The sequence below is a fragment of the Callospermophilus lateralis genome, chromosome 6 (assembly GCF_048772815.1).
Source record: "Callospermophilus lateralis isolate mCalLat2 chromosome 6, mCalLat2.hap1, whole genome shotgun sequence".
Taxonomy (NCBI): domain Eukaryota; kingdom Metazoa; phylum Chordata; class Mammalia; order Rodentia; family Sciuridae; genus Callospermophilus; species Callospermophilus lateralis.
Genome location: NC_135310.1, coordinates 148383817 through 148455905, shown reverse-complemented (window position 1 = coordinate 148455905; position 72089 = coordinate 148383817). Strand labels below are relative to the sequence as shown.

The 72089-nt window shown below is 40.1% G+C and overlaps 1 protein-coding gene across 4 annotated transcripts; it reads right to left on the bottom strand.

The window, feature by feature from the left end:
- Positions 1 to 31560: 31560 nt before the first annotated feature.
- Positions 31561 to 66464, bottom strand: Tmem170b (transmembrane protein 170B). 4 transcript variants are annotated; one of them, XM_076859193.1, is made up of 4 exons: positions 65949 to 66281; positions 48113 to 48283; positions 39238 to 39299; positions 31561 to 39136 (listed from the first exon to the last, which is right to left on the bottom strand). In XM_076859193.1, the coding sequence occupies exons 1-4, from the start codon at positions 66259 to 66261 to the stop codon at positions 39113 to 39115; spliced, it is 570 nt and encodes a 189-aa protein (XP_076715308.1). In that variant the 5' UTR covers positions 66262 to 66281; the 3' UTR covers positions 31561 to 39112. The 4 variants fall into 4 exon arrangements, 3 of the variants coding, with proteins under 3 accessions (XP_076715308.1, XP_076715311.1, XP_076715309.1); XR_013091683.1 differs by having other exon boundaries at positions 33668 to 33721; positions 38915 to 39299; XM_076859196.1 differs by having other exon boundaries at positions 31561 to 39299; positions 65949 to 66464.
- Between the last annotated feature and the right edge of the window lie 5625 nt (positions 66465 to 72089).

The window sequence follows — 72089 nt, the reverse complement described above, 5'->3', positions numbered from 1 at the left end:
CAAGGAACACCTGAACCTCTGCACATAGAGAGGTGGACAAACCCCGCCAGAACCTGGAGTTCAATCCAGCGAATCAGATAAGATTTGGACTTCTGAGTTGCAAAACTATAACAAATTATTTAAAGCCACAAAGTATGGGATAATTTGTTAAAGGAGCAATAGCAAACCATTACAAAGGCCAATGATGAAAATTGGGTTGTGAGTCCCAAAAAGGAGAAATTCTTTCTCTCTAAATCCTATGTGTAAGAAGGAAAGATGGAAATAGTCTCCCTGGCCTGTGACTGTGTCACTTTCTCAGGTAAGTTTTTTTTTTTTTTTAGAAGAGCAAAGTACTAGTCACTGACAGGGTCTCACATCTTCTAAGATCACAACTCAGGGACATAGAGAATAAAGGGGGCAGGTAGGTGGAGGTTGAATGTATGTATTTTTTTAAAAAATGTGATCCATTTGTGTGTATGGATGTGTGTGTGTGTGTGTGTGGGGTGTGTGTGTGTGTGTGTGTGTGTGTGTTGTGTTTAGAAAAGTTCAGAGCAATCACATTTAAACAGGAAGGTTAAATGAAGGGTTTTTCAAATAAATACTGGAGAAGAATTGGAAGACAATGACCTCAACTGAATTATGGCCTAAATCTTCCAAGAAGGAATGAAAGCTCCAGCTTAGAATGCACAGGGGTGGGAGGGGAAGGAAGGGAGCAGGGGGTTAGCAAGGATGCTGGAAGGTGATGATCATCATTATCCAAAGTACATGTATGAAGACATGAATTGGTGTGAACATACTTTATATACAGAGATATGAAAAAATGTGTTCTATATGTGAGATGAGAATTGTGATGCATTCCACTGTCATGTATTTAAAAAATAAAAGCAATTAAGAAAAAAAAGACATCAGAAACCACTCAGTGAGATAGAACCTCTCCTTAGCAGGGACTGGAGCTCCTGCGTGACCTCACCAGGAGGACCGCCTGAGCCCCTCTGATCTCCAGCCCTGCCACCATCTGCAAACACCAGAAGGGCCGGGGTCATTGGAGGGAGTCTCCCGTGTTCTGCGAAGCTAGAGCTGGTGAGAGAGGTGAAGAGAGCAGAAAGGGAAGCAGAGGGAGCCGCTTTCCACTGGCACCAGGCTCCTCTCTGGTTCGCCTTGTCCCTCTACAGGGGGCCTCTTTTCCACTTTCTTAATGCAAAATGCATTTCAAACAGAGCAGCTAAAGGCTTAAGTGGGAGGGGGCCTTTCAGAGGACTCCATCCAACACTCTTTCCTTGTGCCAGCTTAGAAAGCATTCCCAAAAACGATTATTAAGAATGATTTTACTATGTTTGTAGATTCATAAGCAGACGAGTATTTTGAGTAGGATATAAGTAACATTTGTAATTTTAAGTGAGGGGTGGTTAGAAAACTGTCTGGGGACTTCTTTTATCATATGTTTCCAAGTGGTAAAATCAAGGGTGATTTTTATTGCTTTTTTCTTCTCTGCTTTGTGTGTGTGTGTGTGTGTGGGAGAGAGAGAGAGAGAGAGAGAGAGAGAGAGAGAGAGAGAGAGAGAATTGATCCCATATTTTTTTTATTTATTTACTTTTGGAAAATGAATCTTTCCTTTGGGTTGAAAAGTGGTACTATTATCAAACAGAAAACTTCTGATTATAACCAGATTTTTATAATTAAGTCCTTTCCTCTTTCTTCTTATAACCAAACTGTCCTGGTTATAGGACAGAATGGTTGATTTACCTCCCAGATGTACCTGTTAGAGTGGCCACTGAGGTGCTCTACTACAGAGCTTCTCAAATGAAAAGTGCATATGAATCCCCCTAGGGTCTTGTAACATATAGGTTCTGATATGGTAAAGTTTAGGATGGGCCATTTCTCACAAGCCCCTGAGGGGTGCCGATGCAGCTGGTCTTTGAGCTACACTGGGCCCAGGCCATTGTTAAACCAGGTATCAAATCATGCTTCCCATGTTACCTTTCCATTACCATAACAAAATACTATAACAAAATACTTGAAATAATTAACTTTAAAGGATAGATAGATATGTACAGAATAGGAGAAAATCTTCACCACACATTAGAGCACTAATCTTCAGGATATATAAAGAACCCAAAAAACTTAACACCAATAAATAAATAAATAAACAGAAATAACCCACTCAATAAGTGGGCTAAGGAACTGAACAGATACTTCACAGAAGATATACAATTGATCAACAAATATATGAAAAGTGTTCAACATCTCTAGCAATTAGAGAAATGCAAAAAAAAAAAACTACTCTAAGATTTCATCTCACTCCAGTCAGAATGGCAGTTATCAAGAATTCATGCAATGATAAGTGTTGGAGAAGATGTACGGGGAAAGGTACATGCATAGGTGGGACTACAAATTGGTGCAACCACTGTGGAAAACAGTATGGAGTTTCCTTAGAAAAAGTTGGAATGGAACCACCATTTGACCCAGTTTTATCCCACTCCTCGGTTTATACACAAAGGACTTAAAAATCATCATACTACAGGGACGCAGCCACATCAATGTTTATAGCAGCTCAATTCACAATAGCTAAACTGTGGAATCAACCTAGATGCCCTTCAATAGATGAATGGATAAAGAAACTGTGGTGTATATATATACAATGGAATATGTCAGTCTTAAAGAAGAATGAAATTATGGTATTTGCAGGTAAATGGATAGAGTTGGAGAATAGCATACTAAGTGAAGTAAGTAAGTAAGTGAAGAAAGCCAATTCCAAAAGACCAAAGGCCAAATGTTTTATCTGATATGTGGATGGTGATCCACAATGGCGAGTAGAGGGGAGTGAAGGAACTTTGGATTGGGCAGAGGGCACTGAGCAGGGGAGAAGGAGTATGGTATGGAAAAATAGTGGAACAAGATGGACATTATTACCCTGTATACATGGATGATTATACAAATGATGCAACTCTGCATCATGTACAACCAGAGAAATGAAAAGATATGCTCCATTTGTGTACAATAAGTGGAAATGCTTTCTGCTGTCGTGTATAACTAATTAGAACAAATAATAATAAAAAAGTAAAAAAAAAAAATAAAGCAAATGTAAAAAAAAAGAGGAAAGGCATATTTTGGTTGATATTTTCAGAGGTTCTAATGCATAATCAATGGCCTTGTTGATTTGGGCCTTTGGTGAGGCTGCACATCATAGTGGGGAACATGTGGTAGAAAAGCTTTGCTCCACCTCTGCCTCACCTCATAGCGGCTGGAGAGAAAACAGACAGGAAAGGTCCAGTGTCCCAATATCCTCTTCAAGGGCATGCCTCCAATGATTTAACCTCCTTCTACTAGGTCCCATCTCCGAATGGTTCTAGTTCCCATAGCACACTGGGCCTTTGGGGGTAGTCATGATTCAAACAACAGCACATTCTGACTTAATGATCAGAATATAGAATATAGAAGCCCCACAACAAAGTAAACTTGAAATCAGTAAAGCAGAAGCATCCCAAAGCTAGATCCAAGGTCAACTCAAGATCACACAGTGAACTCCAAAACCAGATCATCATGGTCCCCAGGGCCACTGAGGCTGAGGGCATGAAGTTCCACTTTGAGGACCAGTGATTCTAACATTACAAGCACAAATTGTCGAGTTTTTAACATCAAATCCCGGCTTCTTCACTCTTTTTTTTTTTTCTTACCATAAATGGAAAGTCTTCCTTGGGGGAATCCCCAGGGACCCGACACCGGCTCTTGTTGTGGTCACTGCCATTATCAGTGATATTACAGTAAAGGCTCTGATGCCAACCAACTGGAATGTTTGTTCCAAATACCAGGATGTTCGATTCTTTACAACCGCCCTTCAACAAGAACCTCTGGTATTTTGAAAGCAACACACTTATTCAAAAATTAAATGCTAGGTGATCAGCCAGAATCCAAGGGCATTTCCCAACCTGCATTGTGCGTGCCAAAACTAACCAAACCACTTGGTTGTGTTTTCCTGTTTTATTCCTGGCACACAAACAATACAAGCACCGTGGTTTCTGCTGTAGATATGGTATCACCCCAAACCAAGACAAAGGATCAAAACAGGCTTTGTTCTAGGACTCTCTGTTCTGTCGCCAGGGAGTTCTTGTAGAATTTGTACTTTCTAATCCTAAGGGTGCAAGTTGGATTCCTTTAAGTCCCCAGTACACTTGTTCCTGTAACCAAGACTTAAAGAAGGACTTGCCCCACCTCCCCAGCGTTATCTGTACAGTTGCTTCCCTGCATTTCCAGCCATTGAAAGGCATTGTCCGTGGTGGGGACTCAGACCACAGTGGGGAGATCTCTATCTCCATATGCCTCTGGGTTCTTGTTAGTCTCGGAAGTTCTGTTTTGCAGAAGCAGTTTTTAATAGATTTGAGAAATCATTAGGTACAATCTCTTCAATTCACCATTCAGGAGCAGCCAAGTGCCCCAAATCATCTAGCCAGTTAGTAGCAGAGCCAGAGCCAAACTCCTGATCGTCTGACCCCCAAACCCATGCGGAGCCAAGCCCTCAGATCATGGCTGACAAGGATGTCTCCCACCCGACACAGAAAGAGTGACATTTGAAAACACCCTTTGTAATACCATCTACCCATAGGGCATGGACATCATCTCCAGCATCACTTATTAAGAACTTATTTAATCAGTATCTGCCTATCCAGCAGTCATAAAACGTCCCTGGATTCTGGAACCGACTTTGCACCTAATTCTGGGTATCTTTGCATGCTGCAGCATTTCCTGGGTCATATTTTCCTAATATATAAAATGCTATTAGTAATAGTCCTGCCTCACACGATTATTAGGAAGTAATTTGGGAGAAGACTTTATTCTAATAGTCCTTGTACCAGTGGATTTGCCATCCATTTGCCACTCCATAGATGACTGGAGGAAGGCTTTAGAAAAATCCTTTAAGCAACTTGGCCTAACTAGACTTCAACTTCCCCACATCTTGATTCTTTCAAGTAAGAGGTTCACACTTAATAAATGCTTCTGGTTTATTTAAAAGACAGAAGAAAACACAATGCTAGCGTTGGAGGAGCTCAGGTTGCGTACAAGAGAACAAGAAGATGAGCTAATACCTTGAGCACTTAGCTTATGTCAAGCACTGTGCTATCTCACTGAGTCCTGGTGGCGCCTCTATAACGTACACTCCATTTGAAGCTCAATTTGCAGTCAAGGACAAGTGGACACCTGGAAATTAATTTACCTGAGGTCAGAAATCTATGAAGTGGCAGAGCTGGCCTTCAGAACCCTTTTTGAGCCAAGCTTATAGACAGAATCCCTTCCATTTTTGCTTAATATCACTCTTTTCTTCCAGGGCCCATCTAGCAAGGAACCTAGCTGCGCAGTTGTCCCATGTAAAATTTTCTCATCATGTACATTAATAGGTAGAGGTGCCATAAAAAAGTATTGTGTGGCATCCCTGCCAAGCCTTCCCAATCTCAAAGTACAGGCCGCGTGGCTAAAACACAGAAATTCTTTCCATTCTGGAAAGTGAGGCCTGACCTCAAGGTGTGGACAGGTTGGTTTCTCCTGAGGCCTCCCTCTTTGGCTAGGAGATGGCATCCTCACACAGTCTTCCCTCTGTGTGTGTGTGTCTGTCCTCGATTCCTCTTCTTATGAGAACACCTGTCAAGTTGGATTGGGCCTACCCACGTGCCTTCATTATAACTTAGTTATTGTCTTAAAGTAATCTCTGCCTCCTAGTAGAGTCACTTTCTGAAGTATTGGGAGTCCGGACTTAGCATACAAATTTTGGACACAATTCAGCCTGCGATTCTGTGGTGACCATTGCAGGTGTGACTCCTTCTGAATGAGTTGTGAAAGCCAAGAGTCCACGAGTGATGGGCTCAGGAGGGCAGGAGAGGAGGGACATCATCTCTCCTGGGACGGTGCAGGCATTTCTCCTGAAGCCCCTCTCTGCGACTCCTCCTGCCCCCCGGGGTGATTCCACTCCTTGTCATGCCTTGCATCATCCATGTTCTCCAGTTAGTGCCTCCTGTTGGTTGTCTCTCCTCAAGACCACTACACTCCCGTTCTGTAGACTGGGCTCTGCCCAGAGATGCCAGGGTTTGGGGTGAAGGATACGGTGCACAGCCCTGAGTCCACTTGCCTGAGTCGACAAGTCCCTTCTTAAGAATTTTTTTTAATGTTTTTAAAGCACATTTTCTTAGTGTTTCCAAATGGGTTCTTTTTCTAATATGCCCAGAGTCTCTATTTAGGCTCATGAGGTCCTGATTCTGCTCTCCTGTCATCCCTACTTCTTCCAGTACCTTGCTCTAGTGGCCCTACTTCACATCACTGGACTTGGTCTGCCTTCCCAGTGCTCCTGACCTCTCACCAATGGCTTTCACAGTACATAAGGCCACTTGGGCTCGTCTCACAGCGCACTCCTACCCACCCCATTCATCTTTTCTTCTCTGTGTTTCCTTTTGGATAATTTTTATTGACAGGTCCTCAAGTTCATCAATATTTTTCTTCACAGTTTCTAATCTGTCAACCACTGTAATTTTTTCTCAATGTATTTTTCATACATAAACAGCTGATTCTGCCTTTTGAACAATATATAAATTTAGTATTCGGTCTTAATATTTTCATATTTTCTTGTATCTTTTTAAGTGTGTGGGTTGAATTTATAATAGATGCCTTAATATCTTGATTGACTAGCTTAGTGTGCAAATATTACCAGGTTCTGCCATTCTTTTAACCAGGCAATCTCATGAGATCATGTATGTAGCTGGGAACTTTGAGAAATGAAGCAATACTTCTCCCAGAACAGGCTTGCTTACTGCTTGTTATAAAAGCAATGGTTTCCCCAATGTCCATGCTCCTCAGTTGCAACACAAGCTCACTGAGTGGCATCCAAAGAAATCATAGAGTATTGCTCTGGTGGAGACAACATGCCACTAATGACTGTAATAGAGGCCTTTTTCTCTGACCCAAGAGCCTCATGGCTTCTTCTAGCATTTATGAAACAGTAACAGATTAATTTATTAGCTTGCATATATGATAAAATCAAGACTCGGGCCCAACACCAACTTAACACAACAGTTAAAATTGAGTAAAAGGCTGGATGTGGTGGTGCACTCCTGTAATCCCAGCTGCTCATGAGGCTGAGGCAGGAGGATGGAGAGTTCAAAGCCAGCCTCAGCAACTTAGTGAAGCACTAGGCAACTCAGCAGGACCCTGTCCCTAAATAGAATATAAAAAGGGCTACAGATGTGGCTCAATGGGTAAGTGCCTGGGTTTAATCTGCAGAGAGAGAGATAGAGAGAGAGAGAGAGAGAGAGAGAGAGAGAGAGAGAGGAATAAAAATAGTAAAAGTCACCTGGTCTTAAAAAAAAATAATAAGTACATGTATACACACTCTCACATTTTGCTTACTTGACATAAATTCTTAAATCTTTTCAGAGTAATATCTGCCTTTAAATAAGATTGTATAAATCAATATGATTTTACAAACATTATACATTGAGTGTACATGCATTTATAGAAAGCAGAGTATGAGGATTTGCTATAAGCCTGTCTATTATACATATTTCGTGTAGTAACTCCTTGAGTTCATTTCATGTTCAAATGGATTTCCAATTACCTCCAATTTCCATAAACCCTACAATCCACACTTCAGGCTCAAGGTGGAAGACTTGGATCTCAGGAAAAAAATAAATGCAACTTAGCATTGGTCATTTGTGGAACCATAATTTGACATCTATGTAATTATGCCCCAGTGGAATTTTGCTGGGGACTAGACATTATATTTCTGATGCCCAGATAGATACCTGGGAAGATAAGAAATCAACAGCCAAGTCAAAGTCATCAAAGACCAAATTTACCATATGATCTAAAACTGGTATAAGATTCTCTTACCAAGCCTCCTGATAAATCCAGGTTCTCCATAGCAATCCTGTGATGTCCATATATTTCTATTGGGGTCCCCTTTATTTTCCCACACTCCCTTCCCACATTGCCCCAAACCAGACATGACATCATCATCCAAGACACCTCTATCAATGACTCTTTAGAATATTCCTGTAAAATTTCATCCAGGCAGAGAAATCATTTTTTTTTCTTTGTGCATCTTGTCCCCCGTCTTTCCAGGGTCTCACTAATAAATTTAACACACATATCTTCAGCCTGACTAATGTTATAGGTGCTGTTGGCACCCTGTCTATACCTGGGATTCTCTTCTTAGGGGTGTTTCCTTCTGGCCATAGTAACCAGGAACGGATCACACTAGAAATGGCAGAGAATTACTATCTTCAGGAATAACTGACCATCAATAGCAGACAAATGCTCCAGCTTCCCTGTTCTGGGTCTGGGGTAATCTGGGATAACACTGCCTCCCCGATTTCCCCAGCAGGAAGGAGCTCCATTCCCCACAGGGGTGACACCTTTGTGGCATGTGGCTGGTTGACTGTCTTCCCTTCCTCACCTGCTTTTCTTGCTCCCCTCTTGGCTTCAGAGATAATCCTCCTGATTTGATTCCTTATCCTAGGGTGCATCTCCGAGGGAATCCAAACAAAAACAACCATTGACTTGAAGTTCTATGTAAACGTGCTGCGAACCCTAGCGGACACAAGCTGTCCACCTCCATTGCCAAGGCTATTGTGTGTTTGCACAGAAATCTGTGTTTATCACCATCAGGGCCAGCTATGGGGGTCCAGTGCAAAATGAAAATGTTTAAAAAACAGGGGAAGAAATCAGCATTAAGGGCATTGTTATGTAAACTGTTTTCCTTTCCTCTGTAATCTCTCAACTTGCCAGAATGTTTTTAACTTGTCATTTTAATGTTATTCTAAGTAAAAGAGAAAGAAAAAAAAATACAATTTTTAACTGTTGGCATGAATTTTACCATTTATCTTTATGCTGTGCAAAGTCTGTTTTTAAAATGCAAATATAAGGGTATTTTATTTGTACACAGAATCACTGAAATTACTTGGTCCATAATTCCAGTTTTATAGCTTATTTATGCATGTGTAATTTCATTCTTTTCCAGAAGAGTGGAAATATTGCCTCAAACCATCTCAATTCTTTTCATTTCGCCCCTGATACTCACACATCCTACCAGCAGTCTGGACCTTTGGCTCAGTGAAGAGGAAGGAAAGAGGAAATAGGCAAAGGACTTGCAGCTGCCCTCTCTTTCACTCTCAGTGTAAGTCTTCATTTTCAGAGTTCACCTGATTCATTTTGGGGAAGCAGAAAGGGTATGATGGAGTCCCTGGTCATTGGTGTTTCTTAGAATACTATGGACTTCCTTCTTCATTCAAGTTCTGGTTCAAATGAAAAGAGTTCCTCCTTTTCCCCTTTCTCACCTCACTTGATGTAGTCTCTCTCCTTCCTTCCTTCCTTCCTTCCTTCCTTCCTTCCTTCCTTCCTTCCTTCCCTCCCTCCCTCCCTCCCTCCCTCCCTCCCTCCTTCCTTCCTTCCTTCCTTCCTTCCTTCCTTCCTTCCTTCCTTCTTTCTTTCTTTTTTCAGTACTGGGGACTGAACCCAGAGGCGCTCCACCACTGAGCCATACCCCCAGACATTTTTGTTTTGAGACAAGATCTCACTAAGTTACCCAAGCTGGCCTTCAACTTGTACTCCTCCTGCCTCAGCGCCCCACATTGCTGGGATCACAAGCTTGCACCCCCACACCTGTGCTGTACCTACACTTTCCTTGTATTTGCTTTGAGTAGATTTCTGTGCTCAAGGGGCATCACAAATACTAAGCATGAATGTCAGAAAAGATCAGTGGGTACGCTTCTTGCATGTAACTAACTACCCAGCTCACACATGGGTTCTGTTGTTCCGTTGGAGTTCAATTATAAGACATAAGTTCAAAGATGATAACTGTGAAGGATTTCAAGGTAGCCACTGCGGAGTGTCAAACTGGTGGGGAGCACTTCTGAGCACAGGGCCTTGCTTAGGTCACACTGAGGACGCTGGCTTGGACCATGGAGAGGGCAGTTGAGGTGTACTGAACACCATGCAGTAGGACTCACAGTTCTGCACTCAAACCAGGGCAGGTCACTTAACTCTTCAGTTATCAGAATCCCTATCCGATGAATGTCTTGTACACGACAATTACAAAAGTATTAGTTCTAAATAAAAAAGGAATCCTTCTACCGGCGTGGAAGGTGAGAACTTTAAAGTTCTTGATGATGTTCAAGCAGGTCTTATTTGAGATCGAGAACCAATTTAAAGGACACACCTGCCCCTTTCTTCTGGGTTCCCCTGTTCACACTGGTATCCTTTAGAAAAATGAAAAGGAAAAAAAAAAAATTCTGACCGCTTGAGAAGATGACAGCCATTAGTTTTTCTGCACTGGAGATGGAGCAAAATTCTTTTTAAATAAATTCCACAATTATTTTTCTCCTAAGTGCCACTAGCTTTGCAGACATCTCAGTGAATGATTTTTCAGCCTAAAAGCAGGTGATGCCTTTCCACCATGGGGGACAGCTATCTGTCTTTTCCCCTCAGGCCCACTTTGGCTTGCTGTGGCCATTGCAGACACCACCTGTGACACCGGCTGGTTTCACCTATGTGCCCTGTGCCCTGTGCCCATCTCTGCCTCTGTTTTGAATGTTGCTGAAATGTCTGCTGGTCTTCCATACCAGGCCTTCGGAAGAACACTTGGCCTTTTCCAGTGTGTGTGTGTGTGTGTGTGTGTGTGTGTGTGAGAGAGCGAGAGAGAGAGAGAGAGAGAGAGAGAGAGAGAGAGAGAGAGAGAGAGAGAGAGAGAGAGAGACTTCCTAGAAACCAGGGCTGTTTTCTCTTGCCAGGCGCCACAGCGGGCCTTCCTGTGCAGGAGGTCATTTCAATAAGGACTCCGAGAGCTTAGTAAGTGGAGAAAAGAAGGTCATTCCCAGACAGGATGTTGGGAAGACGCCCTGAATGAACCTTGCTGGGCAAGAGACGCCAAGGGGACCAAGAATGCGGGCCGGTCCCCCAGGAAGTTATTCATGTGCCTGTGCTGTATGATAAACAGGCAACCCAAAGCCTTTCCAAACAACTGGAATCACAATGCTCCAAATTCCAGAAACTCCTCAAACAATGACTGGACATTCCTTGTCCCTCATTTGCTTATTTGTGCACCAAGGATTTTCAAAGAAACCAGAAGCTAGGGTTCAGACTTGGGCCTCAGCACAGGAATAGTGTGCGGGGAAGACGCCAGGCGATGCCCTCCCTCCGTGAGGGACAGCTACCTGCCCCGCCACACCCTCGTGCCAGGCCCTGCTCCAGCGGTGTGCCTACCCCCAACCCCCAGCCACGCAGGCTGATGGCCAGCATGCTCCAGAGTGAGGCCTGATGGACGGGTCAGACACAGGGAGAAGCTTGGTGAGCCACGTCACCCAGAGATGTAAGTGGGTCAGGTTAGAAAGTCCTTCCTGAATGAACAGAAAGACCATCTGGGGAACTAGAGATTTCCTGGACAGCCACCTGACCTGAAGGACAGATCAAGATGCTTTGAGGCACAGATAGTTTCAGCAAGTTTTTTGTTTGTTTTTTGTGGTGCTGGGGATTGAACCCAGGGCCTTGTGCATGCAAGGCAACCACTCTACCACCTGAGCTGTATCCCCAGCAGTTTTTAATTGTAACATATTTGTACATACGTACACACATACACACAGTATATGTATGATTATTCTATAATCATATAATGTATCTAATTATAAAATCATTCTTAATATTATTTCACAAATATGTAAATATAAATAAAAATACATATAGACTATCATTCTCCAGATGATGGATGTGTGTATATATGTGTGTATATATATATATACACACACACATAAATGTATGGTATTATATATAAGTGTTAGGATATATATGTACGTATTATTTATGTATACATGTAGGTGTGTGTGTGTGTGTGTATATATATATATACATACATCTCCTAACATTTGTTTACTGGTAATACCCATTCTTAAGAATAGAAACTCTCTCTTGGCCTGTAATCCCAGGCTGAAGGCAGGAGAATCACAAGTTCACAGTCAGCCTCAGCAAATTAGCAAGGCCCTGAGTAACTTATCGAGACCCTGTCTCAAAATAAAATATAAAAGGGGCTAAGGATGGGGCTCAATGGTTAAGCACCCCCGAGTTCAATGCCCAAAACCAAAAAAAAAAAAAAAAAAAGAATAGAAACTCTCATTTGTCAGTTTTCTCCCTGATGCAGTGAAATAGCAATTGAAAATTTGATTGCAATCCTCCCTCAGCAGCCTCAACTGCGTGCTGGATCCTCTGTTCCTGCAGGGCTTTTTTCCATGGCACTCTTAACATCTAGTGTACCTTGCAATTTATCTATTGTTCAATGTTTACAATCCACTCATCTCCCTCATAATGTAAATTTAGAAGAATGTTTCATTACTGTTTCCTTATATAATCCAGAACACAGGTGACTAGTACACCCTAGATACTCAAAATTATTTTGAAAGAATAAACACATCTGCCTTCATTTCCAAAATTCAAGAACACCACATGGCAGGGTGGCGGGGCTTCAGTGGTAGACAGGTCCTGAGTTTGATCCCCAGCATCACATTAAAAAAAAAAAAAATACCAAATATTTACAGGACACCAACTTCCGGTGAGTATGGACCTAATTTGAAGATTGAATTGGGATTAACAGGGTACTTTCTGGAAGGTAGATGGCTCAAATCCAGACACATAACTAAGCTGTGAAAGAAGAAGGCTCCAGGGGCATCGAACAAACAGAATAGACTGTAACAGGACAGACAGAGACCTTGACCACCGGGGACAAAACAGGCACGAGCCCCTGTACACGCCAGGGTGTCTCCACCCTCAGACATCTCTGAAGCCGGACGCTGAGGGGGCCAGACTTCACATCGCAGACGGAGAGCTCTCCAGAATCTTCCAGTGCTCTTGCTTCTCAGGGCTCCATGCATTTTGCTGTCCATCTCCTCAGGGGCAGGAATTCACACCACGTCAAACCTCCTGACGATGCTGGCCTCACGGCTAACAAGAGAGAGGCTCTGGACTTGGACCAAGGAAGGATGGAGGAGAAAGAGGTTAAGGTCAAAACCATGCAGGAAAGCCTGGAGAGAGAGAGAGTCAGGGCAGAGCTGCATAGGTTACCTCTGTTTTAGGAAGGCAAGTGGCCAGTGAGAACTTTAAACAATCCTTGGGTTCTCTGAATAAGATGGACTTTTGGATGCAGATCTTCATATGTCACAAAGACAAGTGCACACGTGAGGATCACTGTTGGCATTGTGGCCAGGGGTGGGACGGGCTACCATGTGTATTTATCCTTAAGAAATGTATCCTGTCCACACCCTCACCAGCTGCAACAAAAGAAGTCAATACAAACCAATTCATAATCAGAGATGGCCTGAAATTAAATCTGGAGTAGAATCTGAGGAGGAAGGTCCTTTCTGGTTTTCAAAGCCAAACCCAGAATGAAGAAGCCCTACTTCCCGTTGGGGGGCACTAAGCAGAAGCAGGTAGATGACAAGCATTTAACATTTAAACCATTTTGCTTGCGATGGGTGCTGATCACAGCATGTGAACCTGGCACACAGGTGAAGAGGAGCTGGAATCTGGAGCTAAGGACTTTTGTTTGGCAAAGTTAGCAGGCCAACCCAAAGGCCTTCCTAATAGACGTAACAACCTGATTATTACTTGAATCAGAAGGCTGAGGGGTCTTAAAGGGCAGCTTCCTGCCCTTAGTTTTTGCATCCAACTGGCTCCACGTACAGCTGACCCATTCTTCACGAAGTTCAGTCGGCTGTCTTGGTTACGAGAGGGCAGGGGGCCAACTGGATCTTCTATGGCACCAGCTCTGTGCCCTGTAAACAAGATGTACTCTAATTAAAGAGGGTGGGTGGAGGAGCCTGCAAAGGGTACAGACTGGGTTGACTCAAAGGTTAACTACCCATTGACATGGAGTCTAAAAGGAGAACTGGACCTTTCCCCAGCCCAGTTTTCATCAGGTGCTTGATCGGCAAGGAACAGAGATACCACGTCAGCTAATACTCAGGGCAAGCCATCGGCCTTGACTCGGTTCATTGAATTTTAGCAAGCTTGCCAAAAAAATCCAAAGGAGTTAGATGAGAGTATGTGCTTTACAAAAAGAGACTTGAATGTAAAATTAATGTACCAGATCCCACTTTAAAAACAATCACCACATAGCTGCTATTCTGCAGGCTTCCTGCTCAAAAGGTTAGCATGGCTCATTTCCAAGAACCATCTACCCTCCCACCTTGACCCAGCTACACTGCATTAAGCCCAGCACAGCTCTTGAGAAAAAATGCCAATTTAAGTAACGTGGTTAGTATTTGTGGCTTTGTGTGTGTAATCTTAGTAAGAAACAAAGTTTGTTGTTGTTTATGACGATTTTGTTGTACAAATTGCCTTACTTAGGCTACCTTGCAAAAAGTTGACAGTAGTGGCCTCCCCTGTCGGTGGTTTTCCTCAACAATGGATTTTGCAGATTGGGTTTCACCCAGCTCTACCCAGAGCTTGCTTTCCTGGGAGGCTCAGGTTTTCTTTACAGATTGTTCCCTGGAGGCCTCTGCTGCTTCCCTGGTCCTGATAGCATCAGATTCTATTTTCAGCCTCTGCACATGATAACCCTTTTGTTCTCCTGGAGCCCTGGTGCTGACACAGCATCTTTCTGTATATTTATCTCTGCAGGAATGTGGCTCCAAAGAAAGAAAAGCCAGCCACAGTGCTGTTCCTGGCAGCCCTGTGGGCTGTTTCTGTCTATACCAAGTGTTTGCCCCTGGGGAGAACGGTGCAGCTCCAGGCCTCCCAGAAATCAAGCCAACCCACGTCAGGCACCTGAGTCAGGCTCACAGGGAACTCACAACAGATATAGTTTTTTCTTTGTTTTCAAACAAATGGTGCCCATAAGTGCCCAAACTTGAGCGAGGGAAACAAAACATGAGTATAAAGATCCTGTTTTCTTCCTTTCCCAGGGTTCCCCTTGAGCCCCAGCCTTGGAGCAGCCAGGCCAAGGGTAGGAGGTGACCCTTGAGTGAGTCATGACCCTGGACTGGAGGACTCCAAAGGAGACCTGGGTTTGGCTGTTGTCATTCTGCCCTCAGGTGCCCTGGAGGTGATGGTTCTATGCTTAGCTTTGATACAGAAGTCCTGTCTGTGGCTTTCCATTGGTGAGTTCTTTGTAGTCTGATACATTCCAAGCCCCTAACATAAAGTTCATGCGTTGCTTAATAGGATGTTCCAAATGGAAAGTTCTAGAACGGACCCAAATCCATTGCTGTAGGCTCAGAAGCAGAATGGAGTTTTAAACCATTCTATTCTCCCACAGAGTCTTTTACCTACATGTGATAAAACTTTTAAAGAAAGGCAAAGTTTAGGGAGTAAAGAAACCAGGGCTTCCTGCCTCTAACCATGACAGAAATCAAGTGAAGCACCCACAGCGCAGCTCCTGAGCCATCTGTCCTCTCCGCTCCCCATGTCCCCTCCTGCTCCACCCTGTCTACTGACTTATATCCTTGCGGGGTTACCAATTTTTCCAGGGGACTAAATTTCTCACCTCAAATAAAAACTGCATGGCTACCCTGTGAGAAAGCAGTGGTGTTACTCACTCTTACCACTGGGTGGCATCCTGGAGCTGAGACTTGGACTCGGGATTGACAGTTGCACCACAGCCTGTCCAACCCCCCAAAAGAGGCTGGGCCTGGCTTCAACTTAGGAGGGCAACTTCTTGGTTTTGCTGTTATTTCTCTACTCTATATGCTGCCATCTTGATCCGTTACAGGTGCTTTGGCCCCGCTCTCCAGGGCAGGATCCTCATCCAAATGTCTCCACCAACTCCCTGGATGGAGCAGCCAAGACTTTACAAATTTAAGGCCTGGCCACTACTAACAGCCCCAATAGCACCATGGACAAGCAGACACTCATAATAAGACCTGGAGGCTTCTTATGCCTCAGCCTCAGGGAGGCCATCAGGAAATGATTTTGGATTGTTGAAAATGATTTCTGAAGGAAAACTAGATCTCCCATCACCATTTTCTCTTCCAATAAAAGAACTTCTGCTTCTGAGATCCCTCTGTAGAAAAGCTTACTCCCTGCATGTGACTTTAGAGCAAACGGACCCCAAGAAGCAGTTCTGTGTGTCATTTCTAAATAGCAGGACTAGCTTCGGGGCCCTGGTCACCATTGCCTGGTACCAGAAGGGAGGTCACTAGTTACATGGCTGCTGCTGACAGAACTCAACGTGGGTGTCCTCAGAGTTGCTCGATGTTGCAGGGAACTGAGATGAGTGCGGGATGCAATCCAGCCAGCACTGCCTGCCACAGCAGTCCAGGTTAGGGGAATTTAGGGAACCTGTATCTTAGGCCTGAACCATGCAAGAATTTGTGGCCATCACTAAAGTCATTGCAATGATAAAGATACACCACAAATATCTCTAAGAAAGGATAGAATGTTTAATAATAATAATAATAACAACAACATGTAATTACAGATCCAATAAAGTTCTATGGCAGCACAAAGAAGCAAGAGTTGACTTCTGTTGTGAGGGGGGCATAGAACAACGGTGGGCAGTGGGTTTCTTTACCTCCTGAGCATCTATTGAGGAAGGGATTCTTGCTGAACAAACCAAGTGAAAAGTCCTTTAGGGCGGCCCTGGCCCAGGCTACTGGCCCAGATCTTCTCTTGGAGTCTGAAGTAATATAAGAGGAATTTCCTCCGTGAATGTGGGTTTCAGGGTTTGATTATGGATTTTGAACTACGTAGGAGGAACAAGTCCTAGGCAGAACTGACGTCCTCAATGTCATACAACAAGTCAGTGTGTCCACAGGAAATGCGCCTACCAGAACCAATGGATACCAGTGGGCTGGGAGCCGCCCACCAAGTCCCCACTTCCAGGGGTGCAGCTGTGGGTTCCTTGAGAACCAGCCATCAATGGGGATGGGGGGGTGGAGTTGTGCTTGGTGATATTACCACTACTTTAGGGCCTGGTTCTTCATAGCTTTTGCTTTTTAAGACAAACACTGACTTCATTCGAATGGGTATGTCTTGTTTTATCTTAAGTAATAAAGATTCAAAAATCACTGCTAATTTTAAACGAATATAAAGGTTTCAAAAGGAGAACATGGAACCTCCTCGCATCTATCAGGGTGATCACGATTTAAAAAAAAAAAACAGTAGCAAGTATTGATAAGGATATGGAGGTATTGGAATCTTTGTACTCTGCTGGTCGGAATGTGAAGTGGTCCCACTGCTCTGAAAGCAGTCTAGAAGCTTCTTTAAAAAAGCCAAAACAATTACTATATGATCCAACAATTCCATCTCTGGGCATATTGCCCCAAGGATTGGGAGGGGGACTTACAGAGAGACCGGTACACCTGGGTTCAAAGCAGCATTATCAAAAGAAGGAAGGGAGGGAGGGAGAGGGAAGGAATGGGGAGTTTGGAAGAGATGAGGTCTAGACTCACCACTGACTTGTTTTTCATAGAAGCGACAGATGAGTCAGTAACAGAAAAAAATAATAATAATACAAGAGCATACGCAGAGGAAAGGGATCCTAGACCTGGAGAGGAAGGGCGAGAGGAGGGGGACACGAGGACACAGTAAACAGGGTGAGTTCAAGAGCAGGAGAAAAATGAAGGCAGAGAAGTGCCAACAAAATTTGCAAAACAGGAAGCTTCTAGAAGGGGATGCTAAGGAGGGGCAGGAGGATGAGGATCAGGATCCAGAGGCGGTGTTTTGGACTCGTTACCAGATGGCCAAGGTGGCAGGAATCAGGATGAGAGAGGAGGAGACCTTTGTGAATGTGGGCTGCGGGGGACTGTCCTTCTAGAAGTCCCAACCTCTGGGAAGGAGAACGGGGATGTGGTGGCAGCTCAAAGGAAGGACGGTGTGTGGACTTCTTTTCCAGAGTAGAAGTTTACAGAGGTGTGACACCATCCAGGAGAGATCCACAACTCAGATGGCCCCACTTACCATGGCTCGGCTTGGTTTTTGAGTTTACGATGGTGTGAAAGCATCACGCACTCAGCAGAAACTGTGCTGTAGGTTCAAATTGGGTTCTTTCCCTTGGCAAGCAAGGTGCCGTCTGATCCTGTCTCTGGGAAACGGCTGGCCCTCCGCAGTGCACGCTGGGGCTCCGCTGGGGTGTTCTGTGGGTCAGGTGTACTAAGTGCATTTCCACCTTATGATATTTTCCATTTGCAGTGGGTGTAACTCCTTTACAAGGCGAAGAGCATCCATACAAGAAAGAAAGCATGCAAAGGATGAGACAAGGTCCGTGGAAATGGCAATGGACTCAAAGTCAAGGTCAGAGACAAAGCGGGCACTGGCCTCTAAGAGGAAGTGCAAAACACCGCTCCTTGGAGGCAGGAGAGGCAGCTCGGAGTCTTGCAGGAGTGAAAAGGGTTTGGGAATCACTTTCTGGTTAAACAGGAGAGACATTACTACAGACGGGAGACCTGGACTTCAGAACTCTTGAAATAACAGCCTGCAGTCAGTCCCTGGGGGCCTTCAACAGCACAGCCTTGAGCCTCGGGGGAGCCATCTTGTGAACTCAACAAGACTTTCTGGGAAGTGGACTTTGTGTCTATTCCAAGAATTATCCCAAGCAGCAAAGTTGGGCCACTGGATTGTCCCCTGCAGAGATGGCCACAGGCTCCCCATCTCTTCTTGGTGATCTAACAGACCTCCCCTGTCCAGCGTTCAACCCTACTGCCCTGCCCCCATCCAGCCATGGGGTCATGACCCTGGCATGGCTGGAGGCAGCCTGATGGAAAGAAAGAGCAGGAAATTCCCTACAGGGTGGGGATAATTGAGGATGTGCTGAAAATCGGTTGCTAGTTCAATTGCTTATTTCATCATTAAGAGATTTGCCCTGAAACCAAGATGGAAGAAGCCGTAACCAGATGCGTGATGGGGTGATAAGCTAGCTTCACGGTAGCAATCATTTCACACTTCGTCTATGCGTTGAAACTTCAGGTTGAACACCTTAAACGTATATAATTTCTATTTGTCAATCATACCTCAGTAATAATCGGGGCGGAAGGTAATCAAAAGGGGGAGAGTAACACAGTAAGGGAGGTTGGCTGACCCAGTCGTCGGTGGATTTCCTCCACACTACGCTTATTCCTAAAAATTCAACCCTTGTCAGCTAAGCCAGGGAATGGGAGCCGTGGACAATCTCTGGAACAGGTCATTTTGGAAAACAGAGAAAAACACACTGCTGTACTATGAATTTCCAGCTACAAGACCTGGGGTATTTGGGATTTTAGGGTGGAAATGAAATAAAAATTGAGATGAAGCCTACAAAAAAGAGGAGGTAAAAAGAAACCCAAAGCAACCAGACCCTGCCCTCTCCAGGACGTCACTTGCAGTTGACTCCGTTTGGGGGACAATAGACTATGTTGAGAAAGAATCTACCGTCAGGGAATGTTGCAGAACACAGAATAGAATCAGCTCTGGGTTTTTTTCTGGCAGAGCACTCTGCCCAGGTGGGATGGAATAAAGTTCGAGTTCTAGAAGGTGAGAGGAGGGCTAAGAGGGAAAGAGAGACGGGAATAGGGGGGAAAAGAGGAAGGAAAGGGAGGGAGCTGTGGGGGACTATTTGGGGAATCCAGAAATGGCTCCCCAGACACGTTCCAACTGGTGGGCACTTGGTTCCCCAAGAGCAAGTCCCCATAATATCAGTTAAGAGAGACCAGCGGGGGGCACGGAGGCCCCCCAAACGTACAACACCAGCTTGAGTTATCCTAACCTCTGACCTGCTCCCCCTCCTGCCTCTCTTCCAAATATTAGTCACAACATTCTTTTGATCATTTTTCCTTTTAAAGGAGATGCTACTCTTACGGAAAGGTCCACCAGCTAAAAATGTGTTGCTCGGATTTTCCATGGGCTTTTCTGCATGAATTCTTTGCTTCCAGTCTTGCCCGGAAGAAATGAGGGAAGCATTTTTCCACCCGCGGGGATTCATTTTCCAGACAGCGGTGCCAATGTTTGTCTTCTTTGCCTTACCCCCTTTGGTCTTATCAGTGACTTTCAGAAGAACCAAAAGAGTGATTTTATTTTTAAAGAGTCAAGCATTTCTTTGAGATTTGAAGTTAAAGAGTCCAAGTTCTTTTTTAGTAACTCCCCTTATGATAGCAAGGCCAAGCACTGTGGCATGTGTGTTATTGGAATGACACTCCCTTGGGCAGGATCCCCCAGGCTCAGTAGAGCACCCGACTGCCCACGGATAGGCCTGGAGGATCTGCACCGACCATGCAGGGTCCTTTGAGGGGTGTCCCAAAACGGTGCCTGGAATTTCTACTTGGCAAATCATTAATCTGGGTAAGACATGGAAGATTCCTACTCAGTGTTGTCTTCCAGGAATATCCCTTCCTCTATCAGACAAAAAATACTCAAGATAAATAAACTTAACAAGAGGAAAGGTACATGTGTTTTGGCTCATGGTTTCAGGGGATTCAGTCCATGGGTACTTGGTCCAGTTGCCTTGGGACCTGTGGCAGCATAGACATCGACAGGCGCACACTGTGGAGAAGGCCACTCACCTCTAGGCATCCCTGAAGCAAAGAGAGAGTCAGGAAAGGGCCAGGGCTACCCTTCAAGGACATGCCCCACCCCCAAAGACCTAACTTCCTCCCACCAGGCTCCACCCCTTACAGGTTCTACCATCTCCCAGTAGTGCCACAGGCTCAAGACCAGGTTTTAACACATGGACCTTTGAAGGACATTCCAGGTCCAAACTATCGCACAGCTCAGAGTTTACATGCTCAAGAGAATGGTTCTGTCTTCTAGATTCTCAAAGCAACTGACCCCTGCTGCTCTTTCAGTACTTATTTATTTATTTGCATGCCTGTCTTTCCATGGTGCATTCCTCTTCCCGTTGGATTCTTAAGTATCTCCAGGCCTTGGTCAGTCTTATTATCTCTGTTAAAATCAACATTAGAGCCTAAAGCGTACTATTAAAGTAAAAAATTATTATAACATTTGCTAAAATGGCCAGGAAAGCTATATTGAGTCCACTCAGTGGGGCTACTAATCAGAGGAAGAGAGAGACAGTTCAACCAGAGAAGTTGCAAAGTAAGTGCAGATTTGTGGCCAAGGAGCAGAGTGAGCAAGGGACACTGAATGGGAAATGAGGAAGAGGAGACATCAAGAGAGAGCAGGGGATTCTCACTGAACCGACAGCAGGGTCCTTGGCTAGCACCAAAGACCCTGTCTCTAAATAAAATATAAAAGAGGGCTGGGGATGTGGCTCAGTGGTCTAGTGTCCCTGAGTTCAATCCCTGATACCCCCTCCCACCAAAAAATATTAGCTCATTTATTCTTGACAGGTCAAAACTTAAAAAGAAGAAACAGGAGATGAAAGAAGAAAAATGAGAGATGAGAAAAGATGGGAAGAGAAAGGAGAGAGGAGAATGTCACAGAGGTCAAGGCAGAGAGGAGCAGGTATTGCTGAAGGCTCCGACCCTCTCAGGTTGGAATTCTCCACGTGTCAGAAGGAAACCACTGGGCATGGTTGGTGGGAATGTAAGTTGCCCCATCTATTATGGAAAACAGAATGGAGGCCCCTCAGAAAGCTAAAAGTAGAAGTACCACGTGATCCAGCTCTCCCACGACTGTTGGAGAGACCATGTTGGCTGCAGCACCAGTCATTCATAATAGACAGACACGGGAACAACCTAAGTACCCACCGATGGAGGAATGGATGAAGAAAATGTGGAAATGTTCACCACCGTTTTATCAGTTTTTCCATCACTGTGACCAAAAGACCTGACAGGAACAATTCGAGGAGGAAAAGTTTATTTTGGCTCACAGTTTCAGAGGACTCTATCCATAGAGGGCCAGCTCCACTGCTCTGGGCCCGAGGTGAGGCAGAACGTCATGGTGGAAGGGTGTGGAGGAGGAGAGCAGCTCAGGACATGACAACAGGAAGTCGAGAGAGCTCCACTCACAAGGGACAAACATAAACCCCAGTGATCTACCTCCTCCAGTCACTTGCCTTCCTACAGGTACCACCCAGTCAGTCCATATCAGTGGTTTAATTCACTAATTAGGGTAAGGCTCTCATAATCTAATCATTCCACCTCTGAAAATTCTGGCATCATCTAACACATGGGCTTTGGGGAACACCTCATATCAAAACCATAACAACAATGGAATAGTATCCAGCCTTAAACAAAGGAGGATATCCATCTGACATTTACGACTACATGGAGGACATCACGTGAGTGAAACAAGGCACAGAAATTCAAATGCCACGTGCTCTCACTTATATGCAGAATCTGAAAAAGAACAGGGAGAAGCAGAGTATGGTCCCCAGGGGTCGGCGACAGAGGCAAAGGGGTCTTGCTGAGATGTTAGTCAAAGGCTACAAAAGTCCTCTTTTATAGGAAGAACAGACAACATAGTGACTTTAGTTAGTAACAATGTATACTTGAAGAGAAAGTAGAAAAATTATTCTTGCTACAAATAAACATGAAATAAAAATGGTGTGTTAAAGCATCATGCTGTACACCATAAATATGTATCATTTTTATTTGTCATTTTTGAAAAAGTTAATTAATTCAAAAAGAAAAAAAAATCTGTACCCCTGACTCCCCAGAAGTCACCTTTCAGACAATGTCTACATCAGGACACTCATCAGAATCCTGAGGTCTTGAAGATCTGTCCTCACGGGAGTTTTTTTTGTAAAAATAATCTGCTGGTTGTCTTCAGCAATTTGCAAACGAGCTACTTAGCTTAAATCTTGCAGAGGCCGAAAGAAGGAGCTCTCATTTGCTCTCACTTCATAACTATTAGGTGGCACAGGGAGAGATGGCAACTAAGTTTTGCTCGCCACAGGGAACACAAGACTCCCACATTTATAGCAGGCAGTCATTCAAATACTTGCTGCGATTTCAAATAAATCCTGTGCTAGAATCAATGAGCTTACTTAGATTTTTTTTTTTTACTATAAATACCAACTGGAACTATATTATAAATGTGGGTGTACATATATATTTAATATTTTATTTGAAATAATTTAAAGTTATTGTATGTAGTTAAATGCTAACGTGACACAAAGAGCTCTCGTATACTCTTTTACAAAGATCAACACAATTTTAACATCAGGCCATGTTTGCTTTATACTTTTTTCTGTAGCTACATGAACGGATAGATATTTGCATTCTCCTAAACCATTGGAAAGTAGGTCACATACATGACTCTCCTTTATTGCTGAATACACCAATGTTTGCCTGAGGATAAGGCTTCTCAAATTCAGGAAATTTAATGTTGATACAACACGATAATCTAATCTACGATTCATAAAATATGGCCACAGTGTATCCCAATAGTGCAGCTTTAGCTATTTTATGTCTTTAATAAAACAAAGAAAAGTGTTTTACTCATTGCAGAGATGATCATGAGAACTTTCCCATCAATTTAATATTAAGAACGAATTATTTGCTCCCTAAATTATTTATTGATTTAGATAGTTTTTTTTTTTTTTTTTTTTAGTTTAGTTTGCTTATTGCTTTAGCTCTGGAAGCCTCTAAACACATATTTATAAATCCAGGAAGACATTCTGATAGTCCCACTCTCATCACGTGGACATGGAAGATCCAAGGTCTTGCAGTAAATGCAGTTCATCAGGAGGGAGGTTCAAGTTTAAAGGCCTTAGCAGGCATTGGGCTTCTGATGCAAGACATAAAGAATGGGGGAGAAAGGCTCTTGGGAGCAGTCTCCCTGTCACTTGAGACCAGGAAGCCCTGTGGACAGGCACAGGAGCCAACAGCTTCTCCACCAACACCCTGGCTCATGGCTCTTGCTTTGGGACAGGTTGGTCCTCTCCATGAGTGCGTCCAGTGTGCGTCATAATCTCCTAATAACACGATGTCACTTTTGTGTGTTGATACCACCTATTTACCCTCAGCCACGCTCCCTCTTACCTCCCCCTGTTCTGTGGCACTGGAAGCTACAAAGGGACTTTTTGTTTGGGCCTGTAGGTAAAAATGGACCATGAGGAGTCTATCAGCCAATGCGCTCTTCCTTCCTCCTGACTTGGTCCTTTGAGACTTGACCCCAACAATTAACCAACCCATCAACATTCCTTCTTTTTCTCTCACTGTCCCCACCTTCCTTCCTGGTCCATTGGTCTCTTTCCCCTTAACTCAAGTCTCTCCCAGGTGACACACAGGGTGACACACACCAGAGGCACCATCACACGAGGAGAGAGTGAGACAATGTCCTTTGTCCAGAGACAGAGAAGGTCAAATCCACAAGAGAGAGGGTAGGACAGAAACCAGAGATGGAGGGACATCAATACAATTTGGGTTTGTAGTGATCACTTGCTAATCGTCTTGCAGTTTAAAATAAACTCTCCCTTCACGTCAGTTTATTTTTACTTCTTTTGCAACACCTTGGGCCCCAGGTAATGTTCAGATAAGAGACATTGCAAAGAATTCCCATCAGGCCTTCCCTCTCCCAATTAACTAACTTGAAAAGGAAGAGAGAGGCTACAAAGGGAAGTTTTGTTTGGAGGCTTTAGGCAAAAATTGACAGTTTGGGGTCAATTGGTTTCACCTCCATCTGACCCACTTTTTTTGCACCAGCAGATAATTGGACAGATTGAGTTTCAGGAAGTCAATACTCCTGGAGTCAGCCCAGGTGGCAGCTTGTGTCCCTGACAGCAGCTAACCCTACTGTGAATGAAGAAAGGAGAGATAAGGCCCCAGTAGCCACCAAATCAAGGGCAACTTCAGTTCCAAAGAACTACTTGAAGAGCGCCATTTTCTCTATCCTGTGCAATCAGGGCAGAGGGTGCTCAGGGGGTCTGGAAAAGACCAGCTGACGACCAGGTAGCTCATCTTTCTGGGATGTGGCACTGTTTACAGAGCAGGCTAGAACCATGTCTGAGCTCTCCGGAGCAGGAAGTATGTTTGTAGCCCTGTTTAATTCCAGGATCACAGTTTTTCCCAGTTTTGTCTTGGTCAAGCCTCCCAGCAACCTGCTGAGGCTTTGAAACCATTTCCTACTTGAGCAAATTGAGCTTCAAGGAGATGAAGTTCTCAAGATCATTCAGCCAGGGCAGGGGTCAGGAGGCTGAGGCAGGAGGATGGAGAGTTCAAAGTCAGCCTTAGCAACAGAGAGGTGCTAAGCAACTCAGTGAAACCCTGCCTCTAAATAAAATACAAAAAAAAAAAAAATGGCTGGGGACATGGCTCAGTGATAGAGTGCCCCTGAGTTCAATCCCTGGTACCCCCACCCCCCCCAAAAAAAATAGGTCAGCCAGCCAGTAAGTGGGTTGAGGATTCTGACTGGGAATTTTGGGGGCCTTCTCTTGAATACCTAGAACACAGACACTGAAATGAAAAAGTCCATGTGTTGAAACTTAATCCCCAAATTCACATATTAGTGATCTCTGTGCTTTGGGAAGTAATTAGGGATGGATGAGGTCATGAGGGTGAGACCTTGTGGTAGCGTTAGTGGCCTTCTGAGAAAAGGACCTAAGCTGGCGCACTTGCTCTGTCTCACCATGTGACACCCTCTGCTACGTCAAGATGCCACAGGAAGGCCCTCACCAGTTCTGAATTATCAGTTTTCCCAGACTCCAGAACCATGAGCCAAATAAACTTCTATTCTTTCTAAGGGACTTGGTCCCAGTGATTTTATTATAGTAACAGGAAATGGACTAAGACCCTACCCAATCCCTCACCTTCCCTTTAATTTGTGATAGAGGTGTACTTTTCTTTCTCAAAAAGTTTCAATGGTTTTCTTCTGCCTATAAATAAAATTCAAGCTCATTCTCCTAGTTCCCTAGGCTCTTACATCTGGTCCCTGTTTACCTTTACATCCTACCTTCAACAATTGCTCGCATCGGCATCTCTTATCTGTAACTCGCTTTGCCTGTGTTGAACCCCATACATGGGTTTCTGTTGCTCTGTCACCTGAAGAAGACAGCCTTATGCTCTTCCTCTTCAATGGGGTCCCCTGCTTCTATAAACTCATCTTCCAAAGCCTGTCCTGTGGCCAAGTCATGTGGGAAGCCGTCCCTGATGTTCCGGCCCCAGGGACTTGCCCCTTCATTGAAATGTCCTCACATCTAATCTGAACCCCTTATTTGACATTTGCCAGATGCAATCTTGGGTGTTAGGAGGGTCCCCTATCCACAGAATACCAGGTTGGGGACATAAATAAAGAGTGCCAGCCACAGGGCTTGGATCCAGGAAGTCTCAGAAGGACACGCAAGTTAGGAAATTCCAGGCCTAGATTTGCCAAGCATGGAAGGTACCAGAAGTCCAGGGTCCAGGCAGGATGCTGACCCAGGAGGGCTAGAGCAAGGAGCGGCACTGGGCTGGAGAGATTAGAAACCAAAACCCTGCTTCAGGTTTAGTGTGGCAGCCCAGGGACTTTTGGGGTGGAACAGCAGTGGCACTTTGAGAATATGATTGCAAATGCTTTCCAGAGAACCCCAGAATGAGTTAGGGAGATTTTCCTTATTGCTATTGACATTTTTCAGAGAATTCATGAAATTAAACAAAGTCAAATAGAGTCTTAACTCAGAGTGCCAAACTCTGAAGTGTTTAATATGCATGTGTGAATTGTGACTCTCTAAGACAGGAATACAGAGGCCAGCATCACCAAACTTTTTTGGACAGGGGATACTTTTTCTCAAGAGCCTTTCTCCCTCTAGTGTTCTTTGGAATATACTTAAAAAAATGTTATTTGCATTTAGTCTGACCCACATTTCTTTGTGGCTTAAAAGTGGGAACATTTTAGAGAGAGGTGGGAGCCTTACTTTAGCAGTTTTTATTATGTTAAAAAGGTAGCAGTTTGGGCAGTTTTGAACAACAATGAAAAAATGAGACCAGATTCGATTCAAAACAGCCGAGATAGCCAAAGAGTTCTTGAGGAATCCATTATAGATCTGGAATCCTGATAAATGATTTGATCCTTTTTTTCAAGTTGACATCTGGTATTTTCCAGAATTTATATTTAAGAAGAAATCAATTTTTACTAATTTTCAGCTTGATTGTTCACACTTTAGCTTAGGAGAAAGTCCTGCTTTCCTGACAGAACCTATTTTGAGGGCTTATTTTGTTCATTTTGGGGACAGTTCTTTGGGGAAAAAAAAATTCACTGTATTCCTGTCTTAATTCTTCATCTATGTTGCAATTAAAGAAATCCTTGGGCACTTCCAGAAACAGTAAGGGAAGTCAAAGTTTATCTGCATCTGAGAGAGGAATATTGTTTGAATAGCAAGTGGTATGTGTAAAGTGGTTCGAATTCTTTTTTTTTTTTTTTTTTTTGTCAATATATTATCTCAGCCTCTTGTCTCTTCTATTGTGAGTAGACAATGTCGATCTGCTCTTTATTTATGGACACCATTGTAACTCTAAATTTCAGTTCAGGCTTTTAATAGCTTCCCTGGTACAGTCACTAGTGTGACAATGACTCCTGATGTGGTGGGTGGATGTTTCTGCTCCAGCTGACTCTGGGGCCACAGTCCCATCCCAGGCGACAAGCCTGCGGTGGGAATTCTCGAGGCTTGCCTCCACTGTTCCTAACACTCTGTGCCACTTCTATGATATCAAAAGTGAACCATTTTTCCTTTGCCCATTTCAGACTCAGATATCCGAGAAAGCTTACACAGCTGTGCTTGGACTTGGCAGCTTTTCCCATCCAGATAACTGATGGGGTGTGCTGAACCAGCAACAGTGAGTCCAGATTCTGAAAAGAATGTTGTTGAGGGAGTGAAAGAAATAGTCTGCTCTGTTCAGCCAGATCTTGAAAAAGAAAACAAATCAACCTTAATTAAAAATGGGGGCGTGCCAACTGATTTGAGCATTACTGGTATGGAATATTTCACAAGTAAGATATTAAGTAAGATATTCCTGATAGAAGAAAATAGGTTAACTGTCTCCCCAAATAAGGCCTGGTGTGTGAACATTTGAGTCTTTGAATCTTTCTGGATTTTTTTTTTTTTTTTGAAGTGTTGGCATCAAACTCAGGGCCTCATGCATCAAGATGCCAAGCAAGTGCTGCGCCTCTGAGCTGCACCTGTCTCCTTTATAAAGACTGAAAGCAAAGCTTTGTAGCAGGAGGCTTAGTTAGCCCCAGGACACCCAGAAAGTGCTCCATTTCCAAGGATTCCTTCAGGCCCCCGAGGATCATCAGAGTACCAGCAATGGGTTGCTGGGTTGCTGTGGTCAGCTCAGGTCTGCTCTTGGAATTGACATCTGTAAAATAGCTGTCCAGTTTTCAGGAAAGACCTTTTTTTGCCCTCCCCTAAATATAATATTTCAGAAAAAAATTGGGGGCTGCTGCTGTAACTCTGTCTAGCATGCACGAGGCCTTTGGTTTAATCCCCAACACTGAAAAATAAAAGGCATTTTACTTCCCTCCAAATAAGAACAGAGTATGAGGATAAAAATGAGATGATAGATAGATAGATATAAAAGTTGAATGCCAATGTTACTGCGATGATTATCAATAATACAGGCTTTACATATTTCCTCTAGATACTTGCCAACACACACACACCACAACCAAAAGTTATGGTTTAGATTGAAGTTTCCTCCCTTCTCATTCACCTTGCAACAGATCCCCAAGTTAAACAAGTTTCAAGTAAGAAGTCTGCAAGGCTGATCAAAGAACACAATGGACATGCACGTATCAACTTCATGAAGCCCAGCTGGTCCTGGTCTAGGTAAGGCCCAGAAAACAGGCCCATGCTGATGCTTTCCCATTGAATTGGCAAATTCTATTTATGAGAAGACAGGAGGACTCCATTTATTTCCATGTTTATTTGAAAAGAAGTTGGCACAGAGAGATGGTTCTATTGGGAGGTCTGTGTGCTCGAGGGGTCAGACCCAGGAAGATGACGGGATCCCATTCCTTCAGCACTCAGGTAGCATGCTCAGGGCTTGCAATTCCTCAGCCTCTTAAAATTGTGGTTGGCCTCAACCTGACTACAGCCCTTACTCATCTCCTGTTTTCCATATCAAAGGTAACAAGAGTGTCTTCTTATATCACATTTCCGAGCTGACCACTGACACCAATTCCCCAAGAACGTGAAAGGGGCAGGAAAAGTTTCATGAAAATGTTTGGTCCTCTTCTCTGGCGTCCTAAGGTCAGTCCTGATTTAAGACCCAGAATGCGTGGGCTCATTTGTCTCCACGCTATGCAATGGAACTCGGGCCCTGAAAAGATCAGCCCTTCTTCTCTGAGTTTGGACTACAGCTTGTCTACAGAATGGTAAAGTAGAGAAGCTCACTGGCACCAGGATCTGAGCGGGCAGATGATGATATGCAGTTGACGGGTGATTCAGGACCAACCGCAGACTAATTTATGTTGGCTGTTTTGACTTCCTCATCCTGTACATATTTGGCTTAGGGAATGCCAGGAATTTGCTAGCTGAGCAAGTTTATCCATTCTGCTTTCTAACCAGGCTCCTTCCCGCTGAAGTAGGTTTCTAAAAAAAAAAATTCCCTAGTTAGGCTCTGTTGTAATAGTAGCAGGCCACCGTTCAAGGGGACAGCTGAAATCTGAAACAAATTCTCTCTAAAAATGCGCTGTGCTGTGTCAGAACACATTTCGGCTTACTACCAAAACATTTAGGACAATTCTAAAACTACATCATCCCTCTATGTTCATGCAGACAAAACACGAAAGACCAAGAGGACAAGGTGGAACACGTAGAGGGTACTCACTACTGCAACATGAGATATCTGTCCTGTTTCCTGACATGAAAACTGAAGATCACACAAGTTGATTGGCTTGGCCAAGCTTAAAATCAACTCTCAGGCTACTATCTCAAGACTGATTGTTAGGTTATGTACCTGTCACTAGAAGTGATGACTATTCAATGTGGTAACAAGTCATTATGCATTAACAGATTTAATTTAAGAAAAATGCATAAATCAAGCCAGAGTAATGGCTTATCAAAAATCATACTAGTGATTTTCTGACTTGCAAACAACCCTGAATCTTAACTTTCCTCAGTAAAATTCATTAGTAATTTTGCTTATGTTTGGCTTATTCTCTTATATTTTAGAGAAAAAAAATTGTTAGATGCATCCTACGGGAGTGAGTTCAAAAGTGCAGTTATTTTGTGTTCCTAGGGAAGAACTAATGCCCAAGAACAAGGAGAGAAATAAAATAGGACTATTGTGCCATCTAGTGATGGAACTGCTGCCTTGCAAGTAGTTCACCTGATGGAACTGTTTTGCAATCAGTCTCCAGAATTTCCTGTCTGAAGAATATTCATAAACTTGGCCAAAAGAAATATCTGGTGACAAAAAATAGTGGGAAACTAAGAGCAAATAAACAGGAGCGGTGATATGGGATAGACTCTTCTTCCTAAGGTTTCATTAGAAGCTGGAGACAAACCCAATTTCTACTCCTGGAGGATCTGCCCTGGGTGCTTTCTACTTCCCTCTCTGTACCCTAAAGCTTTTAGGTCCTATTCTGTGAATTAATGAAGGTTCCACTTCCTGGCATCAGTATCTACTCAGCAAACCCGACACATTCTTCCTCTACAAGCCTGATGAGGGGCTCAGCTGCCACCCTAAGACTGTGAGAGAGGCATCATCATCCTGTGTGGGGGGTAAAGTCTGAACCGTGATGCCTGCACAACAGCAGCTCACCTATTACCAGAACACTACAAAAGTATCATTTCAGGAGTCAAAGATAAAAATCAAAACAGAAAACTTGTGATCTCAAGATTTTTTTTTTTTTTTTGATCCCAAGAATTTTGTCTAAGAATTTAAGATTCACGGTCAAGGGGGAAACATATTCAGTAATTTTATAACCTTATAATGGAATGACTATGTTCCCTGGAAAAAAAAAGAAAATATATTTCAATTTGGTAATGATGTGAGATAGCCATGTCAGTGTTTGTGAAAACATGTTTACTTCCATTATACTTGCACAATTTAAAAAGTTATGCTAGTTTTTATTCCAGCAGGGCTGATTATGTTTACAGGCACTGGTTGTTAGCTCTGATCTCCTCAGGCAGGATGAGTTCTGGGCCTACTTGAGTGTCTAAATACTTTCCTAAGAAATCTAACAAAAATTCAAATTATGCATAAATTTGACAATTCAACTCTCCATAATGTTATCTGGTCTTTGTATATCTCATTATACACAAGAGCTTCTAGAATTTTCTGTAGAAACCAACTCAGAATAATGGGGAAAAACACAGGTAACAGGGCAGGAAATCCTCAGCTCAGTAGTTGTTAGCTGTGTGGCTCTGAAAAGATTCCTACCTTCTCTGAACCTCAAAATGCGGATGTAAACCTGAATAGCTACCTTTAGTGTTGAAGAATATACATGAAGTATCTACAAGATGTTAGGTAATCAAGAAATGGTTGTGCATTATTATGAAAAGTGATGGCATGCATCTTAAAACAATAATTCTTAGAACGAGATACTTATGTGGCCCAGGAGTTGACGTAGGCAAATCTATAAACGATGCCTACATTGTCATTAGATTTGTTGTGTACCTTTTCAGCACTACCTCCAAAATCCATACATAAAACTGGCCCAGAAAAGTGACAAGAGGGCCTGGAGGACACCAAGCACCCTGGGTGAGTAGAGACGGTACGTCACCAAGAGTCAAACACTACATAAAGCTTTTAAAGACAGGTTTATTTATATATAAGTGCATGAAATCGAATACAGAAACTTTATTAAAATACTGTATATTACAAATTTTTAATCCAATAAATTCTGTGTAATGACAGTTAAGTGCTGGATTCACTTTAACAGATGTTTTGTGTGTCGGCAGAGTTCACCCTGTATATTACAAAGAGGAGAGCCACACGTGGACCTCGGAAAGGGTCTCGTGATCAGACACTGGATGATATTAATTGTGCATCTTTTCTTTAAAGCAATGAACTGGAACCTAGATCTCTGTAGACCAACTTTCTAGAATCAAAAATAACTTGCGTATGTTTATTGCTGCCCTTTGAAGAAAATGAGTGGTGAAAAATAATTTAAAATGAAGATCAACATCTCTAAGGCTGACTTGATGCTTTCTGCAATTAAAATACTTAAAATTCACTGCAAAATTTGTGTTCTCCAGGAAATTATGCTATATACACAATGGGATTTGTACATGAATTGGGAAATAAAAAATTGCTTATATAAAATTAAAAATCAATAGTATACAATATTTACAGCTTGTTAGGTATTATATATAAACATAGTCTTTAAATAATCCTTCAAAATTAAACTATTATGTAAACATGCAGTACACATACTCATACAGTGTAGTTTATACTCTTGACAGAAGGGGGGAATTGTGTTCACATAATGTCAAATATCCTTTTGTTCTGTGTACTACCCCTCCAAGGTGGATCCCTCCCATCTTGAAGCTTCACAGTACATTTAGTATTTCTATAGTAAAAATAAATCCCTGATGGTCAACATATTTCTAAAGGTTACGTAAAGTGTCTGCCCTTGTACTACAATATAAAACTAACATTGTTCACACTAGAATCTCTAGTTTACAACAAAACTAAACTTTAAAATCCCACATTTAATTTGCTTGACTATACCCCCCCACCAAATTTCATACTTGAAAAAAGAAAAAAGCGGAGGAAAATGCCACATCATGAAAACATGATGAAAGCAGCTGTCATCTGGCATGGCCAATGGCTCAATTACCGGTTCACACCAAACCATAAGGAGTCAGTGGCCAACACCCGTGTCAACAACACCCTTCCTAAAATCTAGATTCCCATTCATAGGTGACATGCCTCGAGCCAACTCATCGGTGCCAATCCTGAATCTCTAAATTCACTTTGCAAAAGTATCTTAACTTTCAAGGCACTAAGGTATCATTTAGCTTTTACGAACGGTACTGTGACTTAACTAAATGATTCATCAGTGGTCTGAGAGTTAGCACAATTTGAAAGTGAGTCTTAATACCTGTCAGGTAAATTGTACTTTTACTATTTAAATAAAGACATTTTAGTAGTTGCTCCCCTCATTCCAGAATGACTGGAGTCAGGGGCTAATACTCAGAGTAAAATTAGATGAATTTTACCAAGTTACATTGCTAAAATAAAAAACACTGTGAATTTTCCTATTTGTTCATCTAAACATGTAGAGCTCATGTCAGAAGGTGCGTGTGCTAAGGAGAGGGCCAGGATGTTCTTCAGTTCCTCCATGGTCATTTGATGTCACCAACACCAGGAAAGGGCCAGCAGCGGTCAGACTCCCAGCTCACCTAGTACTAAGGATAAGTCATTTTCACTACCCTTGAACAGGGGCCTCGACTTATTGTCTATAAAGAAAACTTCAAAATGTTCCATCCCAAAGTGACTTAATGATTGAGTGCACCCACTTTAATTTAAAAGGTGGGGGGTAACTTTTCATCATTAGTAGTACTCTCAAGCTAACATTCTATTTAATGGGGCTCTAAAAAATAAATGGTGTTTTTTTAGTGATTACAATACGTATTTAGGAGAAAAGGCATCATAGTGATGGGATTCAGGTGACCATGCATTACGGTGACTCTTCCTGTGTCTTTGTGTCACACTACTTTCCAGTTTTGGTTTAAGACCTAAAGACATTCCCCAAAAGGGGACAGTCAAGTTACTACAAAGGAGGGATATACTGTGAATGTGTACAGTATAGAATCTTAAAAAAAAAAAAAAAAATGTGCAGAGGTTCATGCTGTCCGGACTTGCCCAGTTATTTTTCAGTAACAGTTGCATAACCACAGGTGTGGAAAATTCTCTTCTGAACCAGCACTTCCTCTTCCATCAACAAGTTGTGCGTGTGTCTAAACCATGACATATGGCATCTGTTTGGGAAAAGGAGGAAGATTTTAAAGAAACTGCTAAATTAGTTCTCAAAATCAAGGAAGGGCTATTATGTAAGCTCAACATATGTTCAAGGGATGTAAAGAATGTCAAAACGAACCCGCTCAATCAGGGAGAAAGGATCAGAGTTCACAGCTCAGCTCAGAGACTTGAGCATCACCACTAATTTAATCAAGAATTAACCAGCATATCTCCACATTTACTGAAAATACTTCATGTAGTATTGCCCCAAACAAATTCACAAATGTGTGTTGAGAAAACTCACTCAACAACGTCCTGAACAACACTGTATTGCCCATGACCACCAGACCCTCCAGTTGGAGGGGTGACCTAGCACCACATGCTGCTTCAGTGCAGCCCACATACAAAGGTACATGTGCTGTGTAAACAGGTGGCACACACTCTTGCACAGGGTAGCTCCAGCCTAACAGAAGGAGGGAGCTAGAGTCACTTGTCACAGGTTTGTCCTGTGGCCCCTTAGTATTTCCTATCTTTAAACTTCCTCCTGCTAAAAAGTGGTACCACATATTTAAAAAGCCATAACTCCTAATCAAATGATGTTCCTTCTACCTGGAGAGTTTCAGAAAGATGGGAAATTACAGTAGATAATGAGACATTCAATGACTCATCCATTTTAACGACGGAGAATCTCACTGATTATCATCACAGGACTTTACCCAGCTATCCAACACATGTCACCAAACTTCTCTGCAATCTAAGTCTACTAGAATTTCTTCAGTGACTTTTTGCATGTTCCTCTTAATCTTGAAAACAAAATAAATAAGGATGTTTAAAGAAGTTGTTTGAGACTTTCTGAGAAAACTTGGGGACAGTAAGAATGAAGTAGTTTGAGAGTATTTCCAAAAGTGCTCTTAGTATCTTGTTACTTCCTGAATTATAAAATGAATATACATTTAAAATAATGGTCAAAACCAACAACAACAAAAAAAACCCAACCAGTAAACAAAACAACCACAACAGCCAGGACCCCAATCCACCATGGTCCATGGAAGAAAGGGGGACATATGTGACAGAGGGGCTGACTCTTACCCACTTTTCTGTCCCCAAAACCTGTATAATAATTTGCATACAACAGAGAGTTAATGAATATCCTAAGTGAATCGGAGGAAAAATGCTCCTCACCTCCACTCTTGTCCCACTTCTACCTGTGGCACCAAACCTGTAACTCAATCCTGCTTGCCCTGGCCACTCCCACCACCACTGAAGCCCAGAGGCCTTCTCAGATAAATATCTGCTGATTTTAAAAACAAAGGGGTAGAGAAAATGTGAAGGACTAGGTTTATAACCTAGTCTCTTATAAAGACTTGTTTCTTCTTCTTTTAGTTTTCATGTTAAAAATGTAGGTAAAATGTAGAAATAAATGAAAATAGGTGAATTTCATAAAACATATGCAACTGGGTTTTGCAAAATGTTATTTAAGAAAAATTCAATGTGATTTTGCAATTTGTATTTGGGGTAAAAATGGGAGTTCATAACCCACTTGAGTCAAATGTATGAAAGATGATATATCATGAGCTTTGTAATGTTTTGAACAACCAAAAAAAAAAAAAAAAAAGAAAGAAAAATTCAGGCAACTACCTAAGGATCATTTACTGTCAAACACATATTGCTTTGCCTGAATTTGTAAATAATCTCACATAATCCTCACAAAACCATAAGCAGTATTGATCACACTTCACACTGTATGAACAGAAGCTCAGAGATGTTAAGTGATTTGTTCACATCAAAAAGTCGACAAGCTACAGGGCCTGGACTCAAGCCAAAGTTGCTGGCCGAGAGTCCAGTCCTCTCCTGCACCATGGCGATGACAACTCAGTTACTGAAATTTCTTTTAGTGGATGAAGTGGGAAAATCAGAATCACAGCGCAGGCAACAGGATCAGACTCTAACTAGAATCAGGAAGCCAACAGTCCCAACCGTTTTAGGATTTGCAATTGTTTCTAAGCCAGCTCTTGGTGGACTGGAGGACAGGAATCCCTTCCTGGTCATCTCTGCTGTACAGCAGACAACACTTGGTCCAGCATTTTGCACACCCTAGATCTGCAAAAAGTCTTTACAAAACTGCATGAGCCGGTCGTTGAGCATGGCCCAGGCATGTTAATGCGGCAGCCCCACCCCCTCATCTTCCTCAGGGTGCTCCAAGACCTTTTCCAAAAAACTCTTTGATTTTAAATCATCCCTATTCCTTACATCACCAATAGAAAATACACAGGCCAATTCATTTCTTTCTGTCATTTAAAATACAAACAGAAGTGATGTGGGTTTGGAAATGTAGCAGTGAAAATGTGTGCTACAAATATGAGGAAAGGAGACGGGGAAACAAACTACCACACTGTTTGGTAAGCAGTATGACCTAAAATAAAAATTAAGCTGTGAGCAGGGAACATGGCCATCATTTAGGACTTTCTCGACCCTAGGTGACCAAAGAACTAAGCCAGGGGACAGACAACTTGTACCTCCCTTCTTCTAAAGTTTTAAAATTGGTAGCTTGCACGAGGCTCCTGGCTAACACATCTATGGCCATGTCTAACCAGTATATTAAGAAATAACTTTGGGTTTATAGAGTTCCTTCTTTGGGGAATTGATTTACTATCAGCAATATTTTACTGAACATTTTTAAAATAAAGGAGTGTCAATAGCAGGGGATTTACCCCTTCCTTCTTGCACTTTGTCACAAAGAAAATTTACTGCTAAATCACATACAAATCTTAAGAAATTGTAACCCAACTATGTCAATAAGGACTTTTGTCATGTCCCAAACAAGGGTCTCCGGCACTATCAAACCAAGAAAACTTTTCCAAAATTCAAAAATCTCAAACATCCTCTATGTAAAAGATCATTCAACTAAACAAATATATCAAATTCTCCACTAGAACATGAAAGTGTTCATTAACAAAAGCTTTCCAGTTAGACTGTATTCATATATAGCTCTCTATATATGTATATAATGATATATATATGTGTACACATACATATCATTAGACATCTCGTCTCTATAGGAAAACTACTCACTTTTAAAAAACCTTGGCATATAAATAGCTATTAAAACAATTTCATAAATTCATACTATTCAACTGCATTTCAAAACATGAAAAGAGTGCCAGTTCTACAAAATCCCTATGGGAATAACTGAGAACAGCAACAGAAACAAAAATACCCCCCAAATTAGAAGTACACACACATATACACCCAAACCTTAATGTAAGTCAACTTGATAATGAGATAGCTGCAGGACAGCTACAGACTAACTATTAACCACTGAGTTATACTTTCATTCTAGAGTACAAACAAGAGTTCAGATCTCTTTGGTCCACGTATTCATATGTTCAATGTCCATGTTATTTTCTGACTAATTTTGGATTATGAACCATGTGCTCCATATTACCATGATAATTTTCTTAAGTCATAAAATTGCCATATGTTTAAAAAATTCATTCTGTACTTCTAAAACAATTTTCACATTATTGGTAATTCCTCTAGAACACAAATGCTTTAAATTATTGATAGGATAGCCAAAGTAAAGAAAGAATACAATTCAAGTCCAACAGAAAAGGAGAAATCAAATTGACCTGGAAAAGTTATGTCTAAATTTAATTTGAGGAAACATTAGAAATATAAAGAACACATAAATTAATAGTAGACTTGTACAAATTAAAAAGAATCAATTTTAAAATTTACTTCAAAGATCTTTAAGATTGAGTATTTGCTAATTGGTTGTTGCTGTCTGAACAAATTTCTAAGCTAGTGACAGTAAACCCTTAAAACTGGCTTCCATATAGGTAAAAGTATCCTCCTTCCCAACTCTCACATTAAATTAATATATTCTTTTTGATGGAGGAAAAGTAGCATAGGTAACAAGAGTCTTAAATTTGAATGGGATCTAAATTGAATCTACATTTTTAAAAGTCGACTTAAATAAAGAAGTGAGGGGACTCTTTTGTCTGGACTGTTCTCTGTATTCTCTATAATGGCTGCTCCTTTGAGTTAGCATGTTTATAATTGCAACTGGCCAAAAAAGTCTCATTAGGAGATTCAACCAGACTAGGGTCTGTGTTTTCTTACTTCTTGTCTTCTTACAAACAATTATGTATTGACAGAATCTCTTAAAATGCTTTACAAAGGATAGTGCCACTTTTAATACATGTGATCATATTCCAGTAAACTTAAATTGTAACTTATAAACTGAACATCTGAAATGAATCACTCAAATATATATATATATATATGTATACATATATACACACATATACATATATGTACTTCACTGATTTGTTAAGACTGCCAAGTTTTAAAATTATTTATTGTATTCCCCAATTTTTACTTAGCAGAATCATGACATTGCCACATATCCAAAGTAAGAAGAGTTTATTATTCTTCCTAAATAACTTACTTGGTACTTATATACAAACGAGCCTTTTTATTTCCAGAGCCTAATTTAGGCCACTCTTTCAGTATAGTTAATACTCCAGAATGAAAGATTGTTTTGTCAAAAATCAAGACAGATGCAACAAGTAATATAATCCCACTGCTGCTAATGACAAAGATGTTTTCTCCGTGAGATACAAGGCAAACTTTCTTTAGAAGGGTCAAAGAATGCAACATGCATTTCAGACTTTTTTCTTACAAAATTCATAAGAAAAATTTCAAATTATATTTTTATGACACATAAGTGACAATATGTGTGACCCATAAAGTTTTTTAATTCATATAAATAAAATATTTATGCATGAGGAAAACTATTAAAAGGGTGTCCAGTTAGTGAAAAGTATGCACCCTACAGGTCTACTTTGAATCCTTAAAACAATTTAGCTCATCTTCCATTAAGAAGACTATTATTTTCCACATAAATTAAATAATAATGCCTAAAAAGCCCTAAATCCCAGAAACGCTCCACATTAAAACCAAATAATTTCTCCCATATTAAATGAGTTATTTAGCACTCATAGGGGATTCAGCATTACAAAACAAAATCTTACCACATAACCCTGAATTCATGTCAAATATGTTCACAGCACTCATCTACATCTACACTTGCAAACTGTCACATGATCAATGTCAAAAAGAAAAGTTTGGCACATATATCAATTCCTCAAAACGTCCCTGTAACTTAACACAACACTGTTAAGAACAATGATTTCAACACCAATGTTAACCTGATTGGCAGCTAAACAAGGTGCTTTTTCTTGAGGCTTCACATGGGTCTTGTGCACCTTGCCTGGGACGGAGGCACGTAAGGTGCAGTGCGGTAGTGCAATCACTTGGACGCCAGAGGGCAGTCTTTCCACACAGCGCAAGGTCTGTCTTCTTCGGTTTCGACTGGCTCGGTCCACAGCTCCTTCACAATGCCATTTTCAGGGAATCTGTACATCTGTTTCCTTATGTGAAATAAGACATTCCCTCAGAAACCTCAGAGTGTGGCGAGGATCCTTGAAAAGGAGATGATTAATGTCAATACGGTCTGCCCAACGCCCCATACCAGCGCTTCCAGCGGGGCCATGTTCTTCCCTGCCACTCGGTAGATGCCGGCCACCGCGGCACCTGGAGGAGAGAGGGGAGAAGGACAAAGCGCGCTGCTTAACTCACCGCGACAGGACCCCTGCGCATTTCATCAAAACAGAAAGCCCCTCAGTCTCCTCATTAGGTAAACTGTTTGGGTTTCTGGGTGATCGGTAAAAAACTAGCTTTAGCATACTTCATTTAACCACTTAACCACTTAACTGAAAAGATGCCTTTTCTATCCAACCCAAAGACATGCAGGTGTAGTATAAGCTGCCTACATAATACCAAAGACGTCTGTAAAAACTGATGATCCATTATCGTCATCTTTCTCCTGGACATTCAACTGCTTGGACCTGATCAGCCTTTTTACAAATATGACAAATAATATGTTGATAATTATAAATGATAATGCAGAGAAACTACATATTTAATTTCCAAATTTTAAAAGAAAATTTTAAAATTGCCCCTTTTTTACTTGAGTAAAATTAATTCATTCTTCGGTATCATATAAAATATAACAATGTGTAACTAATTCATTTCACCATATAAAATAATTTACTGAATTTTTAAAAGAAACACACAACTGTAAAATTATTTGGAGACTAGTAAAAGTAAAAGATAAGCTTGATATCTCTTCTAGAAAATATTTTACATTATGCACCCTTCCCAGAATGAGAGAATCTCAGAGTTATGAAGAGACTCAGGGCCTAATTTAATACTTCATGTTAACATACTATATATAATGATGAAGACCTAAGTATCTAATTTTTAAAAAATTTAGTTTTAGATGAACATAATTCCTTTATTTTATTTAGGTATTTTTATTTGGGGCCGAGGATGGAACCCAGTTAGTCTCACATGTGCCAGGCAAGTGCTCTACCACTGAGCTACACTCCCAGTGGCTAATTTTAAAAGCACATTTTGAAATCATAAAGGAGGAAACATTTAAATTATTATATATAATAGACTGAGATATATTAAAACTACTTCTCTAGGAAAAACCTGTCTATATATCCTAGGATGGTTAAACAAAGGAACATAAAAAAAAGGACAGAAATGCATTTTTTAAAGACACTGAATTGACAATTACTTAAGATAGAAACCTACTCAGAAAAATTAGATAAAGATGAAATTATTACTTGTCAATTTAAAAACAATTAGCTAAGTATTGAGTCTTTGAACTTAACCTAAAATCTCCCAAATATACTGGGGATTGAAATGGAGCAAATTATATGCATTCATTAGTATGTATTTATGAATATTTCAAAATGCACTGCCCTCTTGGTGCATAACTATAATGCATGCACTCAAGATTTTTTTAAAAATCCCCCAAATAATAGTTATTATATCCCTCAGAGTAGTTCTTTATAAGAGATATAAATGGGAAAAGCAAATCACCAATCTATGCCAAGGGCTTCATATGCATGTTTTAAAAGTAAATTAAGAAAGCATATTTACCACATATTATGTATCTTGCCAGCAAATTTATAAATATTATCTTATTTAAATATCATACCACCCCCTCAGTATTATAACCTAATTTAAAGATGCAAAAAACCAGAGGTTCAGAGAGGTTTAATTAGTAACTCAATGAAATACATAAGCACAACAGCTAGGATCTCAATGCAGGACAGTCTGGTTAAAATTCTCTAAATCATTCTACCATTTATTTTATGTTAAGGTACAAGAGAACAAAGAATTCAGAAAAATCATGAAGCAACTGATTGTAATTTCAATATTAAATAAAACACCAATATTTACTTAATCAAGTGATAAAATCACTTGTACTACTGGTCATATGCCCAAGTTTTAGAATTAGATGAAATTCTCAAAAAATTTAAAAGATCTTCTGCCTTCTTTTTTATCAGAAATTATGTCAAAATAAACCTGAGAAATAGTACTCTGGTGTTTGTTTTTTTTTCTTTTATGGCAAACAAAGGATAAATTCAAACCTTTCTGGTTTTACCTAAGGTCTAGAGCCTGGGGTTTGAAGCTGGGCTCAAGGGTTAAAATCCAAGTTCCTCTTCTTAGCTGCCTGCTACATTGGAGAATCATCACCCGCTCAGCTGTAAGATGTCAGGGTGTGAGCAGGTGGGGGTTGACCTTTAGGAGATAATACTACTATAACAGCGGCTGGTCCTAACAAGTATTCCAAAAATCTGAGCTAGTAGTCAAAATCCCAATCAGAGGATCAATCTTTACAAGTGGTGTTGAACAACTGGGTAGTCATTTGGAAGAAATAAATTTGGGTCCCTACTTCACATCATTCCCCCAAATTTCAGATGTATTAAAGAACTAAATGCTCAAAATAAAACCACAAATATAAACCAAAATATAGGTAAATATATATTTAGGACCTTCCAAAAAGAGATCCTCTTAAGACTACAAATAAAGAGCAAAAAAATCATAAAGGTTTGACGTTAAGGAAGACTAGAAAAATATCTGCTAAGTGTAAAACAAATGGATGATTAGAATTCAGAACAAACACACGTGTATATCCATGTACATGCATTTAAGTATCAGTGCAGTGCTTTCTGTAAACAAAAGCAAAATTGCTGCTCATCAGCTCGAGGATGCATAAACCATACCAAGTCCACACCAAGGACCTCACAATTTCAAAAGAAAAATATGAGGGGGGCTGAAGGGAACGGAGGAGGGATAGGAAAAGGAAGACAGTTTTAAATCTAATTTTAGTATTTAACTTGCCTAAACTTCCCTATAATTCCAAGAAATTTTCATGCTAATGGCCAAAATATCAATCATATTTTTCAAACAAAAATATTTATACAGTAAAAATGTTTACTGAACTCTTGATTTTAAGTAGCAGGAAATGCATTTACTTGTAACAGAGAATAATGAATGTGACTGAACTTTCATGTGCACATAATAAATGCAGCACAATGAATCCCAACATCGAGTATCTCCATCCACAAGACACTAATTAAAAAAAAAAACATAAATGAATTTCAGAAAGATCAGTAGAGTAGAGTGAGGGGAGCAGAGAGAGGGGCAACAGGGAAGTGCTGGGGAGCACTTTGTATTCCATGTTCTCATAATTATTTCAAAATGAACCCTAATATTATATATAACTAAAAATAATCAATAAAAATAAAATTTAAATTTAAAAAAATAAAAACACATAAGCTGACATAGAATCACATATGTATGTATGTATGTATGTATGTATATGTTGGTTGAATATAATGCAGAAACTGAACCTGGGGGAAATACATCAAACTCAAAATAGGGATTAATTTTGAGAAGAGCACATGTTTGATAGAGTTAGTCAAAGAACTTTATCCATTATTTTTTAACATGGCAAATACAGTGACATATTATTTATATAACTAAAACATTTTAAAATTAATTTTAGTATCTAAATTGCCTAAACTTCCCTATAATTCCAAGAAATTTTCATGATAAAGGTCAAAGTATCATTCAATCATATTTTTCAAACAAAAATATTTATACAGTAAAAAAGTTTACTGAACTCCTGATTTTAAGTAGCAGGAAAGACATTTACTTGTAACAGAGAATAAATACATTCCCTTGGATGTAGCTGTGGTTTATTCCTTTCCTGAGGTTGGAAAGACTTGAGTATCAATGTGCCAGAGCTCCTCCATTTTTCTACTGGTGACCTCTGTTCCCAACACTTAATTCACAAACACTAACCTCATCAACACTCCCATACTTACCCCTGAGCCACAAATGCAGTCAACGATTTCTTAGCAATCTATTCTTCACAGTGCCCTGGTGGGGTGGGCATATTTAACCCCACCAGGCAATGTCAAATAGCTTTCCTGAATTAGCTATACCAGCTTAATCCCAGGTACTCCATATCAAGAATAGAAGGAATTCATGTGTTGATACCTTAATCTTTTTCTCTTTTGTCAATCTGGTAGGTAAATAATGTTATCTTTATGATTATTTTACATTCCCCTGACAATTAATGTGATTAAGCTTTTCTTCATAAACTATTGGCCATGAGGATTTCTACTCCTATGAAACACCTGTCAAATATTTCATCCATTTTTCTACTGGGTTATTTTTTTCTGATTTAACTCATAGGTTTTTTTTTTTATTGTTGTTAACAATACAGCTTGGATATTAATCTTTTTTTACATTTATATATGTTAACAAATAGCTTTCCCCAACATACACTGTAGTTTTCCCTCTCTCTAAGGTGTCTTTGCTGGTCAATAGTCAGTTGAAAGAATACACATGGACTTCACTTTCTTGGTGAAACATGAGGCTAAATTCATATACAAAAATGAAAAGACAGAAGTTAGACAGGGTTCTCAGAATAAATGATAGATGTCTGGAACTTCCACTGTGAACAATAGCAGAAAATTTAGAAATACATCCCCAAAGCATTAAGGGGCAAGACCAGACTGGCGTAGTGGATATGAAGTAGAGAAAACAACACAGCAAATTTGCTCTGCAGATGAGTAAAGGGTGTAAACCTAGGGAGGGAGGACAGTCAACAGTGGTGAAGAGTGTCAACAAAGAGCAGCACAAACTGCCACAGGGGTATTCCATTGAAAAGCAATGGGATGTGCCCAGCATATTTCCTCACAGCAATAAAAGGGGGGGGGCACAATTCATTTTAATAGTGTGCTGAATTTATCAGTTCATAAAGTTAGATCAGGGGTGGGTATCCTGTAATCCACAGGCCAAATCTGTTTTTGTGCAGCATGAAAGCTGGGAATGGTTTTCACATATCTAGATGGATTAAAAAAAATCTACAGAATATCTTGTGATATAGGAAAATTATATACAATTCAAATGTTGCTGTCTATACATAATGTTTTATTGGAATAGTTAACCCATTCTGACACTGAACCCTCTCTACAATCCAAGACAACATTCACAAGGCAAATGAGCCTAAACATGTCTCTTCTCATGTAGTTTTCATCCTGAGTAGCAACTGGCTCATGCTGGCCTCAGCAAATAATCTGTGCAAAACTTTCATTTTTCCTTTTTTCTGTAAAATTTGGATAAAGTATGAATTGACTATTCCTTGAATATTTGGTAGAACTCACCTGCAAATCCTAGTTAAATCTGGAGGGTCTTTACCACTTAAATTGTTAAAAAAAATAATCACTGTTCTAATCATATTTCCCATTTCTCCTTACAACAATCTTGACATTTCATATTTAGAAATATGTAGCTGTTCATAAAACTATTTTTATGATTCCTTATTTTATCTTTATTACTAAAAAGTTATTTCATCTATTATTTCTATATTTTACACTTTCTTAGTATGCCGGGAGTCTATTCATCTATCTCTGTGATGTACCAGTTTTTTGTTAACCTTTCATAAGCACAACTTACAAAACTTCACAAGACTAAACAATGTAGTTTTAAAAGATATCATGCACAATAGCCATAAAATCAAAAGTAATCATGAATTATCTTACTCCAAAATATGGAACCTTCCTATTAGAATAAAACATTTAAACTCGAATAAAATGCATGGAAGATATCAACAAATGGAGAGATACTGCATGTTCTTGGGTGACATAATTTGATATGACAATTCCTCCAAAATTAACCTTCACATCCAATGAAGTCCTAATAAAATCACAGACATATGTTTTTAGATATTCAGTAGACATATTAAAAATTTATATGAAAGAATAACAGTCCTGAGTAGTTAACTTTGAAAAAGAAAAGTAACAAGAAAGGCCCTATCCTTGACAGATACTAATACATGACAAAATTAGAGGCATAGAAAATGTAGCCCTATTGCAACGACAGAGATTGTAGACAGACCCTGCACATAGAGAACACAATGCACAGTGAAGGTGGCAATTCAAATCAATGAAGAAATGACAGACTTCCAGAGGATGGTAAGAACTGACTTACTATGTGAGAGGGAAAAAGGCCCACCTAGAATCTAAATAACACCAAAGACAAAGGTCACTCGAAATGGAGGGGAGGGGGATATGATTATGACCGCAATGCCAGATGCCACATCCATCCTTTTCCATATGCCTATGCTTCCTTTTGCTTTAAATGGCAGGGTAAATAGTGCTACAGGCATCACTGGCTGACAAAGTCTAAAATATTTACTGCCTGGCCCTTTAAGAAAGTGTCTGCTGACTCCTGCTCTAGATGAATTAGAAACCTTAATATAAAAGGTGAAACTACCAAATTAACAGAAGTACATACATCAGGATATCTTCTGATCTTGGTATGGGCAAGAACTTCTGAAATAAGACCCTAAATTATAAAAGAGAATAACCTCTTTAAGCTGATTACAGGCCCTTCTACTCAATAAATGACACTGTGGGTAAAGGTAACTGATAAAAGAATGAGAAAGTTATCTGTAAAGTCCAAAATCAACAGGAAACCAATATCCCTGATCCAACTTAATAGGGAAATAAGAGCATCCAAAGAAAATCACAGAATTTTAAAAAGCACTGTGCATAAAAGGAAATCTAAATATATAAATAAGCATAAGAGATGCTGAACCGCATCAGTAATCTGAGAAATGCAAATTCAACCATCACTGAGATGTCTCTTTACACCTTTAGCATAGCTAAAATAAACAGCTAAAATTAGGCTCTATTTTGAAAGAAAGCCATTTTTTGTCAATTCCACATTAACTATCAATACTAACTAAAATGAAAAAAGCTACTCTTTTGGAAATAAAATCTAAGAAGTAACAAGTGTTAACAGATATGGATTAAAACTCAGTATCTTATTGAATACAGATCTTCAGCACTTGCTTGCTGAACTGAATACACAGACTTGAGTAAGCTGGCACTCATGACCTGCATTTAGGGAAAAAATACAACTAAATATTCATATTGACGACTTTTCTCAATTCAAGTACTTGCAAGTCCAAACATTAGGCAGAAGAAATCTGAACGTTTTATTGATAATGTGGGTGCAAATTTTTACTTCAAGTTCTATCAGACTTTCATACTTTTAATGATTTTAAAATATAACATTGCAGTTTCTAAAATCACTGGCTCATTTTATTCTTGACTAAATTAAAAGTGGGTTATATGTGCATACACATCATTAGAGACAAATGGGAGTGGAATTATATTCTTCACACTCTCTGAAGTTTGACAGCAGCACACATATGTGCATACTGCTTACAACTCCTGAGAAGCTGTTCCTCCTCCTCCTCCTCCACTCATGGTTCCAGTTACAACACAAGCCCTCATCAAAGGCATGGGTGACCCCCATCATGTGTTTCTAAATACCTCCACAGGGACTAATAACAGATTTGGATTTTTTGTCCTTTGTCACAGTTCTTACATCAACTCCTTCCTTTCCAACCCAAGCTGTTACTCTATCTCAGATCTTGAGCACAGGCTCACTAGTAATTCCTCTTGATTCTCCCTCCTTTAATTTTCCACCTTCTTCTTCCCTGCTTCCTCCTTCTTTTTCCCCCTCATTCTATCCACCCATATAACCAGTACTCTTTGGACATCTACCATGCTTTTAAAGTTGGGGGTATAGCAGTGATGAAGATGGACAAAGCATCTGTCCTTCCAGAGTTTCTTCTTGGCTCTTTACATATACTCTATATTTATCTATCAAACAAATTTGAATTTTGAATTACTATGTCCTTTATCAGCCCCATTCAAAAATATCTACTTGTCTCCAATGGACAGCAGGATAAAGCTTCAAACTTTCCAGCTGGCCTTCTAAGGCCCTCTAGGTCCTGGCTCTATTCTCACTTTCCAGCTGAATCTCCTACTACCCCATTATGCATGCCCTGTGCTTTGGCTCAAAGTTCCTGTTTGAAATCCTATGTATGGCAAAATAGGTGAGGCATCATGTGACAAAATTATAGCTAATGAGAAACAACAAAAGCAAAAACAAAAACTTAACACAGAAAAATCAAATTTATTAAAATTCTTCATTTAGTATGAAGAAAGGATAAGAAAGGAGACTTCCTGCTAATTCCCAGGAGTATTTTGTGATTGCTTATCAGTGCCAGAGGATACTCACACACATGGGAGCAGAGCTTTCCTCTCAAGGCCAGGAGGGCAACCACTTCAAAAGAAGTAAAGGAGGGAGCCCTTAACTATAAAGATAAGGCCTTTCTCTTACTTCTGGGGCAAAAATCAACTGAAAGGAAGAAGCCTCTCATAAATACAGATCTAGCAGTAGCTATGAGCTGCCCCAGACATCTGGAAGCAGGCCAGAAAGGAACGTGCTATAAGTCTCCGTTATCTATTAGCAGGGACAGAATCAACGGCAACACAGAGAAGCAGCCAGTCGCCAACAGAGACATACCAAGGAAACAACATGGCACTTCAGAGTCTGGATACATACAGGTTCTGTCAACTAGCAGCTACAGAAACCAGAACTAATTCTGAAGCCAAAGTTAGAGCTGGGTGTCAAGAGAAGCCCAGGAGGACAAAAGTGGAATGCACAAGTTGGCCTCGCAGAACACTTGAGTGGTCGCTAGAGGGCACTCTGAAGTGGTTAATTTCTAGCTGGCTAGAGATCTGTCACAAAACTTTAGGTACTTCTAAAAAGAAAGGTAATTATATTTTGCAGCCACAGGCAGATACCACCAAAGACCCAGTGGTCATACTTTCACTATTTTTTATGACAATTATCATTTTCATATTTTTGTGCCTACCTTTCTTTTTTTCTAAATAATGAGAAGCTACAATAACTATAAGATAAATATTACCATTGAACTGCTTTGCCCAGTGCCAATTTTTCTGAGTATTTCTAATTCCCACAAAACCGTGTATAATGACTCTTTAAATAGTAAAGTACAACTATCTAGTAACACTTACAATGAGAATACTTACCCAAATGATAAGTTTATTATCAAAAAAAATATGCCCTAAAACAAAACAAAACCTACTTACTGGTAATCATTGCTCCAGTTACAGAAGCCAAAAACCCAATGCTGACAGCAATGATGGAGATGACTCTTCCCTGCCTGTGCCTCTGCAGCATCACAAACATCAACACTCCTGCAGCACCATGGACAAACAGAGAGGAGAAGAGAGCCCACAGGAAGATCCAGTACCACATCTCTGAAAGGAAAAGCAAAGGATTAACCATTCTGTTAACACATCTTAGAAAATTCACTTAATAGTGAGCACCCATGGTTTGGGGAAAGGTTGAATGAGATGATGGATGTGAAAAATTCCTAGCACAGCACCTGACATATAGTGGTACTAACTAAATCCTGATGATTACACACACGCTTTTCATTCTCTTTCCCCTGGTACCCTGTTGCGTTCCAATCAATCCACAGTTTCCCATAAATATTGATGCTCTGTTCTTGTAGATTCATCTCCCTGGTTATACTTGTGAGGTACAATTTTGGCCAGCAATGGATCCAAGCTGGGCCAATGAGCCTCTTCCCTTGGAAATTCAAGATTGGGACAAACTGAGAGTCTCCTTGGTCCTTGAATAGCTGAAGCCAAATCAATTTCCTCATCATGCATTGAAGCCACAATAAAGGAAGAAAGAAAAACAGATCCTCCAAAGACAAGAGACAACCAAGTCCCTTATTCCAGTAATTTTTAAGTCCTGTCACATTACTATTTTAAAACATAACACCCCAGTTTCTTTGTTTAAAAAATCCTTTGTTTTATTTAAACTGATTAAGGTAAATTTTCTAATACTAATAACTGAAAAGAGCTGATTTCAAAATGTTTCGCTGTCACCAGGAAGATCATCCTTGGTATATACACATTGTATAATGCAAAGGATCTCATCTACTCTTTGTGCTAAACATTCACTAGTAAGCGTAAAAGTCAATAATAAAGAGCACAAAAATAAATTAGTTGAATCCATTTTACCCAAACCAATTATCATTCAAGCACCAATATACAATGTTGGTGGGAATTTAAAATGGATGCAACTGCTATAAAAAACAGTATGGCAGTTCCTCAAAAAAGTAAAAATAGAATTACCATATGATCCAGCAATCCCTTTTCTGGGTATATAGCCAAAAGGACTAAAAGTAGAATCTCCAGGAGATACTGGCATAACCATGCTCAAAGTGGCATTATTCACAATAGCCAAGTACTGGAAGCAATCCAAGAGTCCATCAATGGATAAATGGATAAACAAAATGTGGCATATACATATAATGAAAAATTATTCAGTTTTTAAAGGTCACATGGTTCAACATGGAAGAACCTTGAGGACATAATACTCAGAGAAATGCTCCAGTCACAAAAGGCCTAATACTGCACCATTCCACTTGCATAACTATCTAGAGTAGTCAAATTCACACAAACAGAAAATGAAGTGGTTGATACCAGGAGCTGAGAGCAGGAGGAAGGGTTACTGGATCTAAGAGGTGCGGAGTTTCAGTTTTGAAAGATTAAAAAAAAAAGTCTGGAGATTGGTTGCAAAACAATGTAAATATACAAAATATTCACCTAACAACTATACATTAAAAAATGGTAGCTTTTATTTGGTGAAATAAAAAATATACTTGGTCTCTGACATGTTTGCTGGCACAGAGCTCCTCAAACCCTTGGAATTTCCTGACAAAGGTGCCTTTTGCTATTTATAAGTAGTTCTTTCATATTCTATTTGAGTTTATGCCAGTGAGGTGACTGAGGCACCCACACAGCCTCCTGAGGTACTGGTCACCAGGAGGACCATGAAATTATAAAAACTGGACCTTTTAGCAGTATCCACCTCCAGGAAGGAGGGAGGAGGTCTGGAGGCTAAGCTCTACAAAATTCCTAAATTTGTTAAGTTTTGGGGTTGCTGAACACATGAAGGCGCTGTGAGGGTGGCATGCCCAGAAAGCACAGCAGCCCCGTGACTCACACTTCTCTACTCCCTGCCCATGCACCTCTTTCATCTGGCTGTTCCCCAAGTTGTGTCCTTCATAATAAGTGAGTTTTAAAAAGTGTTCCCTTAAGTTCTGTGAGCCACTATAGCAAGTGATCAAGCTCCATGAGAAGGGCATGGGAATCCTATGTAAAGCAGGGTAAAAGGACTGGAAGTTTAGACTTGGAACTGGCACTCTTGTGGGACTAAGACCCACATCAACCTGTGAGGGTGAGCCTTACTTCACAAAGAAAGCCTCAGGATTACACTGAATTATAGGACACCCAGGGAGTGTACTGACACCCTGTAGTTATCACGGAAAAAACTGAACTCTGCTGAGAATATTTAGTTTCACTAGTTTTCCTGTTACTACTATTTTTGGGAATTACCTGATAGATCAATGTAACTCTGTTGTGAACAGGGCCTCTAGATATCTTGGCCACTCTGGGTAAGCAAATCCAAGGACCTACTTGTAAGTGGCAATCACATGAAACCTGTGACTAGTTAAAGTGAAGACAGCTGCAGGACCCTGAGGGTAGAGCAAGAGGGGTACCCATGAACCTCAGTGGGAGAAGAAACAACAGGACAGGAGGGGATACCACAGCCTCTCTGAATCTGTGGCTTCATTGAACAATTTGTCTCTAGAATTTAATTAATTGAAGAATTTGCCCCTGTATATCTGTACTAAAACATTCTAAAGCCAAACGTTAAAACACTATATCAGTTAACAGGAAAACATTCTGACATATGCAGTAAAAGGTAATTGAAAGCATTATCTCCAGTGGATTGCACCATGTAAATTCAGCCAAATATGAACCCCAAATAACTTGAGGACCTCCTCTCATGGTCTTGCACTTAACTTTACATTTATTCCAATAGGACTCATGGCTTGGGTATATATGGCAAGAGGTGACACAAAATTGAACCTGGGATCATTATCTCCAAATAACCCTAGAAATAGCTCTGCTCCCAATCTGCAACTGTCATCAGCCCCAATTTCAAAGTCACTTACCAATTATCTTCTGTGCTTTTTAAAAATCTCTCAAAAATGCAGTTATGAGAAATGAATTTCTCTAAATGTCTAAAAATATTGTATGAAAACATATCAAAAAATGGTAGATTATTGGACAGTCCTACTTGTTATAAACAAATAGATTTAACAACAACTTTCATAGATGAGACAGCAGATGGATGATATTATTTTATACATTCCTATTTAGCCAGTTTGAAATACCTTTAAGAATGTTTACTGCAAATATATTGTTTTTTCATTATCATGATCAATTCTGCAGTACTAGGGATTGAACCCAAGGATGCTTCACCACTGAGCTATATCCCTCACTCTTTTTTAGTTTTCAATTTGAAAGAGGGTCTTGTTAAGTTGCTGAGGCTGGCTTCAAACTTGCAATGGTCCTGCAGGCATGCACCACTGTGCCCAGTTAATATATTATTTTTAAAAAATAGTTTTCACTCTATCTTTGAATCCATCAAAGGAGAAGATGCTTAACTAGACCGATGGTTGCTCCTGAGAATTACTTAAAATGCAACTAAACAATCTTTGGAGATGAAACCTAAACACTTATATTTTTATCAAATCTCTTAAATAGTCATAATATACACTACTATGGAAAATCTCTACTCCAGGTTTCATAAGAGATACTTATTAAAATGTCCTAAAGTCATAAAAACAAAACCTATCTCAGACAATTAAATACTTTCTTTAATCCTCACAGAGTACCCAGTGTTTCTAATATTAGTAGGCTGATAGCAAAAACTCAATATATACTCAACATACTCTATGCATCAAGATGAAAACACCACACCTGTAAAGGACTACATTTGGGGTTTGTTCATAATTTCCTACCTTCTTATAGAAATCATATTATATTTTTAAATACTCTGTATTTGAATTTGGTGATCAAGATTTTTCCATTCTAGATTTTATTAGAATCTCTGGTAATGATGCACTTATAATTTGGAAAGGTCCTCTAGATCACGGATTGGCACAGTAAGTATGATCCGTGAGCCATATCTGACCCGCCACCTTTTTCTGTATTGTCTATGACCTAAGAATGATTTTTACATTTAGCAAAGTTTAAAAAATTAATACTATTTTGTGACAGGTGAAAATTACACAAAACTCCAATAATTACACAAAATCCATAAAGTTCTATTGGGAACAAAACTTGCTGTGTTCAATGACTACTTTCATTCCAGGATGGTAGAATCAAGTAGTTGGGACAGAGACCATATGGCCTGGCTCAGGAAGCCAAGAATTTTTGCTGTATTTACTAAAACCTTCTTTTATTTTTATTTTTTACAGTGCTGGGGATTGACCCAGGGTCTTGTATATGCCAGGCAAGTGCTCTACCATTGACTACCGAGTTAAATCCCCAACCCCCAAAATATTTTTCTTTTGCTATTTACTAAAAATAAAACACTAGTACTAAAACTAGAATATTTTACTCATTTATAGAAAATGTTTACTGACTCTTGGTCTGGATGACTTAATAAATGTCCTTGGAGGCTAGGCTTTCCTATCCATCCCCAATGAAAATTAGTCACAGTACTTCTATATTTTATCAAGAGTTAGCATTTGTAATTTAATCAACGATACTCTGATGGCTTATATTCTAATGCATCCAGTTTTTTAGAGCACAGTATATCACTGATATTATGGGATACATAGTCCTCAGTGAGTGGGAAGGTCCAAGAAAGATCTCAAGAGGAGTCACTGTCACGGTAAATTTTTTAAAAGTAAACAGAAATTAACCAACACTCCCCCCTTCCAAAAAAAAGGTGATGCCTCGATACTACTCCCAGAAACTCTGGTTTAATTGGTCTTGGATACAGATTAGGCACTGGCATTTTTTTAAGTTCCCCAGGGATTCTCATGCAAAGCCAGGTATGAGAAATCACTGCTCTTAAGACATGTCATCCGAATCACACAGCTGTGTGTGCCTGCAAAAACTCTAGTGCGGACAAAGCCAAAACTGCAACGAACAGGATTAGAAAGAATAGAGGTGTGCAGGAGCCAGAGCACTGTGGGGTGAAGAGCACCCAAAGAATACGGACTTTACTGTGGAGGTTATGGGAAACCAAAAGAGATGATCTATAAATAAAAATATTTTACAATCAAATTTGCCATTTAAAATATTACTCAGGTAGATATAGGAAAGTGAGACTGGAAGAGATGAGAGATAGTAAGACTATGTCAAGAGTCCAAAGAGAAATTAAGGCCTAGACTTAGGCATCAATCTTTGGATTGAAAACAATTTGAGAAATAATCAGGAGGACTGCTGACATATGCTGGATGATGGGCAAGGGAGAGGTCACATCTGGCCTTCCAGATTTCTGGTGAGAGCAGCTGAATAGATGATAATGCCAAGATTTACAAGCATAGAAAAGTATGTTTGGTCCATCTACAATACAATCCAAATGTTTGGGAGGAGGGAATAAAGAAATTAAAAGCAGGAAAATGTCAAGTAGAATCTGTGGATATTATCCACATATTCATGCCAGTGCCCAAATGAATAAATCTCAAGTTTGTAGTGTCTGCAAATTTTTCCTAAATGTATTATTTATTGTCAAATTTAAAAATCAATGATTATTAAAAGTTATTATATTTAAATTTTAATCAGAATTGAGGATACAGAAAGCTGCAAAGAACATCACTCCCACCTAGTGAGAAAGATATAACTCACAGAATCATAACTCTTCCTCATCCCATCATGAGGATGCAAGACAACAAAGCAACACAGATTCAAAAGAGGGACAGGTCCCCCAAAGGAGAAAGGGGACATACACAATGTGCTAACTAGGCGCAGCACAGGAGTTGGAGGTGGTCACCATTCAAGGGCATAAGAAGAAATCAACCATAAAAGACCAAATCGGCTAACGAGTCCACCTTGAGTATCTGATACAAGGACATCCACACTTACTTCCCACTGGCCACTCAATGCACTCCCTGGAAAGACGTAGGCAGGAGACCCAGGAGACATACTCTGGAAACAGAGGACAGTAAATCCTGTTACCCAGGGCATAGCAAAAACCCACTGTAGCTAAGGTTTAGGGAAGGGTAGAAGAAAAAATTCTCTGTCCTTAGGGGTGAAGTAGAAAACCACCCAGGACAGGCAGGTGACTGTTAAGGGAAGAAGGGGAAACTCCTGCCCAAGCCCCCTCACAAACACTAGGGGAAGTGTGGTCACCTAGGAAGGCAGGAAAGCTGGCAAGGCCCTACCTGGAGACTCCAGTACACAGAGCATGTCTAAGATTGAAACAAGACCAGGACAGCCCCCAAACAGTCTGATACAAGTAACAAGCAACGGCAGTCCACCACTGGGAAGGACAGTGTGTGGGAGGCCCTTCTGTGGGGAGGAGTATACAGCTGGTGAAAAGCTGACAACAGAGCACTAGCACTGAAACTTACTATCCCTTGGCACCTGGCTTCCATCCTGAGCATAAGGCACCACCAGTAACCTCTAGAGAACCTGAAGCACACAGTGTACTGAAGGTAACCATAGCAACAGTGAAACTCAGACTCAGCTCAATTCCTGAGTAGGTTAAATCAAGTCTTCATACTACTGGTCTAACAGAAGCCACCCATTTCCAGGAATAAATATGTACCTCAGTCTCCAATGTTCTACTATGTGCTATGTTCAACAACAAAGAATTATGGGAGGCATTAAAAAAAAAAAAAAGGAAAAAGAGCCCACTATTGGAAGATAAAGCAATCAACAGAACTTGACTGAGACAGCCCAACTAGTAGAACCACTAAATAGGGACTTTAAAATAGCTACCATTGCTATGTTAAAGGCTCTAGGAATATGGGGGAACACAGGAACAAATGGAGAATTTCAGCAGATGGAAACCAGGAAAATGAAAAGGAAATGCTAGAAAAAGTTTAAAAAAAAAAAAAAAAAAAAAAGGTCAGAAATGAAGAATTCTTTTAACAGGCTCATCCAAAAACCTGAGATACAGGTAAGCAAAAAATCACTCACTTAAAGATAAACCAAAATAAATTACTAAAGTTAAAATAGAAGAGACAAATGGGAGGGGAAAAAGAGGAGGAAAGAATATCCAAGAGTTAGGGAACAATCTGAAATGGTTTATCATTTATGTAACTGGAATCCCAGAAGAGAAAAAAGGAAAGAATGAGAAGAAGATACTTGCAGAGACAGTGTCTAAAAATTTTCCCAAAATAATGAGACATATCTAAGAGTCTTGGAGAATCCAAAGCAAGATAATTAGGCCCCTTCTCCCCCAAACATCCTGAACAAGTGCTCTATATTAAACCTGAAAAACACTAACAGAACAAAAGTAAACCAAATACATAAAACACATACCTTGACACATTAAAGTGAAATGACTGAAAACCAAAGACAAAGGGGAAATACAGAGGGCACTCAGAGGAAAAGACATACTGCACACATCAGAATAAAGATACGGAAGCACATTTCTCAGTACAAAGTATCAATTTGGAAGATGTCATGGCTTAGATATTAGGTGTCCCCCAAAAGTTCTTGTGTGAGATAATGCAAGAACATTCAGAGGTGAAATGACTAGGTTACGGAGTCTTAACCCAATCAGTGATTAATCCCGGTGGGATTTAACTGAGTGATAACTGAAGGGTGTACCTTTGGGGTTTACATTTTGTATCTGCTGAGTGGAGTCTCCCTGCTTCCTGACCGGCATTCTCCCACCATGATGTTTGCCTCACCCCGAGGATTGGAGTTAGCTGTCTATGAACAGAGATCTTTGAAACAGTAAGTTTCAAAGTGTTCTTGTCAGGTCTTTTAGTCACAGCAGCGAAAAATCTAACTAAAACAGAAGAAAATAGGGACATCTTTAAAAATACTAAAAATAAAAAAAAGCAGTAAAGCCAGAAATTTACATCCAACAAAAGTATCTTAGAAAACTGAAGGTGAAATGAAGACTTCTTCAACGAGGAAAAGCTGGGGAATCAACTGCCAGCAGACCTGCATTGTAAATCATACTAAAGAAAGTCTCTGGACAGCAGTGTGGAACCTAACTCTAGTAAAGAAGTGAACCTCAAAGGAGGTTAAATAAGGGAAAATAAAAGGTATCTTTCTTATTTTTTATCACAAAAATTAAATTCTTACATTTGTCCACTTGAAACTTCATTCAACATATAAGTTAAAGCTACTGGAGGCCCTAATAGCTATATAATTCTGCAGCTTGAGGGCAAAAACACTACTTTTTAAAATCAACTGAGATACCTTCAAGAGCTGCTTTAACATGTTGCCTCTTAAAACTTTTGACAATACTGTTCATTACTCACTTAGGCTCAATTACCCCTTTGCTTACTAATTGTATAATTTCAAATTGTAAATAACAAAGCCACCATTGAATAGTAAAAGAGAGTTCTCAGAAAAGCAGTTTCCTAATTTAAAACAATCACAATATCATTTTCTTTAAAGAAATCATGTTAAAGGTTTTTTTAAATAGCTTAAAATTATTTTACATGTAAGCCATAGCACAATATTCCTAAAATTTGTTCTTCCTCATAACTTATTAGTTTACTCAGTTATTAAAAAGGATAAGAACTAAATGTGAAAATATAAATCTACTCTGAAGTTATAACAGAGCAATTACACAGTACTTTCATTATTATCATTACTTATATATCCTCAAGCTACTTAAATTATACATGGGGTATGAAAAAAAACCACATTTTTTGGAATCAGATACTGACCCAAAAAATATGAACAATGAATAAAATGATTCACAATTTCATGATATAATATTTCAAGGGATATATTCTGAATGCTAAAACAATGAACTTTTAATGACAATGAGTATAACTTTTAATGAGTCTCTCAATATAACACCCCAAATTAAATCTAAATATGGGACCAAATAAATGAATGGTAGATCAGAAAATAAAAGCAAAATCAGGAAAACCTAGTGAGCAATGCAAAGCAAGGTCCTAATAGGAACACCTTAAATGTTATTCTGAAACTAATCCTGAGGAAGCAATTATGCTGCACTGGCATTTAAAAAACAAAAACTAACTTTCAGAACTGGAAGGGATCATTAGATATTAAATCCAGAGGTTTCAAACCAAATTTAAGGCCTAATTAAATTCTAAGAGCCATTAAATGGTGTTCAGAAAACTAAAATTTTTATTGGTTCTATGGCTTACCCTACAAATAAGCATATCAAAGGTCTGAAAAAGGCCCTCTTAAAAAAGAAGTATCAAAAATTAGTTTAAGTCAGAAGAAGATATATAATCAATCAACAAATACATGAAAAAATGCTCACCATCTCTAGCAATCAGAGAAATGCAAATTAAAACTACTCTAAGATACCATCTCATTCCAATAAGAATGGCAGCCATTATGAAGTTAAACAACAATAAGTGCTGGCAAGGATGCTGGAAAAAGGTACACTCATACATTGCTGGTGGGACTGCAAATTGGTGCAGCCAATTTGGAAAGCACTAATGGAGATTCCTGGGAAAGCTGGGAATGGAACCACCTTTTGACCCAGCTATTCCCCTTCTCTTGTCTATACCCAAAAGACTTAAGAAGAGCATACTACAGGGACACAGCCACATCAATGTTTATAGCAGCACAATTCACAATAGCTTGACAGTGGAACCAACCTAGATGCCCTTCAATTGATGAATGGATAAAAAAAATGTGGCATTTATACACAATGGAATATTAATCAGCACTAAAAAATAACAAGATCATGGCATTTGCAGGGAAATGGGTGGCGCTAGAGCAGACTATGCTAAGTGAAGTTAGCCAATCCCTAAAAAACAAATGCTGAATGTCTTCTCTGATATAAGAGGGGTGACTCAAAATGGGATAGGGAGGAAGAGCGTAAGAAGATTATCACTAAATAGGGAAGAGAGGTAGGAGGAAAAAGGAGGGAGAAGGGGAATTGCACGGAAGATGGAATTCCTAGACCTGCTCTCAGATTTTAATTCTATAAACAGGACAGGGGACCTGGAGCTGTATAACCAGTCCAGGCTATTCTGCTGTGTGGCAAGGCGTAGAAGCCAACACAGATTAAAAGTAATTCACCACAGGGGATAGAGAAGAGAACGTTATTGTGTAATGAAAATCCAATTTCACATTACTATGAACTTCTTTGCAAGACACAGGCATCCAAGAGCAGCATATGATAACTTTAGACCTAATGAAATCCTGGCAGCACATACTCACTAGTGGTCCATTCCACAAACAATTCGCCTCTCCAGTCCCTATCACCCCACACAAAGGTACTTTTTCCACTCTCTGTCTCTTCTTTTGTTATCATCAAAATCCCACTGCCTGGCTCTTCCTGAATTCAACAAGCCATGAAAGTTAGGAGAGCTTCTTCTAGACCACGAGCAACTATGGGCAATGTTTGGTATTTTCATCTTTGTTCATCAGTGTTTACCACAAAGACTGGCACAGGATTCATAATGAAGAAATAACCAGGACTGCTGGGTTCTGTGGTGTACACCTGTAATACCAGCAGCTCTGGAGGCTGAGGCAGGAGGACTGCAAGTTCAAAGACAGCCTCAGCAATTTAGTGAGATCCTGTCTCAAAATAAAAAATAAAAAAACAGACTGGGGATGTGGCTCAATGGTTAAGCACCCCTAAATTCAATCCCTAGTATCAAAAAAGATATAACAAAGATTAACCCTTCAAAGTGCTAGAAACTGCTATTTTATATAATAGTTCTAACAATCAAACAGCTTTTTTTTTTCTGTCACCTTCTGTTCCTGTTTTTCTTGCAGATCCTTCATCCCCTCACCCTCTTCTCCCTTGTCTCTGGTCTTCCCCTAAGGCCTCGTTTCTTTTTCCCACACCTACCCTATAAGACTGTTAAAACCAGCTTCCTGCAGCCCCCAGGGATCCCCACCACAGCCCCCTGTGGTTCTGGAGCTGGTCTTTGGAACCAACAGGATCCATTGTGAGACGGGGAGAACACTTTCAAGATTATGTTACAGAAGACTGTGGCTTGGTCTTCTAGATTGCTTTCCCTCACTTTCTCTCCAGTCTTTTGCTCCAGGAAAATCCGTGTTGTGAGCAGACCTGTGGAGTGGCCCTCCATCTCCAGCCAAGTGCCACACAAACATGGCTAGAAGCTGGCCAGTCCGCAGAGCACACAGCAGGACTGGACCCTGTAAGAGCCCAGTCAGAAGAGCATTTCTGAACATCAGATACTGGGAAAACTGGAAGTAATAATGGTGCCTACCTCATGGGATTATTCTTGAGGATCAAATAAAATACACATAATGTTTCTTGGAACAATGTCCAGCACACTAAAAAGAGTTAGAGAAATGTTAACTACAAAAAGTAGAATTTCTAAAAAAAAAAAAAAATACGTATCACTTCTAGTACTTTTAGTACTCTTCTTCCTAACTACTGAAATCCTGCATATGAATTGCTTTATATGCTAATTATTTACAACCATGGTGAATTATGAAAAAATAAAAAAAAATTTTAAATATTTTTAAGTTGTAGATGGATACGATCTTTATTTATTTTTATGTAGTGCTGAGGACCGAACCCAATGCCTCATGTGTGTGAGGCAGAAGCTCCACCACTAAACTATATAGCCTCAGTCCAAAAAAAATAGAAAATTAATGTGCAAATACATGGGACAGAATAAGAGATGAAGGGCAATAATGGAATATGTTGATAAGCCATATTAATTGATATAGCAATCTACATTCCTCAAAACCTTTCTCATTTTTTCAAGTCCTAGTTCAGTACATATACATATGCTCCTAGATTACATTCTAAAATTTAGATTATCATATAGGCAACTGGATTCCATGAAAACTATGATTCTTCCTTCTTGCATAAAGTCTGTAAAAAGTCTCTTTTTCTTTCAAGGCTTAATCAACTTAGCTCAAGGTCACTAGATGGAATTTGATAGTCTAATGAGACCTCTTCCGAATGTGCTATCACAGCCATTGTACAGTCTATGATTAATTTTTATTGCTAAATACTGGGTCATTAAAATACATAATTAACCTATCACATCTTATATAATCATATACATGAGATAAGATAATAAATTATACGGTCACTGTAATTATTTGAAGTGAGATACATGGGAAATGCTTTATGTAGTACCTGACACATAATGAGTGTTGAATAAATATAGCCATGATTAGAACTATTCATCCGATACTATGTAAATCCAACGCCACACTATCTGGGCTCTCTTCTTAACACACAGCCATTTTTAATTACAATTTCCTTTCCTGGTTCCAATTCCTCCACCTTCTTCTATTTTAAGTTTCCTTTCTATAGGAAAATACCTCTAGTAACTCCTCTTTATGATTATCTTACTTTCTTGGACCTTCCTTTTAATCACTAAACAAATATAAATAAATCTCTATTTTGAGAGTTAACTACTAAAGAATCAAAATTAGAGCTTAAGTACTTGCAGGATTAATCTAGAAACTGTATTAGGTTAAGAAATGTCATGTGGACCTTGAACTTCATATTGGCAAAGGATATGAATTTATACATGATTCAAAAATAATGGATGGCAACCAAGAAAGTAAAAACCTGATGATAATTCTTATTTTTTAAACTTACAGCATCTTCCTTCAAATATACAGGTGAGCACTGTAAAAAGTTAAATGCAATAAAGTATTATCAAGTGGCTTTGTACCACAAAAAGTAAGGAATTTTTCACAAAAAAATTAAAAATTAAATTTCAGAAAAAGTAAATTCTGGCAACTAGCACAATGAGAAACAACACATGTAATTAAGGCTACACTTACAAAACATCAGTAGACAACTGAAATAACTGTCTACATAAACTGACCTCTAAAAGAGGATTTGGGAGGAGGAAGCTAACCAAATAGATGGAACGCAGGGTGACAGAGAAGACTGCTTGGTAGCACTACTACAGGAAGGCACCGGCTACACCGCTATGTGTGAACTATTCCAAATATGTGTGGTAGGTACCAACTTTCTCCCCCTTTCTACTGACACTGAATATTAATACTAAAATGCCTTAGCAATTGTAAACTCCAAAAGGGAATGATTACATTTATGAAGATCCTATAAAATAAGCCAGCACACACACACACGTGTGTGTGTGTGTGTGTGTGTATTATATATATATACAGTCCCAAATGCTAATGACTTATGATTTTTCAACTTAATGATGGCACAAAAGCATACGCATACACACAGTTTTCCACTGTCAATAATAAACTATATGAGATAGCACTTTTTTTCTAAAAAGATTTTCTGTTAGATGGTTTTGCACAACTGTAGGCTAATGGAAGTGTTCTGAGCACATTTAAGGTAGGCTGGGCTACACCATGGTGTTTGATAGATGTATTAAATGCATTTTCAATGTACAATGGGAAGTTGAGGAGCATCTGTGTATACATCTTACATCTACATCTACATACCTAAATAAATGTAGACATATATACCACCCCTTTTACCCTTCATCGCAGTCTGAATATAGTTTAAGAAAAAAAAATAGAAGACTAACTTGGCAGAATTTCTAAAACTAGATATATAATTTATATCATTAACTTTTACAAAGGTGATGGCATTTTCCAAATGTCATTTGTAAATAAACTAACCCACACATACAAATGTAATAAATTTTAGGAAGCATTATTTTTCAAAATCTTACTTTTTTCAGCATTCTCTATTTAGTGGAAAAATTATGGTAGTCCTCCTTATTCAAAGTTTCATCTTCTGTAGTTTGTTACCTGAGGTCAAACGCAATTCAAAAATATTAAATGGAAATGCCAGAAATTAACAATTCCTAAGTTTTAAATTGGTCCCTGTTCTGAGTAGCATGATGATACCTTGTGTTGTCCTGCTCCTTCCCACCCAGGACAAGTCATGCCTCTGTCCAGTGTATTCACACTACATCTTGGTTATTAGATCAACTGTCATGGTACTGCAGTGCTTGAGCTCAAGTAACCCTTATTTTACTTTATAATAATGGTCCCAAAGCTCAAGAGTAGTGATGTTGCTGGCAATTTTATTACAGTATATTACTACAATTGTCCTATTTTATTATTAGTTATTATTTTTAATCTCTTACTGTGCCTAACTTAATTTATAAGAGATTAACTTATAAATTAAGCTTGATCATACATATGTATGTATAGGAGATAGGTTACCTTGTTCCTGTATCCCATGTATAATTTGGTACTATCTGTGGTTTCAGGTATCCATTGGGGTCTTGGAATGTATCCCCTCAGAATAAGGGGGATACATTTACACATTCTAGTTCCATTTACACATTCTCCAGCTCACTGAGGCAAATAGCTTACCAAGCTAATTTTAAGTACTGCAAGATTCACAATTTCTCATACCTGTTTGAGTAAAGAAGATGTATGGCACAGAACTAAGAGTCAGGAGACCCTGGGTCTAGTCCTATCTTTGCCATTAAAAAACGGAAGGACTGGTATTGCAGTATTTCTAAAGTGAAATAGTTCTAGCTCTAACGTATTAGGATGCTTCTAGTTCTCATTATTTTTTAAATTCATTTTTATCAAAGTAATCCATATGCAAAGCTACTTTCTAAAGGTCAGTCTCTAAGATTAAAAGGTTAATATATTTGCCGCTTTGCCTATAAGATACAAAGAGATGAATCTCACATCTGTTATGTGTACATATTTTTTAAAAAGACATGAATGCACATTTCCCTTTTATATTGGCATTTAATTAACCAGAATACCTATGACCAGATTTATGTAATTCCTTCAGTCATTTCTTAAACACAAGTTAGTCTGGTTCTATATTATGTTCTTTTCTATTATCTGTTTCATTTCCAAATTTATTATGATGATTAAAAAGGCCTCTGACATGACAGTATGCACTGTAAGTTGAAAGAAAAGTAATGACTTTTTCACTTATTAGTTATAAAACAGAAGCAAGTTACTCTTTGCTTCAATGTCTGATAATAATTCCTTTAAAGGTTATTGAAAAGATTAAATAAAATACATGAAATCATGGTACCTAGCACAACAAAATAACTGTATTCAACAAGCATTTGCATGTTTTAGAGATACATGTGACAATTCTCTATAATAAACATCTAATATTCATTCCTGCATAAACATCTCATATTCATTCCTGCATACTCAGGAGATGCAGCTGAAAAACAATGCCACAAAGAATGTTTGAATTATGTAAGCAGGCAGTACGATTTTTAAAATTCCACTCAATAAACGGGTATTTAGCATTTGCCATAAGCTAGAATTTAAGAACTCAGACGAGTAAGACAACAGCTTTACTCTCCAAAAGCTCATAGTCTAGAAAGAATAGAAATTATAGTGTAATTAATATATACAATAAAAAATATATACAAGGAGCAGAAGTAGCAAGATGAAGCAAGAAATTAATTCTGCCTGAAGGAGTAAAGAGGAAGTAGCTAAATAAAGTAGCATAGTAGAGGGGAAAGGAGGAGTTGCGGAGGCACTGTCTTGGGTCTAACGCTTAGCTCACCATTCACTAGCTATACGATCTGGGCAGCTTAATTTACCTGTGTTTCCTTGCAAATATACTTCACAGAGTTATTCTTAAGATTAGAAATAATATACATAAACATACTCTAATATATTGTAATGTAAGTGTAAAGTACCTAGTATATATAATAGGCAGGCACACAGTAAACTGTAATTGTCTTGTTTTAGAAAGAGTAGTGTTTGCTTGCTTGTTTTTAACAGACTGGGTTGCAATGGCACTGTAGGTAGAATCTCTTGACTAATGGTCAAATTACACAAGCTATCACTAAGGTCATGAGGAAGCACATCCATCGGGATATGACCACTTATAGGCCACTTTCTGAAGGCAGTATGTGGCTCCTATCATGTGGGGTTCTACACTTGCTAGTAAAGCATGTTTGTTTCTTTCTGCACTTTCACCCTGACCACACAGAACCTTAGTTATTTCCTACTAAAGGTTACCTTGTTCCTCTAACCCACATCTCAGTCTTGGTGTTGGTTGTTCAGCGTGTCCTTTATAAAATGAAAATGACCAATGAGCAAATGGCAATTATTAAGATCATACTGGGAGATAACTAAAGCTAACCCTGCTTTGATAGCTATTAAGAACCTAATGGTCTCGATGTGTGGAATTGAAATCAATTTTAAAATACTGTTGAATCTGGCCACGAGGTAAGTTACATTTACATGCTTCCAAAACTAACTTTCTCTAAATACCCTATGATGAGCTAAGCTAGTCATTAATATATACAAATACACGTTTTTGTTAAGTCCTTACTTATTTCAGTCTAATAAACATAACTGATACTTTTGAAGTATGAAATTGTGCATAAATACAAGGAAAGCCATAAGTAAGATAATGCTGTCTACTTCTAAATCATGAAATTGTCTTTATGTCAATTTAATTTTTCAGAAGTAAAAAAACATGTTCCACCAGGGGCCATGGCCCACAACTGTAATCCCAGCTGCTCAGGAGGCTGAGGCAGGAGGATCACAAGTTCAAGGCCAGCCTCAGCAACTAAGCAAGGACATAAGCAACTTAGCTTGACCCTGTCTCAAAATTTAAAAAAATAAATAAATAAAATAAAAGAGCTGGGGATGTGGCTCAGTGGTTAAGTGCCCCTGATTCAATTCCCAGTACCAAAAAACTAAACTAAACAAAAAACATGTTCTTGACCTGCAGCCACCAAGTAAAGGCTGTGTGCTCAAAGTTAAGCTACACCTTAAAAGTGAGGATAATGAATAAACCAGAACCTTCCTTAATTGTGTAGTTTCCACATTCAAGGAAATTATTGCCCTTAAAGTTGTCCTTGTGGTATATAAGCTCATTGATCTGTGAATATGTGAATTTTTATATAGAAACCTATGTACATTTGTATGTTTTAAAAGTATACAAATGCATAGATACTTATATGTAATATACATTATTAACCAATTTGACATTATGTATTTTGAAACATTAATGTTCATTTGAAATTAACAGTGTTACACATATTCAAGAATTAAATCCTGAATATGGTTTTAAGTTTTTTTCTTCTCTGCAGAGCGGCTCCTGAGGACTCACAAAACTGCAAATGAATCTATTTTTTAAAATTCGTAACTCAAAAGTACTTCCACGTTAACAAAACCAGAAGTTTCTTCTCAGAGCAAACCTACACATTAGATAAAAATAAGTATCTGTATTATGTCTATTCTAATAAATGTAAATTGATGTTAAAATTTAGCGAAGTCCAATTCATGATAATCTTGACGAATGAAGGGAAATACACAAAATTATCAAATGTGACAGAAGCAGCAGCTTGAAGCTGGTGGGAGAGAAACAGACAAAAGGAAATGAGAGGGAGAGAGGACAGATAAAGCTAAAATGCTTAAAAGCACTAGACCTTGGCCCAGCCCCTGACCCACTATAATCTACTTAGTCATCTCTATCGCTTAAAAAAAAAAAAAATGGAAAATAACGATGGAAGCAAATGGATCATTGTGAGCAGGGAATTTATGTCCTGCATTAGGTTTGAGATTTGCCAGAAAAAGAGCTACACCAGAAAAAGATCTAAACAGCAAGAAGCGAGGTGTGCGTGCATGTGTGCATGAAAGGGGGAGGGTGAAGACAAAAAAGCTAACTGTGCTCAAGTCTCAGCACTAACGCTACTCCGCGCGTACTACACCGGCTGGGCAGCCTCCTGGAGCCGGGCAGGAGGCGGGGGTCGCGGATGCACCCCGACCCTTCAGCAAACGGTGTAGGGCGCCGGCGCCCCCGGAACCCGCACACAGCCGATCCCATTAACACCTTCGTCGCCGGGACCCGGGCCGCTGGCTCTGAGAGGGGCGCGCACGGGGGTGGGGCGGCAGGAGCGCTCCCCCGCCCTCCGCGGACCGGAGGCAGCAGGCGAGGGGCGGCACCGCCTCCCGTCCCCAGCCCGGGCGCATCAATTACCCGTGAGGTTCCTCAGCACCGTCCCGTGGGCCCAGAGGCTCAGGACCTGCTGCACCGACAGGTTGATCATGGAGTGGTCGCCCCCCTCCGCCTTCATCTTCCCCGGAGGGCGCCCGCCGCCCTCTCCTGGGGCGCCGGGCGGCGGCGGCTGCGAGGCTCGGGGGGCGGCGGCGGGTGCGCGGCTCCTCCAGGCCGCCGCCGCCGGCGGAGGCTGCGGGGCGCCGGGCCGGGCGCTGCTGCTGCCGCCAACGAGCCTCTGCGGGGGGCCGCTCAGCGTGTCTCCCAGGCAGCCCCCTCCCCGCCGGGGAGACATTGAGGACAGCGGACCGGGGAGGGGAGGGGGCCGGGCGCTGTCCCCGCGCGGCCCCCGAGCGAGCACTCGGGGCGGAGGAGGCCGCCGCCGCTCCCTCTCAGGGGCAGCGCCGCGCCGCGGGGGCCCGACACGCGACGAGGCCGAGGTCACACCGGCAGGCCCGGGGTGATGGGCAGCCAGCAGGTGCAGCCCCCGACGGGGCCCAGTTCATCGCCGCGGGAGGACGAGGAGATGCGGGGCCGGGAAGAGGCTGCGGCGGCGGCCGCGGCGGCACCTGCCGCCTGCCTGCACGCCCTCGGGTCGCCGACACTCGAGGAACCGCCCCCTCCACCCGCGGCCGCCGGCGGGGCTCTCGTGCGCGCGCGCGCGCGCGCGCGCTTCTGCTCATCCCGGCCCCTCCTCCCCCGCCCTCCTTGGAGCGGCTGCGCATGCTCATTGCGCCCGCTCCCCGCGACCTGCCGTCCTGCGACAGCCGGCGGGTCCCAAAGCCCTCCTGCTCTCTCTCCCCTCGCGCTCGAGCTCGCGTGGCTGACAGCGCCGAGCGTCCGCCCGCAGTGGGGCGGAGGAAAGCGCGGCCTACGTCACTGGCGCCACCGCCGGGCCTCGCTGCCGATTGGGTGCTCCAAGGGAACCGCCTCCACGCCCCTCGCCCCCGGTCCCAGGGCGCGCGCCCTGGGCGAGCTGGAGCTTTTGCGCTGGGCTGGGCTGTGCGCGCTGGGTGTAGGGCAGCTCTGGACCGCCCTGAGGGCTGCTAAACTTGGTGAGATGACGCTGTGAGAGTTCATGAACTGTCACCTTCGAATGAAAGGTGTTTGGATGCAACTTTTTTTTTGAAAGGTGTAAATATCTCAACATTTAGATTTCTTAATTTGAGGGTTTTTTTTCCCTGTGAGTTCTGCGACATGGGAAAGTCTCTTACTGGCAGAGTACATGTGAAAGCCCTAAGAAATAGATCCGCTTGGTCATTCAGCCGGCCTTTCTACCTGCAGCGAGAACTTGGACCTCCCCAGGTACTGAGATCAGCAATCATCTATTGATGCGAGGCTCAGCAGGTGTCCTAATCCTCAAGGCCTTCAGGGGCTCTAACTCAGGGTGAAGGAGGAGTTCAACTTGTGTAGCTGAACAGAAGGTGCTCCCCGGGCTAACTTGGACATGAAGAAAGAGTAAACCTGGGTGGGAAGAGAGATCTAGGTTAAGTGCTGAGGGAAAAATAACAGAGGCTTACACTTTGGATAGAAAGACTATCACCCTGAGTTAGAGCACCTTAGTGAAGAAATTCATACTGTAGCAAAGTCAAGTATATTTGGCAAAGCACTAAAGGATTGAGTGGCCTGTCAACTGCTGCCCTTGGTGATTACTTTAAAAATAATGACATACACACATTCTTATTTATTTATATGTATTGTCTTTTTGATCTCACAACAGGAAAAGAAAAATTTGAGATCATTAATAGGAATTGAACCAAAACTCATAATAGAGTTTGCCTTACTCCTAGAATTTAGAACTAATTAGGTCTGTTACTTTAGGATTATGGAATATCATACATAAAAAGGCCTTAACGGATTTCTAGTTATTTTTATTTTACACTCAGGAAAATGATTTTGAAGAATTAATTAACTTGATAGAGGTGACACTGTTTTAGAACTCAGTGTCTGAATTCCCAGTCCATTTTTTTTTGCAGCAACCACACTATCTGTCAACTCAATATTAAATCCCTAACATTAAAGTTCTCGTGGAACTTTATGGGAACGTGGAAATTACTTAATGGTACCACTGCAGGATTTGACTCACATGAAGGGCTCATAGCAGAATCTGAACAGGAGCTCATGAAACTCATATCAGAAAGTTAATAAGCTTATAGTGTGGTCTTTGGGTGTTCTAAGATTACATAATGATGTTCAAAACATGGTGGCATGCATTTAAAACATTCAGAACTTGGGACAGTGCTTCAACAAGGTGCTCCATAAATATTTGTTGGATGAATGATTGAATGAATGTCATTAAAAAGTTAGCATTTTCTTGTTTTGCATGATTTTTTTTTTTTTGATGGAATCCAAGTGTTGATGACTGGAAATGAGATAGAAGCCTTTAGTAAGTAATGCTCTTTGGTAACCAGACCACTCTTCTCCCAGTTTTCAGTTCAATTTAAGTTAATAAGCATTTATTGCATCTACTATCTGTAATGTTCTGTGCGAGGCATTATCTGTAGGATTGGAAGATTAATAAGATACTACTCTCTAGGGTAATCAATTACATTTAATTTTTGTTTGCCTTGATAATGCCAATGATACCCTCTATGTTGGGAGCCCATGTCCTTAAGAGAATTGAACATTGTCCCAAGGGCCAGAGTTAAGAAAACCAAAATTGAGTCAAAACAGAAGTGTCCGGTGTTGCAATGAACAGGAGCTGAGCAGGACCCTTAGCCTTGAGCAATGGCGGTGTGCAACTGGCTTCTGCTTGGGAGCAGGCGGACCCCACCTCCGCTGTGCTTTCTCTCTCTCTCTTGTCTGCCTCTCTTGCTTCCCTTGTGGGAACTGGGGCTGAGGAGCCGTCACTGAAATCCAAGAAAAGGGGATTTTTTCTGTCTCTGTGTGATTATTTCGTGCCAATCCAGTTCACTTGGAGTGACCCTGACTGATTTAGTCAAGAGTGGCGGCATGAAAGTTGTGACTGCCTTTCCTTGCAGATTTTTGATATTGAGTCAAGACACCATCAATCCAGGAATGGTTTAGTCACATTTCTGCAAGAAATCAGAGAACATCCCAGATGAATCCTAAGAGGTCCCTTTCAGCCCTGTGCCCTTGGGTATGCAATAGACAATTCACAAACAGTTCTTTGTTTATTTCTTGTCTATACGTGAGAGACACCCATAGTCTTTTCTGTTGTCTAGAGAGCTGAGAAGGATGCTTTTACAATCAATTTGAAGGCTCAATGGTATTGATCTTTTAAGCAAAACACTGACTGTCAAGGACATCTTTTCTCTCCATCTTTCCTGCTCTACTCTTTTTCAGCAGTATCAAACCCTGGGTAGGTTCAGTGGATCCGCATCTGGGAAGTATGATTTGATCATGGGCTCCAACCCTTACTAGCCACAAAATAGGAATAATCATAGTATCTCTTCAAATTTTGTACTCTTTTTAAATAAAGCATGTGCTACTATCTGGCACAGTGGCACATGCCTGTAATCCCAGCTACTAAGGAGGTTGAGGATCACAAGTTCCAAGCCAACCTTGGCAACTTAGCAAGACCTTTTCTCAAAAATAAATTAATTAATTAAAAGGACTGGGGATGTAGCTCAGTGGTAGAGCATCACTGGGTTCAATCTCCAATACCACAAATAAATATAGTAATATCACAGAGTTCCTTTGCCATGCCAGGCATTGCGCCAAGTACTATATTAGCTCATTTAATTTTTAAAAGGATAGTGTTAAAACTCCACAACATCATTAGATGATTATTTTTCTAATGACACACCCCCATATTTCTACTCAAATCCTGTTCCTGTGCATATTCTCTCTCTCTCTCTCTCTCTCCATTTCTCCATCTCTCCCTCCCTCCCTCCCTCTCTCTCTCATACACAGATAATACACACACAAAAAGTTCTATTGGTTGTCTTTTGAGGAAGAAAATAAAATTAGGTGAAATTACAGATATGAGAGGAAGAAGAAATATGCATATTATTCTAAAACATAGGCCACACTAAAATTCACATGTTGAAATGTTTCTCAAAACACCTACTAAAGTCAAGAGGTATTTCTATCACATGACATCCAAGAAACAAGATAAATGGTATTTTCTTCCTCTGAAAGTGCCAATGTTAAGAGAGAGAGAGAGAGAGAGAAAGAGAAATGTGGAAATTTGGTATCAGGCTACCATCTGGGGGCTGCTGAAGGATCCAGCCCAGCCTAGAAAAGGTAGAGGAGTAGCTCTATCTTGGTGATAGGATTTGACCTTCATCTGCAATCTTGAAAACCAGGGGGATGTTTGAGATGAAAGGACAGATAGATAGTTGCCTCTCCCTCCATTTTCCCCTCTACTTTTTAAAAATTTTGTTTTAATTAGTTATACATAATAGTAGAATGCATTTTGAAACATCATACATAAATGGAGTAAAACTTCTCATTCTTCTGGATGTACACGATGTAGAATCACACTGGTTGTGTAATCATTTATGTACATATGGTCATAATGTCGGATTCATTCTATTATTCTTCCGACCCCTATACCCCCTCCCATCCCTTCACTCCCCTCTGGCTTAATCCAAAGTACCTCTGTTCTTCCCTAGCCCCCACCCTTATTATGAATTAGCATCCGCATATCAGAGAAAACATTCAGCCTTTGGTTCTTGGAGGTTGACACTTTACTTGTGCTTCAAACCACTTACATTCCATCTCCTACCAGGGACCTCCCTCTCTCAACATAGCTCCTGCCCATCATCGCAACTCTTAAAAAGAGAAAGCATATATTTGAACCCTAAGAATTAATACTCTTGAATGTAAGGGTAAAAAGAAGGAAATATTCTGCTACAATCATACACACATACACACACTTCTGATATAACACCACCAGAAGAATCATGATCCAAACCTCACAGGGGATTAGTTTTTTAAAATTACTTGGTTTTTGAGCTAAATATAAGAAAACACTGTATGCCATGCACTAAATGGTGAAAGTGGCATTTTCCTGATTTTAAGTGATTTAAAATTTTAAGTATTTTTTTCAGCATTTGCAGTACCTTTTCTAAATATTTATGCTTTTGTCCCTTCTTATTTTGTGTAATTTATCTTTTAAAAAATAATACATAAGCGCTTTCATATCATTAACAAATTAACCATTCGTGAGATGTGCTGGATAGATCTTTAACAGTTGGCCAATTGCCTTTTACCGTTACCAGATACTTTTGCAGAAAGTCTTAACATTTATGCCATCAATATTTTCTTTCTTGGTATCTGAGTCTTGTATCATGTTTTTAAAACATCTTCTCTCAGACTTGATATCTTTAAGATATCTTCTACAATTTTCTAGAAATGTTATGAGTTTCCTTTTTCTGTTTTTAATTTTTTTTTTATGCTCACACCTTTGGTCCACCTGGAATTTTTTAATGTCAGGAGTTGGTTACAGGTTCTGATTTTTTTTAGATGATTACTCAATTGTTCCTGAATACTTATTGAATAAATCATCCTTTTCCCACCAATCTAAAATACCAGCTATGTCATGTACAAAATTCACATAGACTTAAGCTTTTTTCTGGACTTTCAAGTCTGTTCCACCCATCTGTCTAACATGTGTTACCCCACATTATTCTTATTTTCTTCAACTATATAATATACAGCTAACATAGCTCCTCCTTTTTCATTTGCCATTTTGATTTTTTTCTAATTGATCTTGAATATATATTGTTCCAGAGGAACTTTAAAATCAGCATCCTAATTCTAAAAACATTACTGATTATATTTTCATTGAAATCATATAACATTTATAAATAAACTTTGGAGAAATTAATAATATTTAAACTATTGCTATTTAATTAAGAAGTTTGATTTTGAAAGGTTGTTCAACATGTCTTTTTAACATCTAAAAATTCAACCATATGATTGAATTCCTTTGAATTGCTGGAATTAATGCCACTTGGTCAGGACTTCATGTTCTTTTAATATGCTACTAAATTCTGTGTCTCAAATGAGTATTAGAATTTGTCCATCAATATTTATTGTAAATGAAATTAATCTGTTTTTTTCTCTTTAGAGTCATTTAATTTAGTGAGTCTTTTTTTTCAATTGATGTTGTGTTAGCTGTACACAAAATAATTAGGAATCTTCCCTTATTTA

Excerpts from the sequence above, each read along its gene's own strand:
- Tmem170b (XM_076859196.1), bottom strand. The coding sequence starts at position 66,261 with ATGTCTCCCCGGCGGGGAGGGGGCTGCCTGGGAGACACGCTGAGCGGC. Across the intron at positions 48,284-65,948 it reads GGTGCTGAGGAACCTCACGG|AGATGTGGTACTGGATCTTC; the intron begins GTAATTGATGCG and ends TTTTCCTTTCAG. Across the intron at positions 39,300-48,112 it reads AACTGGAGCAATGATTACCA|GTGCCGCGGTGGCCGGCATC; the intron begins GTAAGTAGGTTT and ends TCTCTCCTCCAG.